General features: G+C 44.0%; 1 protein-coding gene across 1 annotated transcript; it reads right to left on the bottom strand.

Annotated features, from left to right (window-relative positions):
- Nucleotides 1–32,576: 32,576 nt before the first annotated feature.
- Nucleotides 32,577–35,249, bottom strand: LOC129330431 (uncharacterized). Its single transcript, XM_054980460.1, has 2 exons — nucleotides 34,668–35,249; nucleotides 32,577–33,372 (listed from the first exon to the last, which is right to left on the bottom strand). The coding sequence occupies exons 1-2, from the start codon at nucleotides 35,247–35,249 to the stop codon at nucleotides 32,659–32,661; spliced, it is 1,296 nt and encodes a 431-aa protein (XP_054836435.1). The 3' UTR covers nucleotides 32,577–32,658.
- Nucleotides 35,250–72,089: the final 36,840 nt, after the last annotated feature.

The following is a 72,089-nucleotide window of genomic DNA, read 5'->3' on the forward strand; positions in this document are numbered from 1 at the left end:
ACCAGATTTACCACCATGAGTAGTCACTCCAGCCACTATGCAGCTTTCCTCCAGCTTTCCTGGGAGCACTTATACCCTGACTTTTTTTTTTTTAAAAAAAAACCACTTTGTGGTAGGCTGTTTCTTTGTGCATAGTCTTTATTCCGTTTTTGGTGTTCCACCCTCTTTTCCCTGGCCTGCCCCCTGCCAGCTCACTGCATTGTGATTGGCTACTCTCATCTATCCAGCCACTTCCCCTCCCCTCCTTTCCATTCCTTCCCACTCCCCTCTTTCCTCTTTCTTAAAAAAAATATATTAAAGTCCTATGCACACAGGAGGAAGTTCCCTTTTTATTCTTTTTGCTTTGGCACAGGTGGGGATATTGTATGGGGGGCTAAATATCTGGGTATCGAAAATAAAGATTTTAATATTGAGTTTTAGAGAGGTGCGAATGGCCACATACAAGCCGATTCCGGGCCTTTTGGCTTATCTTCAGGGCAAGTGAGGAGTTATATCCCCAGTGCAGAAGGGGCTTTTACAGCTAGATGAATAAGAAAGTTCCTTGTAAACATCCATTCCAAGGAACTCCAATGTAAACCTCATTCTGTCTCCCTGCTTAAGGTGGTTGCTTCTGTACAGTGACTCCCGGCTTGCAGACTGGGCTCCCTGAGGAAGTGATGGGCCCACCATTTTTAGAGATGTTTAGGGGAGACACTATACTTATTTAAGCTGCTGGAATTTTCTTTGGGAGGAGGGTTAATGGGGCTTTATTGAATTTTGTATGTTTGCAATCTTGGAACTGTAAGCAGCCTTGAGCCACAAGAGAAAGGCAGAATATAAATATTTCAGTAAATAAATAAAAAATAAATAGAGGTAGGAACAAAGATCCCAGGCAAGGCAAACAGGAACCAGATCAGATCTACACTGGGAACAGAATGACGAATGCTGGATGGATATGGATGCTGGAAAAGAGCTAGGAATAAAGAGGCAGCTTTGAAGTAGAACTGGGACTGGATAGGATATCAGGGTCAGAGCTCCGAGCAGAAAGAAGCAAAGCAAGAAAAGAACAAGGGCCAAGGAAAGGGAAGATAAATAGTAAAAAAGTTAAGCAAGGAAGTTTAGGGAAGAGTCAAGCCCTTTCCCAGACATTCTTCGATTATAGAATAGGTATATCTGCATGTGGGAGGGGGAGAGAGCTCATGGTGGCAAGTTCCACCATCAACATCCTGCTCTTGTGTCCATATAAAAGCTCAAAGGAAAACATTCTACTGGACAGAAGTAGGGTGCAAAGCTAGCCACTGCAAACCTTTTGCACCTGTATGCTCATTTTATACTCATAGAACATCTGAAAATGGCTGTTTAGATTGTCTGTTTCTCCTAGGAGCGCCAGTGATCAATTCCACCTGAGAAGAAAGTGCACAAAACAAGAGGAACAAAATTCACAAGCCGCCTTGAGGAAAGAAGAAAATTTGGCAACGTGTAATGTGTAGAACTTAGCGGTGCATCGTTTATGCATATTCTTTAGAGAAAATGACTTCCATTTAGCTATTTGCTTATCCCGAGTCCTTTTGTCCAACACAGTCTTTCCAGGCACGAACATGTTTCATAAGTGGATGGATGCAAGATGTAAATTCCACTTTAGGTGTTACTGCTGAGCCCCGAAGCCCTCATCAGCAAGTTGAGAGTTAAGCCCATTTTGGCTGGCTTTTAAGAAGAGAGCAATTAGGTATGGGATTGATGTAGTTTCTTTCCTCTGCCAATTTTAATACAACAGAAGCGGTGTGTTTTATCTTCGTTCTTTAAGAGGACATCTTGCTGGTTGAGACAGTGAGACGTTTTGCTTTATATCTTGGCTGTTATCCCTCGAGTGCCGAGTTAAGCCTTTGAAGGGGGCCGTTTCCTCTTTCAGGCATCAGGCAGCCCTTTTCGAAAGTGATATTCCATCGATTGATCTAAACAGCCTGCCGCACACGAGGACCGCCGCACCGCTTGAGATGCTGCACTCTTAAAAGCAGAGGTGTTTGCAGGAAGAAAGAAGATCCAATTAAAGGTGTCATGAAGTTAATGAAAATAACAGAGCGATGTTGATTGCGGTACTTTCTGAGACTTTCAAACCGGCCATTAGTGAAGCCCATAAAGCACTCATCAGCGCCTTGGTGCCGAAATTCACCTACACATCCTTCCAATTTACTTGGGCTAATTTCATGATTTAATGAAAATGTCTATAATCATGCGCTTTATAATAAGGAAGACTAGTAGTTTATTAACTCTGGGCTAAGTCAGACCCTTGATGGACATAATCAGACTGGTCCTCGAGGCAATTCCGTTCCCTGTTCCTTTTATTTTGATTTGTATCCGTTCTGAGCACTTTGGTGCTGGTAACAATGTTATAGCAAAAACCACGAAGGCCCAAGGGGATTTAATCACCCCTTTTCCATTTGAGGAAGGGTTTGTCTAAACTAGCCTCACCACAAAAATTGGCAGTTACCCACACCAGAGAAAATTACAGTTTTGATGTTTGCATAAGGATTTTCATGTGAGGTTCACTTTGGGTATACAAAGGAAGGTGAAAATGAGGTGGCATATGAAAAATGTACCACTTGCAAATAAATGTGAATTACAGGATCTCTGTCAAATCATATAGAACAGAAACCCACCTTTGTAGCCTGCAGGGCCCCCCTTATCCAAATAAGAATATGCAGTGGTGTCTTATGTTTCAGCGCAAGGGTGATTGTGGGGTTTGGATCCTGGCCAGAATATGTCCTTCACAGCCAGAGTATGTTTTCTGAGTCAAAGATCTGGGACATTCAGGACCTTAAAAAAGGTCGGAGTGGAGAGCTAGTGTGATGTAGCAGTTAAGAGCAGCAGGTCTCTAATCTGGAGAATCATGTTTGATTCCCCACTCCTCCACTTGAAGCCAGCTGGGTGACCTTGATTCAGGGCCAAGCTACAAGTGACGAATGACACATGTTGGACACTTGTCAGTTTCCCTCAAGTTTTGATGGGAAATGTAGGCATCCTGGTCTTGCAGCTTGGCTCTTCAACTGCTGTCCAGTGGACTTTTCAACTGCCACTTGTCTAACATTCCACCAAGCTGCCCTCCCTAGGGAGGAAGCTCCAAAGTTTCAGCAAGAAGGTCCTTTCTTTGGTTGCCAGGTAGGGATGCCAAGCTCCAGGTGGGGCCTGGCGATCTCCCAGAATTCCCACTGATCATCAGAATACAGAGATCAGTTCCCCTGGAGAAAATGGCTCTTGGATGGCGGACTCTATGGCATTAATAATAAATAATAATAACTATACTTATATACTGCTCTTCTAGACAGATGGGTGCCCCACTTAGTATGGTGAACAAAGTCTGTGTTATTATTATCCCCACCATCCAGCCGGGGTGAAGAGAAGTGGTGTACCCAAAGCCACCTGCTGAGCTCATGGCAGTAGTGGAAGTCGAACCAGCAGAATGCTGATTCGCAACCCAACCACTATTCCCTCTTAGTAGGTAGTCAAACACGTGTGAAGGGATATTCATACAGATAAGAACAGGCTGATATACCATGAATACCTGTTGATAGCCCAAAACATAAGAACCAAACCTATTTCCAACAGGCAGATGAATGATGGGATCAATATCTGTTGTTGCATACCTGGATGTACTCTTAAACACAAAGGGATTTGCCTCTTAAAAACATGGAAATCCCCCCACAGAATAGTACTGAAATGCACTGGGAACCCTGCTTGTCCATGCCTTTTGCATGCTATTTGGTCCTTGCCTCTCCGATGATAAGGCACAAGGTAAGAGGATAAGAAAGTGTGGATTTCAAACCACTTTTTTTTTTGCAGCGTTCGGTTATCTGAACATTTGTCCTGAATTCAGAAGATGCATAAAACCAGATTTCAGTACACAACATTTATTGTAAATGTGTGTCGTTTTCTTAAAAGCGTAAACCACTTTAAATTATATTTAGGTGCCTTATGCTAATGGCTTTCTGGAACAGCATCTTTCTAATTTCCCGCTCTGATAAGTCCTTGTCATGGCCATCTCCTGGCCATGAAATGAGTCATGTTGTATGCCGGTATCAATGGGCATGATGTATCATAGCAACCGCTGCCAGTGTGGAAAATTTAAAGTGCGTAGGGGTGTGTGTGTGAGAGAGAAGACACTTGACAAGCATTGTAACAATTTTCTAGAAGAACTCTCAGGGAGCACTTGGAAGAGTTTTTTTTTTAAATGGTAGTTAAGTACTTGCTGTTTTTTGATCTAAATTTTACCTTGAAAACAAGCTGACTCCCTCTTTGCATTCTGAAGCAAGCAGGGATAGATTTGGCTCCTGCGGTATGTGAGGTTTCAAACTAAATGCCCAATAAAGCTGCACTCTCAAAAAGTTGCTCTTAGGACCTTTGGTTAGGGAGGACCTTCGAACCCTGGGATATTTTCCCCGGTCAGATACACAGACTGTATGTGCATTCACTTTAACTTGTGACCAGGGCTTATGTCTCTAGTTATCAAATCATCCACTACCGCGATCCTGTCTCTCTCCTTGTGGCATGCCCTCAGTAGCTTTGATTGCAGGGAGTGAAGCCTGGGCATGGACCAAGGCATTTCTAGCAGGGAAGGAAGATGGGGAACATCTTGACAGCAGCTGAATTAGCAATGGTCTGAGGTTCATCAGGCAAGAGAAAAAGGAGACTTAGACCCTGGCTGGGGCCAGAGCAGCAGATCTAGGACTAGCCCACGATGTGGTGTGCTGTTTGGCTTTTTTTTTTTGTCTTTACGTATTTAAATTGTGTAGTCTAAAATTCATTTTCACATTTATTAGGGTGTTTTAGGGGCCTAATGCGGAGAAACGTGGGACAAAACTGGAATCTTACTATATAAAAGGCTAAGCATGTTTCAGACAACTCACGTCCTACCCTGGTGCACCACCAGAGGGCACTGCTAGAGAGGGAAGACTAGGCAAGGCAGCCCATCCTTCCAGAGGGCGGGCCATGGTGGGAAGCCCAGGCTGAGATCAGGAGTGGAGCAGGTGGCAATGCCCACCCCCCTTCACCCAGCTGCAATCAGGAGAGGATCAGGTGGTAATGCCCCCCCTTCACCCAGCTGTAATCAGGAGCGGAGCAAATGGCAATGCCCTCCCCCCTTCACCAAGCCAGAATCAGATGCAGAGCAGAAGGCAATGCCCGCCTCCACCTGGCTGGGATCAGGAGGGGAGCTGGTGGCAATGACCGCCCTCTTCATTCACCCAGCTGGGATCAGGCATGGAGCAGATGGCAATGCCCATCCCCTTCACCCAACTAGGATCAGGTGCGAAGCAGGAGGTGATGCCCACTCCCTGCTTCACCCAGTCTGGACCAGGAGTGGAGCAGGCGGCAAGGCCTGCCGGAATCAGGCACAAAGGAGGCAGCAGTGCCCTCCCCCCTCCCGGGATCAGGTGCAGAGCAAGTGGCAATGCTCGCTCCCCCTTTACGCATCTGGGATCAGTCATGGAGCAGGATGCAATGTCCAACCCCTCTTCACCCGGCTGGGATCAGGTGCAGAGCAGGAGGCAATGCCCGCCTCCCCTTCACTGGCTGGGATTAGCAGTGGAGCATGAGGTAATGCCCAGCCAGGATCAGTCTTGGAGAAGGAGACAATACCTACTTGCCTGTCCTCCCCTTTCTAGAGCCCACTGTATTTTTTCCCACAACGGGCTTTGTTAGTAGTAGATAAATAAAAACCAACTAAGGAAAGCAAGGCAGAAGAGAAGTTGAGATAGAGATTGGGGAGGGAGGTCCAGCCAGTATGGTGTCAGTGGACTAGTATCAGGGCAACCCATGGAAGCTTGCTGAATGACCTTGGGCCAGTAGCACACTTGCAGCCTAAACTACCTCGCAAGGTTGTTATGAGGATAAAATGGAGGAAAGGAGAATGATACAAGCCACTTTGGGTATAAAGGAGGGTGTGCTATACATGAAGTCAAAGAAAACAAGCAAAACTAGGAAGGGAGTGGGAACAGCACCTTCCCCGCAATAGCAGAAATGTCAGCAGAAGAGAGGGGTCTCTCAGATGCTGATGGTTGCTGTGTTGAGAACAGAAGGCTACAGCAGGCTTCAGTGTATCCCAAGGCTCGCCTGATTTCCCCCCCAGCCCTCCATTTAGAAAGAAGGATAACAGCGAGTGGCTAGGTAAGAAGGACAGGTGAGCGGGAACAGACCTGGGACCTGGGTGGGACAGGAACCACTGGATGGAGTTAGGGATGAGGAGGGAAAGAAATTGGAATTGGAAGGAGGAAGGGGGGGGGGGGAGAAGCCGAAGTTGGTTTGGGAGAGGAGCACAGGCTGTACACATAGGAGACGGCAGGGGAAGCGAAGACAGCGTGGCTAGTGGGGGAAGAAGCAGAGGGAAGGGGAAGCATTCTTGTGCCTGTTGCGGTGGGTTTATACGTCTAGAACTGGGAACTTACCCCGGTATAGGCATGAATAGTCAGGGCACTGTAGGGGAGACTAGGCTCCTATCTAAGTTTGCAAATGCTGGGAAGTTCCTGGAGATTTGAGAGGGGAGCCAGGGCAGGCTAGAGTTTGGGGAGGGGAGACACTTCAGCAGGATGTAATGCCATACAGTCCAGCCTCCAAAGGTGCAATTTTCTTTGGCCCCCAGCTGGGGATTGGAAGCCCCGCTCCTATCTCCTTCCTACTATCCAACCAGTAAGTCAAAGCCAGCCAGGACTGTGCTTTGTTTGTTGTGCGACAGATTATTTCCGTCATCATCATCGTCATCATCACCACCACCTTGTGCTTATATATCGCTCTTCTGGGCAGATTAGTGCCATACTCAGAGTGGTTTACAAAGTCAGAGTCATTATTATCCCCACAAACAAACACCCTGTAAGGTGGGCAGGGCTGAGAGAGCTCTGGGTCACCCAGCCAGCTTCAAGCGGAGGAGTGGGGAATCAAACCTGGCTCTCCAGATTAGAGTCCTGCTGCTCTAACTGGCTGTCTCATGATTTTCACTGCTTAAAGTCAGGCAGATCCATAAGATCTAGATACAGGTCACTGTAGTAATAGAGGCTAGGTCAGTAGATACAAACATTTTATTTTCTGCTGAATTCTATTGTGGGTTATCCCTTGCTTAAGTAGGAGTAGAACTATTGGTCAAGCCAAATGTATGCTTTTCTTTTTTTACTGTAGCGCAACAGTTTGCCCATGGCTCATGCAAATACACAGTGGCAAGATTAGATTTGCTGTGTTTATACAATTAGCAATGCTCCGAAACAGTGTGCTGTGAATGCAGATGGAAGCCAAAGGTCTATCGGCTCGCCGCTCAGAGTACATTAAGCCCTTCAGATTGTGCAGTGGTGTAGACACTCTGCTTAATTTAATTAGGGGAAGGCAATACCAGCTCTAAAAGAGTGATTAAAACTTGCTGGAAAAGACACTGATGGGGAAAAGAAGGAGAACGTTGCATTATTTGCTGGGCACTGGTGCGCCAGTGGTGGCTACAGCCCAACGTAAACACAGAGCTGGTGGGGGTGAGATTTGAACTGGCTACTTCCGGCTCCCCCTGATTTGAAGGCCTTTGTCAGAATGCCATGGAGCTGCCCTCTCATGTAAATGTTCGTTGTATGCATGGCGACATACACGCATGCTGTGATAGCGAGCCAATGGGGTATCCACCCAGGCCAGAGGCTGCTGAGATGCTCACACTACTTGCCTACATATGGGCCAAGAAACACAATAAGGACATTCAATCAGGATGGTGGCCAGAAGGACCATTTTGCCTAGGGCTAATATCATGGCCGTTTCTACACGGCTTACCGCTACTCGTAACAACCCGGAAGATCGCGCAAAAAATGTGGAAGATCGCATTTTCTCGCACGAGATTTGCACGATGTCACGTGACATCGCACATCTTCCGGGTCGTTACGAGCAGCGGTAAGCCGTGTGGAAACAGCCCACGTTTCAGGCTAAAATGTATGTACCAGGAGCTTGGAAAGCTGTTGTTCAATTTGAAGTCGCAAGGTAGCCTTAGATGAGCTATTATTCCTCAGCTTAAGACCCCCTCCCACCCACAGTCTCGCATATGGGGAAAATAATGATGGGGACAAAGTTTGCAGTGTAGGAACCAATGTGCTATTGTACACAAAGTCATCTCTAGGGCTCACTTACACAAGGATTTGTTTATTATTTCATTTATGCTCTTCTTTTCTCCCCAAAGGGGAACCCAAACCAGCTTACATTGTTCTCTTCTCCATTATATCCTCACAACAACCTCATGAGTTAGGTTAGGCTGAGACTGTGTGACTGGGCCAAGGTCACCCAGCAAGCTTTCATGGCGTGTAGGGTTGCCAGGTCCCTATACCCTCCCTCCGGGAGCAGGAAGGACCGGGCACTTATCTCGTGCTGGCAGCAGACATGTGCTCCGGCGCTTGCACGATGATGTCATTCCCAAAAGTGGCATTACTGCGTTGGCTACGGGAGCACTCCCGTGCTCCGTGCAGGGCCAATTCTTTCCGTTTGGGGCCCAAATTGGCCCCAAACCAAGTGCAAGAGCACTTCCACGGCCAGCACAATGGCGTCAGTTCTGGGAGTGATGTTGTCGTGCCTGTTGGGAGCGTGTGTATGGCACATGTTCCTGGCATGCCTGCCGGTGGTGAACAACCTCCAGGAGCTTGCTACCTCCTGCCAATTGCTGGGTGATCGGCGGGCATGGGGGCAAACCCCCAGGCACCTGTGAACCCTATTGGCATGGTGGAGATTTGAGCTTCTGCTTCCAAATCCTAGTCAGACACTGTAACCACTACCCCACACTGTTAGGCCAGGAAAGGAGGATGCATAGAAACTTTTACTGACTTGTTGACTTGTAAGATGAGACAAAGTACTTTATCCTGGTAGCCTCACCTTTCATCCAATGTGCTTGAGGGAGCAATTTTGCCTTGGCTCTGGCTCATTGGTGGAGCACCTGCTTGCACGTAGAAGGTCCAGGGTTCAATCTGCATCAACTCCAGTTAAAAGGATCAGGTAGTAGATAATGTGAAAGACCTCTGCCTAAGACCCTAGAGAGCCACTTCTAGGCCGTTTCCAGATGGCTTACCTGAAGCCGCTCCATGCCGCAATGTTGTGGATCGTGCCGGGGAAAACGCGAAATATCACATTTTCTCGTGTGAGTTTTGCACGATGTCGCGCAAAACTCGCGCGAGAAAACATGATATTTTGCGTTTTCCCTGGCACGATCCACAACATTGCGGCATGGAGTGGCTTCAGGTAAGCCATCTGGAAACGGCCCTAGTTGGAGCAGACAAGACTGACCTTGATAGACTGATTCATTCTAATGCAGCACCACAAGTTTCAAGTAGAGATGTGTCATATCTAAGAACATAAGAGCCCCAATAGATCCATCTGGCCCTCTCTCCTGTTTCCAGCAATGGCCAGCCAGGTGCTCCCAAGAAGTCCTTAGATCAGGGATGAAGATTTCTTGATGTTTGTTTTCCACCAGTTGGTATGCAGAAGTTCACACTTCCTCTAAACCCGAAGGTTCCAGCTAGCTGTTACAGCTAACAGCCATTGATAGACCAATCCTCCATGAAATTGTCTAATCCCGTTGTAAAGCCATCTAAACCAGTGACCATTGCCTCATCTTGTGGCAACGAATCCTGTAAGTGAATTACACACTACATAAAAATGTACTTTGTCCTGAAAAAATGTACTTTGTCCGCCAGTCATTTTCATTAGGTGACCCTGAGCTCTAGTGTTGTGAGACAGTGGAGGAGGGAATATTTCTCTCTCCTCTTTTTCACACTGTGTATAATTTTATGTTTCTCATATAATATTCCCGAGTTACATTTTTTTAAAACTAAAAGCCCCAAACTCTGACATTCCCTTGGGGGAAGTATTCTACTTCCTTGCTCATTTTGATGACCTTTACATACACTTTTTCCAGCTCTTCAATTTCCTTTTTGAGATTGGGCATCTGCACAGTATAAAATATTCCAAAAAGGCCCGCAACCCTAGATTTATATAATAGATCGGGGTTATCAGCTGGTGCCTTACAACCAGTGGGACTCTGGGGGAAGGGACATGGGGGTTGCTATCAGGTAATGGGGGATGCTATCAGGTTTCATCATTTCCAAGAAAAAACTGGAAGTGACGTCACATGTCTCTAGGAATCACTGGAAACTCTATGGTAGTTTCTGGTTATACCTTGAGTGGTGTTACATCACGTCACACGTCTCTAGGAATCACTGGAAACTCTAAGGTGAAACAATAGTTTCTGGGTATACCTTGAGTGGTGTTACATCATTTCCAGGTTTTTCCTGGAAGTGACATAACATTGTTGCTCAATAGTGATTTTTTTTCTCCCTTTGGCCATTGGACTGCCAGTGGGCAATGGGAGATATTTCACCCCCAGCATGCATATGTGGCAACCTTAATTATGAACTAGATATTTCTATTTTCAAACCTTTCCCCACTACTCCGTAACAGAAAAGTAGCTGCTACCATGCTCTGCCTGTTTCTTTTTCATTGAGTTATCCACCTTGATATCAAATCCTCTTTCCTCCTATTTAGTCAAACTGGCAGTTTAGTCCCCTCTGTATATTTGTAGAGTTAGGGCTTTTTTTGCCCCCAAATCCCTGCTTTACATCTTAATGGGCTCTGGCTGGCCCTGAGCAATACTACTCCTCTCTATTGCATTGCTTGCTACAAAGGTAAAGAACATGGCATGTTTTAAGGTTATTATTTCCCAGAATCGCCGAGATTTTAAAGAAAAAAGAATCACTTCGCCTTGGAAGAATTCACACTGTTTTCTTAATGCTGGTTATTCTAACCTAACAATTCTGAATGTTTGAATAAGACAGTTCTTATTCCCTTTCATTTAAAAAAAATAAGGACCTCAGCTTCCTGATAATGGCAAGTGAGCAGAAAGCAACCTGAACTTGTAATGGAGCATCTCCAGATCTCATTGCGGGGATAGGACAAGTCATTGTGAGATCCCATTCCTTGCTTTGGTCCATCAGAAAAAAGTGTCCATTCATTCCTACTTCTCACCATTTCTCTGGATGGAGCCCTACTTTTGAAGGCTTCTATTGTCACACAGCCGACAATGTATCTTACTCATGCCTCAGGGTCACAAAAACGTCCTCCTAGGAAAAGATTCTGTTGGCCTCCCCATTGTATACATTTGGGCTTACTTTAAAGGACACACACAAGGTGTTTGATCACAACAGCATGCTACAGCCAACCCCCTGCAACACTTAGTACCAATCCCCCGGGGCCCCCCAGGACTACCTGAATTCTCCCAATTTTATGCCCATAGTCCTCCCACTTTTGCTCTGGTTACAGATGCTGGCCATTTGCTATGGCTCCAGTTTCTTCTTATATCCAGCTCATAGTGACTGTTGAAGCCAAACTCTTATTTGGACTTGGGTCCACCCAGCTCCATTTGTAGCTTCAATCTTCTGCTTAGAATCATAGAATCATAGCGTTGGAAGGGACCTCCAGGGTCATCTAGTCCAACCCCCTACACAATGCAGGGAATTCACAACTACCTCCCCATCCCACATCCCCAGTGACCCCTGATCCATGCCCAGAAGATGGCAAAATACCATCAGGATCCCTAGTTGAACTGGTCTGGGGAAAATGGCTTCCTGACCCCAAAGCGGCAATCGGCATTACCCTGGGCATGTAAGTGTTAGAATAGGTGACTCAGCATGCCTTGGACACTGGGGGGCGCTGCATGTCTCTCTGTATGTGTGTGTAACTCTAGCCAAGTAAGCTGCTTCTCTTTTGTCTAAGGTGGGAACACCTCCATCCTGTCTCCTCCTCTGTCTCTGTGCCTCTTGGGAGATTGCTCTCTTTTCTTGCCTCATGGCCTTCCAAGGAGAAGGATGTGATTCTCTCAGCTCCTGCCATGAAGGCCTTGTCCATAGAACCACATCTCAGCCTCGCTGCCAAACTCAGGCCATGGTTTAGTGATAGCGAAAGTGACTCTTTAGAATAGGACTCTTTCCCTCTTCTCCAAAGTATTGCTATGGATGGAATCTACTTCAATAAAACTGTAAGTTCTATTTTTCTATAATTTGTCTGAAGATTAATTAATGCATGTTGGGTAGGATTGCCAGCCTCCAGTTGGTGGCTGGAGATCTCCTGGAATTACAACGGATCTCCCAGCGACAGAGATCAGTTTCCCTGGAGAGAATGGCTGCTTTGGAGGGTGGACTGTATGGCATTATACCATTCTGAGGCTCCTCCTCAAACCTCACCCTCTCCAGGGTCCTCCCCCCAAATCTCCAGGAAATTCCCAACCCGGACCTGGCAACACTAACGGGGTAAACGCTTCTAAGTAACTCTGCTGCTACCACAAACCAAATACAACTAATCCCTAATAGTAATAAGGGGCTGTGAGAACTAAGCACTGATGTAACCCTTCCTCTCATGATCTGCCTAGGTTCGCCAAATCAGCATTGCTGTCAGATGGCCGTCTAGCCTCTGCTTAAAGACCTCCAAAGAAGGAGAGCCCGCAGCCAAGTATTGTCTGATAAGAATATCACTTCTGGATTCCAGCAGCCACAACTGAATCAGGTGGACAAACTATTAGGTCAAAGGTGGACTATGAATAGAGATGGGCACAAACAGCAATACGAACAAAAAAAAGCCATGAATAGCCCAATCTGCTGTTCGAGAACAAGCTGTTTGTGAGGCCTTATTCTAAACGAACAGGTGGTCATTGCAAGCCTCGTTCGTTGCTGTTCGTCAAGCCAGACAGTCTAGCACCTGCAATCAATTCTCTTGGCAATTTAATCAGGGATTGTCTGAACTCTGTCTGAACTCCTGCTGTTGCCTGGAAATCCCAGTCTGATCCCAATTTATCTTGATACGCAGGTCTTCCTTTCAAGTGTGGAGATCCAAATTTGTTACAAGAGAGCAAAGAGCAGGGGGGAGGGGGGCTCCCAGCTCTGGCTTAGTTTGCAGACAGTGGAGAGGGAGAGAGTTGCTGTTGGCATTTTGATAGAGTGCATTGGAGCTTGAATTTTCTTTGTGTGTGGTGGGATAGGGATCTACCCCTTCAAGTTCCAGGGCTGCTGCCAGGCTCTGGGCCAAGCTATTATTTATTACTGGTACCTTTCCTGCTGCCTGCTCAGGTCAGGTTTCTGGGAGTGGTGCAGTAGGGATCTTGACTTGGATGATGGCTGGAGGAGAGCCTGCTGGCCCCCATGAACAGCCAACCACGAACATGTCCGTGAACAGGTCATGCTTGTAAGTGTTCGTGAGTCCCTGTTCGTGGATGACAATGAACAACGAACATCTTTTTTTTTCTTCTGTTCATACCTATCTCTAACTATGAACAACTAGCAGCCCCCTTTCTGGGCATAATTAACACTTTAAACATATCTGTGTAAAATCTCATCATCATAATTAATGGGGCTGATTTTTTAAAAAACTTCATTGAGTGTATTTAAATCTGTAAATGTAGTCCCCCACCCTGAATCAATATCTTTCCTTCAAATAGAAATCATACTGTGGCTTTTTTGAACTTTCTGGCAGGTCAGCCTACACTCTTGCAAGCTGTATGAGTTCAAGCAAAAAAATTAATTGCATTTGCAACATATAAGGTTGGATCCTGCATAATATCTCTCTTTGTCTTCTAGCAGCAAAAAAAAAAAATATCTCTCAAACCTCACCTTTCTCTTTCATTACATTAATTTATTTACTGTGGGGAAGAATATTTTGGGATATTATTTATTTATTTCCTGAAAGGGAAATATAACAGTGCACACCACAGAAATATGAGACCATCTAAGAAAGCTGAATAAGCAAGATTATTCTAGGCCATTCCCAAACTGATTCTTCTATGGGAGCTTGCTTGAAAATTAATTTATTTGATTAATTTATTTAGAGTCTGCTTGTCAAGGAAACTGTTAAGATAGACAATCCCTTTATGGCTGTGTGGAATAATTGAGCGTATCCCAATTTGAGATGCTCATAAGAGGCTTAAGGAATCAATTTTCCCATAGTGTTATTGTTACTCCAGGGGGACACTTTAATTAACACTACTTGAAGTAATTTGAGACAAAAGGTGAAAAAGATCAATTCTCAAAGATGCAGGGATGGCACAAACTTTCAGGAGCTCTGGGTTTCTTCCAAATCAAGTCCAAAGCATGCTCTTTTAATAAAAGTCTTTGCTTGCTTCAGAACAGAGATATGGTTTAGCTGAGCGATAGGAGGCAATTGTTTGGTTCAAACATATGTGAAACCACTATTCATTTTGACTGGTTAGTCTTGGAGTCTCTCTGTATGAGGCATCTTACATGAGGATGCTGAAGTGTAGGGAGATGCAATGTTAGCTGGGAAGCATAGTTTAAAAAGACAGAGCCAAAGGCTCTGTCAATTTCACCTCTCTAAACAAAGTAGCCCCAGATCGCTCTTCAGAGGGTTTGTTAATTTCATCTTTGCTTCACTGAAAGCTCTGTGAATTTTACTTCCCCTTTGGGGAACCCTCTGAGGAGCCATCTTTGCAGTTCTGTGTAGAGAAGTGAAATTGACAGAGCCTTCGGCACTGTCTTTTTAAACTACACTTCCCAGCTAACTTTGTGTCTCCCTACAATTGAGCATCCTCATGTAAGATGTCTCATGTAGACAGACTCTGGGAAACCAAGATTTAGCTAACAAACAATCATTTGCCTCAACAAATGCTAGGTTCATTCATTTTGTCTTTGTTGACTGGAATATCATCACCAGAGAACAAACCAGGGTTATGCTAGGATGTCTGCATTCAGACATCATGAGAAACCATAGCTACGACTATGGGGGACTTATCCCGAGTAAATATTAGCAGATATTAAAACAAAGCACAGGCAAATAGCACATTTCCTAACAACACCCAGAAAATATCAAACAGAGGGTATTCCCGTTGGGAGCAGTAGTTACCTCTAAGCTTAAGGTGTAAATGTGGGGAAAAATAGGGAACAGATGAGAAGTGAGCTTCTGGTTTTTCTACCTAGCAGAAAGAAACAGAGTATCAACTTTTTGTGTGGTGCAGTGTGAACTGGAAAATAAAGAGAGATGGATAAGATGGAGAATAAAGATGCACCTTTCCTATTCTGCATAGAAATCAGGAGGAAGAAGATCTAATGCAGTGGATCGGAATCCCAGAGGAGACTATTGGTATCCTCATCGGGTCTGCTTAGGATCCTATTCAGGTCTATTCAGTGAGGCTTACTTCCAAGAAAGTGTTCTTAAGATTGCACTGTAAAAAAGTGACCTTATTGTGGGGTTGGGGTAGAAGGTAAGATGCAGAAACCAGCTACAAAAGTTTGGAGGTTGAGAGGTTAGTTATATGCTCCTCTAGTTGCATTGAGAGAAGGTAAGTGTCTCTGCTGCAGTGGGATTGGGTCCAGGCTAGAAACTTTGAAACTGATTGGGAGATTTGAATTTTAGGGGAACGGAAGGTAGAGAGAACTCCAGATATGGGCATGATTTGAAAGGATGTAGAAAGGAAAAGTTGACCTGGGATGATTAGTTTACCTGACAGGTAGCCAGCGCAGGCCAAAGGCTGAGTAGTGGCTTGATTGATTTACCCGAGTGGCAAGCCTGATTAACAAAGGTCAGGAGATGGTTGATGCCCTAGCCTTCCCCGTGATTCATTTTTCAGGGACTCTGCATTGTGAGGCAGATTCATCGATGGTCCTAGAAGGTCAATTATTGCCCAGCAAACTGTAATCTTTAAACATGGACTGAATTTTTATGACTCTCAGGAAGCCAAAGAATGGAACAATCCTCAAGGGTGTGTCCAGGCCCCCAGGGGAGCCTGGCTATTTTCCTGTCAGTGAGTCAGCTTTTCTTTTCCTGCAGCCCGATTTTAATGTCTCAGTTTCATATCAAACATGGCCTAATGATGCCAGACATCATTAGGGATCCTATTCCCTCGGCAAGGGCAGGGGATCCCCTGTTTTCACCCTCCGCCTACACTTACCTGGCCAGTGGGGGAGGACATCTTAGGAACTGACATCATCGTGCCACCCTGAGAGCATTCCTGCGCTTGACCGTAGGCCAATTTGGGCCTCAAATGGGCCAAATTGGGCCCGTTTAGGCCCAAATCGGCCTGCTCAAAGTGCGTGTGCTCTCCTTTGTCCACATGATGATGTCACAGGAAGTGACATCATGCACAAGAGAGTAAGATCCAAGCTAAAAGTGACACCTGACACAGGTTGGACACTTGTCAGCTTCCCTCAAGTTTGGATGGGAAATGTAGGCATCCTGGTCTTGCAGCTGTAAAGGAGAGCCAAGCTGTAAAACCAGGACGCCTACATTTCCCATCAAAACTTGAGGAAACTTGACAAGTGTCCAACCTGTGTAAGGTGTCACTTGTAGCTTGGCTCTATGATATGAAGAGGAGAAGCAGGAGGTAAGAGCCAGGTCTCCCACACTCCTGCTGGGAGGGTAAGGGGACCTGGCAACCCTAGACAGCATGTGGCCTGAGAAAGCCATAGAGGTGACCAGAAAACATGACTCCCACCTCAGGGTTGATTTCAGGATTACAACTGAACACTCATACACTTGTTGGGGTCAGGACTCAGGAGTTCTTCCATTCAAGCTAACCAGGCTCAGTTCTGTGGCCTCTGAGTCAGTTAGCTAAAAGAGATAATTTCTGAGTACAATTTCAGTTAACTTGGTTTGCAGGGAAATAATCAGAGGGATGGGGTGCTTACAGGGGTGAAGGAGAGGCGGTCTTTACTCTTGTTAACAAAAGTAGGCAGAGATGGGGCTTGCTTTCATTAGTCCTACTTTGCACCTTACCCTTCCCATTTTCTCCTGCAAACAGGCTTTTTCTTCCACAGTTCTCACTGCTGCAAAATTGTTACTATTGCTAGCAGTATCATTGCTGCAAGATCCATCTTGAGACATAAAAGAGGGTGTTTGCTCCCCTTGTTCTGTGCCTGCCTCTCAAAGACTGAAACTTGCTCATGGAGATCCACATGCAGAATGTGCAATCAGGTTGGCAATGGGGGCGTGCAGGTAAATGGGGGAGGGGGGAGCTGGCAACAATATCACTTCTGGGGAAAACTGGAAGTGATATCACATAACTCTAGGAATAGCGAGAAACTCTATGGTAAAACAATATACACACAATGTTGGCAATTAATTTTTTTTCTCCTGTTACCCAGCGGAATGAGGGCAGGAAGAGCCCCTGAGGGCCTGGACACTCCCCTGGGGATAATTCTATTCTTTAGCTTCCTAAGGAGGCACACCACCTCCCCCACATGGCCTTCTTGCAACCTCCATGGCAGCTGCGGGGCCTTGGGAGGGCTGCACCGGCACGGCCCTCCCAAGGCCCTGCTGCTAGAGTCCCTTGTATTTATTTTCACAACGGATTCTGTTGCTAGTTATCAATAATTTTGTCAATCAGGTGACAGCCTGAGTTATTCCAAGTTGTTTTTCTCCTTAAGGGGAATCATTTTCAATCAGTATCAGTATCAGTATCATTTTCATTCATTTTTGGGGGGTCGTTAACATACAGATGAGCACTCAGTGGTAAGTCCATTTGTAAAGCATATCAGAATTTTCTCCATGTATATTTTTTTGGGTCAAAGTTTATATGGGGATGCTATGTATGTTAGACTAGTAACAAAGCCCGTTGTGGGAAAAAATACAACTGACTATAGAAAGGGGAGGATGGGCAAGCGGGCATTGCCTCCTCCTCTGTGATTGATCCCGGCTGGGTGAAAGGATGTGGGTGGGCATAACCTCATGCTCCACTCCTAAACCTGGCTGGTGAAGCGGGTGGGCCAGCGTTGCCTCTTGCTCCATGCCTGATCCCAGCAGGGTGAATGCGAGGGGTGGGCACTACTACCTGCTCTGCTTCTGATGCTGGCTGGGTGAAGAGGGGTTGGACAGTGCCTCATGCTCTGCACCTGATTCCATCTGGGTGAGGGGAGGCTGGCATTGCTGCTTGCTCCATGTCTCATCCCGGCTGGGTGAAGGGGGTGGGTGGGCATTACTGTCTGCTCCGTGCCTGATTCCGGTGGGTTGAAGGAGGAGCAGGCATGGCCACCTGCTCCATTCCTGATCCAGGCTGGGTGAAGTGGGGAGTAGGCATTGCCTCCTGCTTTGCACCTGATCCAGGCCAGGTGAAGGTGGAGTAGGTGAGTGGGTGAGCATTGCCACCTGCTCTGCTCCTGATCCCTGCTGGGGGCAGGGGAGGCAGGCATTGCCAACTGCTCTGCACCTGATCCCAGTTGGGTAAGAGGGGCGGGCATTGCTGCCTGCTCCACTCCTGGTCCCAATTGGGTGAAGGGATGGGCAGAAATTGTCACCTGCTCTGCTCCTGATTCCAGCTAGGTGAAGGGGGGCAGGTATTACCACCTGCTTCAAGCCTGATCCCCGCCTGGGCTTCTTTTATATAGAAGGATATCTAATTCCCATGAATGGTCCCACCATATGGATTTTTTAAAAAAAAAATCAAAGGGGAGGGGGATGCAGGGCTAGAATATTTCATTCCACAAACATGGGGGTAACCCTCAGACTTGAACAAAAGTATAAAAAGTTGGGGGGAAACATTGGTAGTTATCCCTTGCAAACAACTGCAGTCAACTGTCTCCCAGCAACCCACAATGTCATGCAAAAAAGTTTTAAAAGGTACAGATTGCTGGAGAGGAGGAAGAGAGAATTGGCCAGTTGGGTGAATTGGGAGGTCAGAAAGCAGCAACTGGGCAATGTGGAGAGGAAGAAGGAAAATGAGTGATTGGATGGGACAGGAGGGAGGAAAACAGACTTGAGAAAGGGGATGAAACCCAGGGCTTTTTTTCAGCTGGAACATGGTGGAATGGAGTTCCAGAACCTCTTGAAAATGGTCACATGGCTGGTGGCCCCGCCCCCTGATCTCCAGACAGAGGGGAATTTAGATTGCCCTCCGTGCCCCTTGGTGGCCCAGAGGGCAATCTAAACTCCCCTCTGTCTGGAGATCAGGGGGCGGGGCCACCAGCCATGTGACCATTTTCTGCAAGGGCAACCCACTGAGGTCCACCACCTCTTTTCCCTTAAAAAAAGCCCTGATGAAAGCGATGCATAACAAGAGGGGAGGAAGTATTTGCCTGAGGGATTGGATAGGATTGTCTTTCCCCTACAAATTTGTGTTTGTGTTTGTGTGCGTGTATAATATGCAAGATGTTCTGAATTCTAATGAAAACTCCTCTTGTACATATCTTCTGCTTTCAATTGTCCCCAGCAGGTGTGTAAGTTTGTCCCCCTCTCCGATCTGAATTTAATTTCTTAAACTAACCCCGCCCGAGCAAATGTTTAATTTCTATTGTTAAATCTTAATTCTTGGGAAAGTCGTGGTAAATTGAAAGTGAACACTATTTGTCAGTTAACATCTAATGGCTTGAAATAATTTATCATACAAGCATTTCCTGGAAAACAAAAAAGCCAACCGAGTACAAGCAACGTAGAAATGTTCCTTGTTTATCTAATAAACTACCCAGGGGCTGACAAGAACATTAGCATTGCGCAAACTTTCTGACTTATTCATCAACACTATTTATTATTAAAACCTTATCTGTTTCAACGTAGTGAATAGCTGCCTTGGGACCCAGTGCTCCTAGCTACAACAACAATATAAAAGTTTATGAGATTTGCATAATATCCAACAAAGGGTATTAGTTGGGAACAATATGAATCCCCGGATCAACCATGTGGCCCCTTTGGTGTTTAATGTTGGTAAATATTTAAATAACAGCAAGCTTATATAATTATAAAGATCTCTCTTCTTTAAACTACACAAGGATATAAGCGTGATGTAAATCAAATACAGAACATGGAATTATTTCTTTTATTTTTTTTAAAAAATGCCATAGGAATAGGGAGCTCATTTTAAGACACCTATCCATTCGCCAAGTAGTTTATGACTTGTCTATAGGGCAATTAGATATTTAAAGTCAGGGACAAACAATCAGTCGCCAGTGAGCTGCATCAGTTCTCTCTGCTATTGTCCCTGGTTCCCAGCGGAGCGATCACATTTTATAAAATGCGGTTATATTAAAGTGTTTGTAACATTGTTCAAAATCAATTAAATAATTAAATCAGTGCTTTTTCCATTGTGCCCTTAAGAGAGCTTACGAAATGTTAAAAATCACCAACATAAAACACATCCCATTAGCTTGGTGCCACCACTGAAAATGCCCTGTTACTATCTACCTTCCAACAGCTCTGCCACATAAAGCAGCCCCATCTTCAGTGTGTTGTGTAACTGTCTGGTTTTGAGATTACCAGAGCATGTGTAATGGGGATAAGATTAGGGTACAAAATTTGTTTTGCTGGCCTATCTTTAGCGATATACCTACGACATCCCCCTCCCCCCAAACTGGCAAAAAGCACTTGCGGTGAGGGGGGGGGGTGGGATGTCAGGTTTGAGAGAATACCGCAAATAATACCTCAGTGTAGACCCTCTGCTGGAATCAACTCCATGTGGAAGCAACTCTAAAGTCAGGAGTCACCAATAAAGTTGACTGGCAGTAGCTTCAATGCGGTCAAAAGGAAATATGCTACGCTAAGAATTCGGAAGACTAGTCTCAGACTTAGATGGCGTTAACAAAAAGACTACTCAAAAACACAAAGAAAAGGCACTATAGGGCCTATTACAGTTCCATCAGGCCTGTAAGACGGAGATGTTCTGCCAGGCCTACAGCAGTGGTTGAGGTCTGGGCGGGCTACCTGGTCTGCCTCTCTGCTGTGGCCTTGGTCTGTTGCTATCTGAAACATTTATGACCTGCCTGCCCTACCCCCTTTTGGTTGTCAAAGAGTTGTATAGTCTTAACATCTTTGCTGCTGTTGGATATGTTTTTATGGTTCTTAAACTGAGTCTTATACTTGTATGTATACTGTATTTGTTGTTGTTATTTAATAATGTTGTTACCTGCCATTTGCGGGGAGGGTGGGTTAGAAATTTAATAAATTAAATTGATAGGCCTGTTTGCCATGAAGGTAACATGGGTCTTCAGTGTTCAGAGGTAATCTACAGGCCAAGCTACACATGACGAATGACACTTGAACGGCAAGTGGATTGAGTGGAGGGCAAGTGAACAGGGAGAAATACACTTGCCGTTCAAGTGTCATTCGTCATGTGTAGCTTGGCCCTCCCTCTGAGTATGACACGTAGGGAACGAACAGCAGAGGAAGGTTCCAATGTACCATACCTGTGACCTTTCAAGGGCATCTTTTGGCTGAATGCTGGATTATATGAACCTTTTCCTATCCTGTCAAATCATGTTTTTATTCAGAGGGCTGTGATTGGTTACTTCCAAAGAAAAGAATGTCTTGCCCAAGTTTAAAGGCATTGTGTTCTTTATTATTATTGTTCATGCCCCAGGACTTAGCTCGTCTGTTCTCATGATGGCTAACTGAAATAATTTGTTACCCTTCATATTGCCACGAGCTCTGATACTGTCTGTATAATTTTTTCACCTTGTTGGAGGTTCAGGCCTCTTATAATATAAAAATGATGCAGAGCTTTGGTGAAACAGATACCTAATCACATGTTTGAGCAGTTTAGAGTGTTCGTGACTAGATGATAAAAGCCATGACTGTGTGTGCAGGGTGATAAATTATGCCAAAGCACTGAGTTAAAACGTCACCACTCAGAGCAAGCAATTTGCCACAGGGAAGTTGACACCCTGACAGCAACCCTGTCTCTTACTATCAAGGGTTTAGGGGTACCCAGTATATAGTAAGACCTCTTCCAAGGATGACCAAGATATGGAACGGAGGGACTGTGGAGGAATCCAATGCTCTGGAAGCATGGCTTTGGGCCCCCCCCCCTCCCATGCAAAGAAAAGCACCCAGGCTTGGGAACAAATGGCTTCCTCTGGTCTCCCTCTCTCCATTTTATGGGCATAGGAATTATTCCAGCTGTTTGTTGAGCTTAGCTGAATCACTTTTAAGCCACATCAATAAGATGGGTTCTCATGAAAAACCTCAAATAGACTGGCAGATCTCCAAGTCTGATAAAGATTGCTGTTCCCTGCAAATTACACTGATGTTATATGGCAATGCTCTGATCGTTTTGTATATCAAAGCTACGAAAATAGTACTTCCTTCCCTTAGAATCTGCTCAGAACCTCATATCAAAAACTGGGCTTTTGCAGAACCTTATTATTACTATCGAAATTTTATATTAAAGGGCTCTGCCAACTCTAACCCCCAGATACCCAGATTCCTGACTTCTTTCAACCCTTATATGCAATAACTCGTCTCTTGTTTTCTTACTACATACTCAAGTACCCCAACTCCCAGTCCTAGACTAAATTAATCTATATTGTCCCATCTGAATGTAAACACATACCATGTATTCATATTAATTAGTTTCATTTATATCTTGCATAGGCAACCTGTAGTATAAAAGTAGCATTTCAACAGGTGTTGGTTGGTTCGCTCACATTCCATGACTGATGTGACAGGAGGCCTTTATGGATTGTGACAGACACTTTTCCAATCCAGAGCTCTCCTCTGCTTGTACCTGGCCAAGTCTTGAATAAAAATCTAAGAGCAAGAACAGACATGATCCTGAGAGTTTTGTGACTGAGTTTCCAAGAGTTTTCTTTTCTTTTAAAAAGCAGTGATGCAGGGCTACGATTGGGATCAGGACTAACAACAACAACAACAACAAACAACAACAGATTTATATACTGTCCTTCAGGACAACTTAATGCCACACTCAGAGTGGTTTACAAAATGTTTTATTATTATCGTCATGACAATCGCCCTGTGAGGTGAGTGGGGCTGAGAGAACTCCGAGAAGCTGTGACTGAACCAACTCATCAAGCTGGCTTCAAGCGGAGAAGTAGGGACTCAAACCTGGCTCTCCAGATTAGAGTCCTGCTGCTCCTAACTAGAAATGGGCACGAACAGCAATGCGAACAAAAAAAAAGCCAGGAACAGCCCAATCTGCTGTTTGAGAACAAGCTGTTCGTGAGGCCCCATTCTAAATGAACAGGTGGTCATTGGAAGCCTCGTTGCTGTTGCTGTTCATCAAGCCAGACAGTCTGACACCTGCAATCAATTCCTTTGGCAACTTAGGCAGGGATTGTCTGAACTCTGTCTGAACTCCTGCTGATGCCCTGGAAACACCTATCTAAGCCCAATTTAGCTTGATAGGCAAGACTTCCTTTCAAGTGTGGAGCTCCAAATTTGTTACAACAAGGGAGCAAAGACCGGGGAGTAGGGGGGCTCCCAGCTCTGACTTTGCAGACAGTGGAGAGACAGTTGCTGTTGGCATTTTGATAGAGAGAGTGCATTGGAGCTTGAATTTTCTTTATGTGTGGTGGGATAGGGGTCTACCCTTTCAAGTTTCAGGGCTGCTGCCAGGCTCTGAGCCAAGCCATTATTTATTATTGGTACCTTTCCTGTTGCCTGCTCAGGTAAGGTTTCTGGAAGTAGTGCAGTAGGGATCTACCCCTTCAAGTTCCAGGGCTGCTGCCAGGCTCTGGGGCCAAGCTATTATTTATTATTGGTACCTTTCCTGCTGCCTGCTCAGGTCAGGTTTCTGGGAGTGGTGCAGTAGGTATCTTGACTTGGATGATGGCTGGAGGAGAGCCTGCTGGCCCCTATGAACACCCAACCACAAACATGTTCATGAACAGGGCCATGTTCATGGTTGTTCGTGAGTCCCTGTTCGTGGATGGCAACGAACTACGAACATCATGTTCAGTTTTTTTTTCTGTTCGTGCCCATCTCTACTCTTAACCACTACACCAAACTGGCTTTCAGTTGAGGAAGGGGAGTGGGGGAGTCCCCTTGTGCCCTTTTCCTTGAAATGACTCTTTTGGCCCTACTGAGGAAAAATATAGGTTCCACGCAGTTCTCAGTCAATAGGACAAAGAGGATGTTTGCAGGGTTATTTAAGATTGGGAAAATCACACTACCTGCTTAGTGGTCCAGACCTCTGAGAAGTACCAGAGATAACTCTTAAAGAAGATAATACTCTGGCAATATAAGATAGCTAGCTAAATAAGCATAACAGGTCAGATGGGACCTTGTGAGCAGATTTGGTAGATAATACAGCCTATCCTACCTCACAGGGTTGTTGGGATGCTAAAATGGGAGGGGGTGAACAGCATGTATACAGGCTTCAGAAATGAATGCCTTAGAGGAAGGGTGAGATAAAAATGTGTTGGAAAGATATTGGTAGATTATTACTGCTGCAGATTTGGTGTCACCTATTTTACTGGATTTTGCTATGCAGCTACATCAGGGAAGTAAAACTAACTATGCCTGAATTTTAAAGTTTAAAATTGCAAGATAGAATTGGCATGATGTTAGCATGGTTCTTGGTGAACCTGCTCCACATACTTAGTCACTCCTATTATTCAGGGAAATGTACTTTTGTGTGGGAGTGGGGAAATGCATAGTTTCCTGACTGAGTTCTCAGCAGTCTCATCAAACTACAATTCCCAGGATTCTTTGGTGCAAACAAAGACAGTTGGTTAAAGCCAATGTAAGTTTGTAGGTACACTCCTTGAATGTTAATTATGTTAGAGTACTTTCTCTAGTCACCTTTTTCCAGAAAAATGAGCAAAACTCTCTGGAGCAGTATTATCTTATTGAAATGCTTTTAAGTTCCCTCAGAATTTCTCCTGACGATTCACTTGAACAGGACCCTCTAAATTCACCTCAAATTTTGCTTCTGGTGAAATCTGGCTCTAAAATGGTTATTGAGGTTTAAACACCTTTTTAAAGTAGCCTGGGATAAATCCCCCTGGAGTAAATAGAATATCTCACCCTTGAAGAGTGATTATGCTTTTTTCACTCTTGAGAGGGGCCTTTATAATTCATCCATACCTGAGGCACTTATGAGTTATGGGGTCCTTCATACTCCTGAAAGAAACTTAATGCTTGCCCTTCATGGATGAGATCTCCTATATATATTTAAATTGTAAAATTAAAGTTTGCAGGTTTGGAAAGAAGCATTCCTCCCCCCGCCTCATGTATGAAATGTAAATGAGTCCAGAGGAATTTCTCACTCTTTCTTTTGAATGGTGTGTCAATAGATGTTAGGGGGAATACATGACAATGGCTGAATCCACACTACCCCTTTTCTTCCGTTTTTTCCCCGGATTTCCCCCGCAATTCCGAGCCGCGGTCACATAAGCTGTTGGCCCAAACGCATCTCATCCGCATATTCCACGTTTTTTTAGGAACGGGTTTTTCGCGGGACGTTAACGGTGGCCGTGAACGGGCAATCCGCAATTTTCGCGGGTTTTGTTTTTGAACCTTTCCCTCCTCCATTTTTCTTGCCGTTCCAAGAGTTCCGATTGGCTGCTCAAAACATCCATTACTTCGTGGTTTGTGAACTGCTGTCTTTGACCTTGCAGTTTTACAAACATTAGGCTATGCAGAATCTAGTCAAAAATTTTTTTTTACGGTCAATGGAATGCTGGGGATTGACTGTCCTTTCGATGGCCCTTTCATAATGTGTAGTTTTTTTTTCATTTTTCTTTTTATGATATCGAAATAACGTTAAATGGAGCATTCGCGGTAAAGGATAAAGGGAACGGCATCCTATCGTTCAAGGAAAGTCAGTTTTGAAAGTCACCATACACAGACGTTTCTCCTCCTCGTTTGCTCTTTTGATGTGATGGGGGCCCAATATGAGCGTGGTCACTGGTTTTTCCCCGAAACGATGATTTGTGGAGCACCTTCCTTTGGACGTTTTGTAATATCGTTATACCAAACTTTATGCGGAAAAAAAATAAAAAAAGGAAAAACAAACTTGAGAGTCGCATGCTCAGTCTTGAAGGAATAGCTGCATGATTTGAAGAAAATATTTTTTCCTAAAAAAACATTACCAGGGTGACCAAATCAGGACTTACTTTAAATTTTTCAACCTTTCTTTAAAATGCAAGCATACAGAAACCCCAATTCCAGTATGCAAGTAAAGGCTGTGCAGAGGCATATGTTGAATAAAAATTGGCCCAATTAGAATGGCTCCTGGTCCTTCTTCCACTTGGCCCAACACCTCCTTGCCCTCCCCATGGGGCAATGGAAAGGTATTGTCAAAGTTTGACCCCAATAACATGCACAACACTCAGATGCAGGATCGCTTGTTATATAGACTGCTGCCCTGGCAGTTTTTCCAGAGACTTTTAAAAAAAAAGACCAAGAAACAGTACCAAAAGTGTTTATATGTCAAAATTGAAATATTCCAACAATAATTTTGGGGGGGGGGGGGGTTAACAGGAAATATTTACAAAAGGCACGCATTGATTTTCCTTTAATTTAACATTTACTGCATGAATTGGTTAGAACCATTATTAACTATTTACACATATTCCAAGCAATACAAGAATATTTACAGAAGTAAGTACAGTTCAAGTGCTTGCTGCTCTGTCCGTTCGCCGGTCACGCCGTTCGAGGGTGGACACCCTTCGCGCCACTCTTCTCAGACGCCCCTCCACCATGGTCATCCTCTCCTGCAAGTTGGTGACTGTGGAGAGGTGGAGAAGTGGATAGATATTATCATCTTCCAGGTGAAGGGTTTATCTCACCTGTCAAAACAACACTTACTGGAGGCACCCAGTCTTCCTTCCATGGCCTCCATTGCGGTGAGAATGTCCTCCACACTTCTCCTCCTGGGTTGGGTTTTGGTTATTCTTGGAGCACTAGTTGAGGGAGCATCCTCTGCCGACGTTCCCGGGGCGCTTTCTTCAACTGTGAAAGAAAAAAACAGGGCACTTTAAAAATTTGAAGAAATAGCGTTATTGATTTTCACATTGTCAATGCAGCTTAGGAGCATGTGTTGGGAACTGTAAATTTTTGATTTCAGCAGAGCAAATACTTAAGGATAAAGCATGTTCAAGCAGCACAATGTCCCGCACGTGCACAACCTGTACCATTAAACACCAAGCTTGAAAATAAAGGAATGCCAAAGGACAACACTTCATCTGTTCTGATGTGCCGAATTAGAGCACCGTGCTATTGAATTGTTGACCCGTGCGACTTGTGACCAGCACTTAGTGGAAATTTCAGTACTAGGCTCACCAGAGTGCTGCTGTGTCCCTGGAACCTCTGTGTCCTCTGGGGCGGTTTGTTCAGGTGACTGTGGAGGAATTTCCTGAGCTTCCTCCTCTTCTTCCTCACCCGCACGATGAGCCGCAACTCTTCCACGAAGTATGGCTGAGAAGGAAACAAGCCAAGCATCAGAGAATCAACTCAGACTCAAACATAACAGTCATCCTTTCTATTAATGAAAACAAAATGAACCAATGTTATTGATATTGGGGGGAAAGACTGTGTTGCATGCACATTTCTAGGAAAGCTAAGAATTTTTTACTTTCTCAACTTCTCTCAAACACCAATCAATGGTGGAATCCATTCTAATTCACGCTAGCACGCCTCAAGACTCTATCTATCTTACATTATTTCGCAAAACTAAAGGGACAGATAACAGGACATTCCCAGAAGCAAGGGAATCCGCTGTGTCCTGAGAAAGCCAAAGGGAGAGCTTTCAAGTCACACTTACAGAACGCAAATTATAAAAAAAAAACTTACCAGCATGTCTTCGGGTCTGCCAGCTTGGTCTTCCGGAGAGATCCCAGAGGTGCATGAGACTGGTGAAGTAGGGGGGCTTTCCGCTTTGGCGAGGAATCCCCTGCCAAGCTTCCAGCGCCCCATAAAAATCACCTTTTACCCTTTTGAATTTGGACCTACACTGCTCGGGGGTCCGCTGGTAACCACGAGCACTCATTTGCCTTGCAAGCCTGTGAAATATTAGCTTGGTTGGCAAATGAGTGCTCTTCATCACACGCTCAGCTTTCCCTGAGCGTGCAATGAGGTCCAGAAGTGTCTCCACCTCTTCATCTGTCCAGAAGACTCCCTTAGCCCGTCCGGCCATCGTATTGTGAGATCGATATTACAAAAAAAACATTGAACGAGAACTAACACGAGCAAAAAACGGCTACTAAGAGGCGCGAAAATACAGACAGTTCATTGGTCTCTCGCTTGAATTTTGTCCAATGAGACATGTTCTTCTGCAAAAAGGAGGAAAATCAACTCTGGAGACTGCCTTGCTTTCCCGCGCAAATGTATCAATTTTTAATTAATTTTTTTAAAAAAGAAAACCAGTGACCAGGAGGACATACTGGGAAACGCTGTTAAAATACACACTAGAATTAATCTCTGAGGATCCGCATCTTGGTCGCAAAACACGGCTTTTGCAGGATTGAGGCAACTGCACATTTGAAAGTTTGGTCGCAGAACTGACAGTTTAAAAAATAGAAATACAACCACCCCAACACAAAGAACAGACAACGCTTCGGTGTTTGCCACGTTTCTTTCGTTCCTCCATTTTAACAAAACTTCGATATAACGGAATATTGAAATATAAAAATAGATAAAAGGGCAGGAGAGAGGAACGGTAGCCGTTGGGCTGTTTTGCGCATGGTCAGGGAATAGATTGAACAAACCGCGGGAGAACACAGTTCAGGTCAACCTCTGAGCGACTGGGGATCACAGCATTCTGTTTGCGCCTCCGTCAAAAGGTGGAAGGGAAGTATAATCTTCATTTGTCATCTGATATTTGGGAGATTGGGGCATTGAGAGCAATTGCTTAAATATGACAGACCTCGCACCAGCTTCATTTAGATCTGTAACATGGAGGGAACGCGAGGTGCTGGACTTGCTTTCTTTTTGGGGAGAGGAGAAAATTCAAGAAGCCCTCAGGAGCTCCCACAGAAACATTGATTGCTTTCAAAAAATCGCACTGATGATGTCCTCCCGTGGCCATCAACGCACAGCGTTGGAATGCCGGAATAAAACCAAAGCTATGCGTTTGGAGTACAAACGCGTGATTGCTCACAATTCCACCTCAGGCAATGGACCAATCACCTGCCCATACTTTAGGGAGCTGGACAGTATATTGAGAGGTGATGCGAGTGTGAAGCCAAGAAGAATTGCACGCAGCTTGAATTTGGGTATTGGTCGCCAGGAGCTGAACAGGCCTGATGTAATAATGGAGGGATCTGAAGAGTTATTTACTCACGATTTGGTGACCGTGGATTCTGCCCTCTTGAGGACCTCGTCACCAACGACCATGTATGAACGTGAGTGCACACCAGACAACATAAAAGTGAGACAAACCAATTTCTGTCTGTGCGCACGCTCACCTTTGTAAAAAGCTAATAATGTGATATTTTTTTCCTTGACTCCAGAAAATAACTCAACATCGTCCACGGATGTAGCCGATGATGACCTTGACCGCACCATAGATGGACTGGAAGACAAGGGTGGGTATTGAGTGTGCCTGTTGGGGGCCAAATTTGTATTTCTTGTTTAATGGTTATTTTTCAGATTTCATTCTATTGTGAAAACCCCACCTGAAAAGCGTGATAATGATTTGGGGATGTCATGTGCTGGCATATTTCAATTTCTTTTTTTAAAAGAGATGACCCATCCAGACAAGACAAGGTTTATGTTGTTTAAGCACATAACTGCCCATGAAGATGTCACCCTTCCTTTTCTACAGTGAGGAGTGCAGGTCACCATCACGTGTGATTTCAAAGCTGAGTACATTCCCCCGTGAAAATGTTAAACTATATGGTTCCTTTTTTTAAAAAAAATGTTTTGTCAAATTCATAGTGCCCTTCTGAGAATCACACTTATTTGAATGTTGCTGTGAAAGGTGGATGGTTTGGTGTTTTTAGAACTGTTAAGACACAGACAAGATCGCTGTCCTTGCAAGAACAGCGGTACCCGTGTCCTGCAGACATTCAGGTTATTACAACATCAGGAGTCCATTTATGCATGCAGTTAATCTCATTCCATGTGTCACAGTGCCCACATTGAACCTTTACGTATTTTACTGAAAACTGAATTGGAGACTTTGGAAATGGAAACAATTTGTCCCTCTGCTGTCATCCCAGAGAGATAGCATCTGCATTTCCAAACTTCTGCATACCATGATCCGGTGACAACCCCATCTGGCCACAAACCTGGAGAACGGAGGACATCCAGGATTTTTCTGCGTTACTTAACCAAGGAACAGCCTTTTTAATCACTCATAATGTCACACGCTTCGATTTGCAGAGAACAATCCCACCAGTGCCAGTGCTGAGGATGACGCGGACAGTGAATCTGACCTGCCAATGGCCCATCGCTTGCGCGACAACAATGGTGAGTGGATTATTCATCATCGGTTAGAAAAGTAAGGATCTGTGTACTTGCTAATTCGAAACAGTGGTATGTCTCTCATCTCGGAACACACACCTGTAATGTTTAAAATGGTTGTTACGCATCACCTCATAAATTTGTGGATCGCACACTGGAATCGATCCTCTCCGACATACTTATTTGACAATCCCCAACAGCAAATGGTAATCAATCCACAGGTGTGCATGGCAATCTATGCATGGACTGATGTTTTCTGAACTGCAACTTGTGTTTTCGGTTACCATTGTGTCACATGGAAGACCAGTGCTCCTGTCATGCCAATTCCCTTCTTTGCTTGGGGCCAGTGTGGGGCACATCCCACCATCACAATACTTTCTGTAATGCTTCGTGATTATACATGGCTGTAGTGGAATTAATGTGTATGGATCAATGACAAAAGTTATCTTTCACACAATTAGGAAGATTGAACGCATGTTTGGCAGAACTTTCTCCGGGGACAAGGTTAAACCAGATCAGAAACAGGAAGAGGCGTAACGCGGCACTATATGGCGTGGCTGACCAAATGATGAACCGATCTCGGCAGGAACATGATGCTCATCTCGCAGAGTGGAGGAATGACAGAGAGGTCATGTGTGAATGGAGGTCGGATGAGAGGAGGCTACAGAGAGAGTTTTTGGAGCAAGCAAGGTCGGAAAGTGACAACTTTGCCAGAGCATGGCAAAGTAACATTGCAGTGATGACTGATGCTGTCCAAACATTGAAAGCACTTGGAGAGATGCTAGCCAGTCAACACCGGCAAACATTTGTCACGCAAGAAACAGAACAGTTGTCTCAGGACGTTTTAACTGTCTCTAACAGGCACCCCAACACCAGACGGTCATGCGTTGGCAAACCTAGAGATAGGCTGACCCTCTGAACATTGTGCAGTGTCGTCCTAGGATGAGTCTTTGGTTATGTTGTTGCCACAGTTTTAATAATTGTAGTTGTGTTAATTAAAATTTTTGCTTGGTGTTCCTAACAATGTATAGCCACAATTTCAAATTTCCACTTCATGAAAAAAATAATGTTTGCACCTTCTTATAACGTTCATGCATTTTTGTTTTTCTGCAAACTGCATTTTCAGCACTTGCAGAGGACACATCAATCCAGGCCAACGTGGTGTATGGTCCATACTCACGCCCAGCTCCAGCAGGAGCACACCAGTAGTGTGTCGACATGGATGGGCTTTTCCATGAGAATTCTGATCCAGGCTGATAATGGTGGTTTCTTTCTGGCATGGCCTCAACCACACTTATGGGCAGTGTTTGCGCTATTGTTGGGTTTCTATGATCTCAACCGTTGCCCACACACTCAGTCCCGTGCTTTCAACACCGCAGTCCCCCCCTTTTTTGGTTAGATCAGTCATGGCATGTGCAATCTGAATTTTGTCCACCCCCTCCTGTCTTCCCTTAGTTATATCCAATTCCATGACTTGTTGGGCCTCTGACTGAGACAAAGGACAGTTCCCAAATAAACCGCACCGGCATACACAACGGTGAAAATTGTCCCCATTCTCACTCAAGATGTGTCTTGTGTCAACCCAATATCTAATAACACAGTTAGCCAGGTCTTGGAGATACCCAACCCCCCCCCAAAAGGGGAGCCCCAATCATGTTACGTTTGTGTCTCCAAACTAGTCACCCTTTCCTGATCAAATGAAAGAAACACAATTACTGGAAAAGATGTATTCTCTCATGTGAGGTGAGAAGATGTTATCTAAATCTAAATCATGTCCTGTGACAATCAATGATTTGATTGCCTCCGAGATGTTTGTACACTGATGCATCTAGCCAATGGATCGCGGAGTCTGCTATTTTAAGCTAAGCTTGCAAAAAATATTTATGGGACGGGAAGCACCTTTCTGACTAACAATGATTTGTGCATTTTTGATTTTCAAGAACCAGTGTTCTCAGGGTGAGTTGGAACATGACAAAGATAATTCAGTAACCCATGAGTTATTTCAAGTAGATCTCGGTTTGTTCTAAAAAGCACATCCTGCAAAGTGGCTGCTGTGGCTTTCCTTGATGTGTCTGGCCATTCCTAAGCCGATTTCTCCCCCTTTTTCCCAGACTGCGTGCTTGGATGTATCCTAGAACGTTGTTTTCAAATGCTTCAAAGACAAACATATTAAGCAATGGTTGGCTGTGAAAATGTCATTGTTGGAGACTTTGGAAATTTCCAAAATGATGGTTCATTTGGAAATATCAATTTTTAATCTGTTGTCACACCGCCTTGTGCTTAACCATGTAAACAAACAGGAATTATCGCATTCTGTAAGGCAAATCAACAACACCACACATTTCAATTTTCCTTCCAAAGCTTAAACTTAAATATTCTAAATCAAGTAAGAAAAATATTAGGAGAGATTCTCTAACTTTATGTAGAGTAATTTTTATTAACATACAAGAGGAAAGAAGAATGTTTGCAACCCCAATCACAGTGTTTCTTTCTGTCTTGAGCCCGGTTAACATGAGTGTTGTTCCGGTATTCACGTTTGGCCAACACACACAAGCAATCTCAGAGTGAGTCCATCCTTCCCAAGATATGTCTGGCAAGGGCATCGCGGACCATCTTGCCCTCCGCAAGGTGCCCGGTGTTGCCATTGTAATCTTGCTCCTCCTGTTGGGACAGCAGCACCGGTGAGGGGCATTCACCGCCACCCACTATCGGGTGACCTTTGCTCTCGCACAAATTGTGGAGCACCACACATGCAGTCACAACTGAGATGACATTTTGCTCTCTAATCTGCAGCCTGTGTGAGAGACACCTCCACCTGGATTTCAATCTACCGAAGCTCCTTTCCACCACGTTCCTACAGCGAGCAAGTTGCCGATCAAAATTCCGCTGTGCGGTCGTTGTTGCGGTTCGGCCGTATGGCTTCATGAGCCATCTGCGCATGGGATATGCACCGTCAGCCAAAATCACAGGTGGAATTCTAATCCCATCCAAAACCATGTCGTGGTTATCGGGGATCAGTGCGCCAGAGTCCATCGCAGAACACAGGGCGGAGTGGGCAAAAACAAACGCATCATGGTTTTTGCCACTCCACCCCACCTCGGCGTCCACAAACCTTCCTCTGTGGTCCACAGTCCCCTGGAGCAGTATCGAGGAGAAGTTTTTCCTGTTGCCATACTGCTCTGGACGGCCACCAGGGGCACAAATGGCGATATGTGTCCCGTCGACTGCTCCCACGCAGTGAGGAAACCCCATCCTCCTGAAGCCATCCATTATCTGTTTGAAAAGATAGGGTGGGGAACAAAGACTATTGTTTAACCAAACTGAGGGAAAAATTTGGAAGCACGGTAAAGTGTTGTTTCAATACTGATAGAAGGAAAAGATTCCACAGTAGTCCAATTAACAAAATGCCCAGGGTTGATATAGCTTGATGCTTGAAGGAACTATTACAAATGGGTTCGTAGCAGATTGTTAAATGTGTTCTGAAGTGTTCAAAGCCCTTACGTAACTCAATCCACATCTATTTCACTGCTGACTATTCCTATCTCTCATGTCCAATGATTCAAATACAGTTGCCATGAAAGTTACAGTGATTGGCACATGAAAGCAATGTGAACATTTACTGTGTAACAATGTTTCTTGCTTTGTTCCAGGGACATCCACTACAAATGTCATTGAGATGTTTCCAAGGAATAGAGAGGGGATTTTTCACGTGGTGGCATAATTCGAATAACTTATTTTTGGGGGGGATAAGACCATAGAAGTTGCATTCTGTTCATTCAAAACCAGAAAGAGAACGATATGGTCTCTCTCTGCTCCATCATGCAGCTTCGATTAAACTGTAACCGAAGAACCAAAAAAAAACCGTCAGACACTGTCAAATTGATGCCTTAGTCATGTCAACAGCAATCGAAGATGTAGTCTCCATACAGAGGTCTACTTTTGACCCAGGGATAGCAAGCATTAACAATGCGCAACTGGAGACACCATTGCAGTCCCATGGGGCCAATAACAAAGCTGAACAAATTTTTTTTTTTAACACAAAGAACACGGGAAAGAATTGTCCGCCCAGTTGCACTATTCTGTGGCATGACACGCTGTGCAGACAATGACCCCAGTGGTCCAAAATCACAATTATGCCATCATAACCTGAATGTGGTGGGTGACTGGCACTAAGAGAGGATGTGTTCGGATTTCACTTAATGAGAATTGGAACAAAGTAAAATTTTTGTTGCCTAAATTCTGCTGGCATTAACATTGCAGCAGTGGACGTGCCATAGCAGAGACACATGTCCACTATTGTGATGCCGCTCAGCACAATTTAAAAGGTCATCCGCAAATGTGTTTGTGTAGGAATTGCTAATCCAGTTTTACAGTGATGTGGCATGAGACACAGTGCAAACCATGACTCCAGTGTACCTATGGTTTCTTTCAGGGGGTGGAAGCGTAGGGGAGGGTGGCAGCACTGTGAATAAAAGGGTTTTTATAAGGTTTTTAAGAGGCAGCACAGAATTTTTTTTTTTAAGGATGACCGGCATAACGAAATTCAGCTAGTTCACTATACAACTTACCTGGGTAATAGAGTCTCCAAAGAGAACCGTTCGGGAAAGCAGGTGGAGCTCGACGGCAAGGCAGAATTCTACAACTGCCGAGGCAACAGTTGACTTGCCAAGTCCGAACAAGTCACTGGTGACCTGGTAACTCGTGCCGCTTGCAAGCCACCAGATCGCAACAGCTACTCTGCGCTCAACAGAAATCGGGGAGCGGAAGGTTGTTGTCTTTCGCTGAAGCGTTGGACGGAGAGCGGCGACCAACTCCAAAAATGTGCCCTTGGACATTCTGAAACGGCGAATCCACCGATGCTCATCCCAATGTCGCAGCACGATGTTCTCCCACCAATCCGTGCTGCGTGGGTATACCCAATGCTGCCTCGGTTCCTGCATCTCTGCCAGGAAAAACCACTGGTGTCGGGGCTGGCGCCGTCGTCTTCGTGCACGCGTCATTGCAAAGGTGGTAAACGAGTTGCTGGACAAAAATCTAGCAACAGCCCTGCGCCTTTGGGCACGGTACCGCCAGTAGGCCAGCAGCATCTGAGACTGGCATGCCATCATAATCAGAAGCACATGCCCGATGATAGCCAGAATAGGATCCATTTCAAAAAACACAGATTGCAAAAACACCAACTCCAAAAACACCAAACAACCACTCAAACCCACAAAGAGTTTTTCCCCATACACTTCCCCTTTTATAACGTTTTTAAAAACCCCGCCAAGAAACGCGGACCAATGGTGTTGCTGTGCTCATTTGATGTTTCGAATAGGTTATGTTTCTTTATTACGCATGTCCGTTATAACGGAAAATGGTTTTTTTTTAAAAAAAAAAGGCGGGGAAAAAAGGTCCCGCCCAAAAAAACGGTTTTCGGGCAGGCGTGTGACCGCGAGGACGCGCGGAAAAGGCGGATTGGAGGTGGAGATGTGAACGGAAAAGACAAAATCGCGGATTGGAGGCAAACGGAAGATATCCGGAAAAACTGCGGGGAAAAAGGTAATGTGGATTCAGCCAATGTAAAATATCGCAGCGATGCCTGACACAAGATCCATTGTATTCTATGTGAGACAAAAAGCCTGAGAAAGAGAAATTGCTTTTTCCAATGATCATTCTTCCATTGAGCGTCCCGTTGTCACTCTCTTTGGAATGCCTCCATATTTTCTCATTTTTATGAGCTGATGTGACTTTAATAGGAACTGAGGGATTACGTGCAAAAATGTCAGCATCATGCTGATGGTTATGGAAAAGATTGGGCCAGGCTTTACAATGGGGTTGGCTCTGATAAATGGCTTGTAAGAGGCAGGGGAAGAAAGAATAGATGTTTCAGTAAATTCTGGGGAATGTAAACAAACACAGAGAGAAATTTTTCTTATCTTTTAAGAACACTTTTGGCTCCCCTCAGAATTCCCCTAAAGGTCTATCTGATGAGGGACCCGTCCTAACTGTACTTTAACATTGCTTTAGATCAGGGGTCAGCAATGTGTTATAATTACGAACCAAACTACATCAATATTCATATCAACAAAGAGCTAGTATAAGGAAATACATTTGTGTAAGTGAAAATAAAACAACTTAACATAACGATGATTGGCATGTTATACAACAGCCAAAACACGAATCATTGAAAATCCTTTTGACTCACAAGTTATAAATATACACAGAGGCATCTTCCACAGTTTTCTTAGCACACTGGCAGTGTGGAGAAGTGGTTACAGTGCCCAGACTAGGATCTAGGAGATCCAGGTTCAAATCCCTGCTCTGACAGGAAGGCTTGTTGTTGGTCTTGGGCCAGTCACACACTCTCTTAGCCTAACCTACTTCACAGGGTGCTTGTGAGGATAAAATAGAGGATGCTGCTTTGGGTCTCTATTGAGGAGAAAGGTGGGATATAAATCAAATAAATAATAATACATCTGCACATAGTTTACACTCAGATTCCTGTCAATTGTTCACTCTTATCATTTCCCTTTCTGTAGAGGATCTCTAAGGAGTCTTTTAGTTTCATAAAAATCTTTTAATTGGCATTCCTTTCACGTACTAGTTATTCTAGCATCCCGCTGACCCCTCCAATGCACTTTGACTTTTATTTTCATTGTTTTATTGGTGTGTGATGATAAAATGGGGTGTGTGGTCAGGGGAACTTTGTCATTCCGTAGAGTACGGAGGTGGCTCTATTCATTACTAAAAAGTTGTAAGGCTATGAACTCTTTTGCTATGGTTTACACATTTTCAGGTGATTGACGATTTAGATGAACAATCTAAAGACTCCGCCCTCCCGTAGCATTTTCAACACTGAAAAATGAACCAACTTTCATCATATCTCTACTAAGAGGACTAAAAGCTGGGAGACACAGGTTTGAATCCCTGCTCTGCCATGGAATCTTGCTGGGTGATCTTGTCACACCCTCTTAGCCTAATCTTCTACACAGGAGAGGGGGAATGGAGGAGGGGTATAAATGAAGTAAAACAAAACAAGCAAAACCAAGAAGGGAATGGGAACAGAGTATTCTCCACGATAGCAGAAGTGTCACCATAGGAGCAGGATCTCTTGAATGCTGATGGCTGCTGCGTTAAGCACTGAGTGCCCTTGGATGTTTCACACATGTTCAGTTTAGCCTACCTCACACGGTTGTTGTGAGGATCAAATGGAGGAGAGGAGAATGGTATAAGCAGTTTTGGGTTCCCATTGGGGAGGAAGTTAGGGTATAAATGAAGTAAGAAAATAAATAACCGCCCGTGCCAATGGAGTGAGTTTCTAGTTTTTCTGATAATTTCCTTTTGGTGGGAATAGGAAACACTATGACTGTGGGAACAAGCCTGTGGCAGACAAACCTGCTTTTGAGAAACGAGAGCAAGAGAAAAATGGTCAGAAAATGGGCTTCATATCAATTAGGGATGCCCGATGGGAGTGAGGGAACCTGGCGCTTACCTGTTTGATGTTCCTCACATGTGCACATAGCATGCACGCATTCCCATGCCTATGCAACGATGCAGGTGTGAGATCACATGCATGCTTATCAGTGGGCCCGATTCAGCACATTTGAGGTCCAAATTGGCCCACTGAGAAGCGCAGGAGCACTCTCAGGTGTGGTACGATGATGTCACCCCCAGAGATGACATCATCATGCTGCCCTGGGAGCGTGCCTAGACAGCATTCCCCCACCTTTCCTCCCCTGCTAGCCAGGTGAGTAGAGTCAGGAGGTGGTAGATGGGAGTGGGGCATCCTTCGCCCCCAGTGGGGAAATGGAATCCCTAATATCAATGCTCTAGAAATTTCCCCATGTTAGCAGTCAGACCCCTCCCCCCCACAGAAATGGCAGTTTATAGATATGAAATATCATCAACCCCTTGCCATAACTTCTAGACACTGCCTGGCTGCAGACAGAGAGGATGCCGACTGACCTGGCAAATGGAAAGTTACCAAGATGTGAGTCAGAGAGGAGATGACTGATTGACAGCTGCCATGCCCCAGAGAGAAGCCGAGATAATGAGGCTTCCTGAAAAAGCTCCCTACCTAATCTCATCAACACCTTCTTCTGCCTCCCCTCTCCCACTTACCTAATCAAAACTATTCAGCACATTTGATAGCCTTCCCATCTGGTACTTAACAGGTTATCAAGCAATATTTTTACTTATAGTCCATCTCAGATAGTCATATCAAACCTTTTCCAAGTTATTGCCCTACCTCCAGACAACCAATTAAGGTATTGTTTTGGGGAACAAGATGTCAGTTTTGCCCCGGATATGTTTTGCCCTATAATTGGGCTTCCCTGCCATGTGCTCAATGCGTGTGTTCTGGATCCATGCACCCACTTGAGTTCACTTGAGCCTTCTCCTTCCTGTGAAATGCTGGTCATTTTACTTCTGCTCCCATGGACCCCTCTTTCTTCAGGACTGGTAACTATCATCCTCCCCAGCTACTTTCTCCCACTTTCCTCCCTGTTTTTCCTAGTTAGCCTTGTATGCATGCTGTGTGAGATTTTCTGTATGCTTGCTTTTTATTTTTCTTTAATTAAAAAAAAAACTTTCCTGTTGAACATCTGCCTGATTTACTTGAGAGTTCTCTAAGGGAATAATCCCTGTATACATTGGTGGAGATTCCTAGCTAAACCCTCTTCCTGTGTCTCCTTCAATGCTAATTCCCCAACCAATTAAGATCTCCTATTTGGGTAACACCCATGTCTCTCTGTTCCTTAGCAAAAATATGAAGGGAAATTCCTAGAGCATCACTGAGAAGGGATGTCACATCCTTTTCAAACTTCATCCTCCCCAGGCACCACCCTCAAAATCTCTTGGCTTTGCTGAGGTAGCAGTGGCAACTCTTGAACAAGGTGAGAATGTTGGAAAGACATTTTAGAAGTCTGTGGAAGTGCAGAAAATGAGAGACAGTGTTTTGATGATAAATGTGATCTAGATCCAAAATTCCAGCTTAGGAAGAGATTTGCTAAGGGACCGTGGAACCTGACCCTTCGCCACTCTGTATTTGGAGGCTAGTAGCCCTGATTACTGAAGGGATCTCCCATATACAAAGACAGCAAACCTTTGAAAATTAGTTCTAGGGGTCAGCAGTAGGCAAGGGCCTCAGCCTATATGCCCTGTTTGTTTGGCACTCCAGGGCAACTGGTTGGGCACTATGTATACAGTGGACTGGATTAGGTGGACCACAGATCTGCCGGTTTGGTGTAGTGGTTAAGAGTAGCAGGACTCTAATCTGGAGCCTGATTCCCCGCTCCTTCACTTGAAGCCAGCTGGGTGACCTTGGGTCAGTCACAGCTCTCAGAGCTCTCTCAGCCCCACCTATCTTGAAGGATGATTGTTGTTGTGGGGATAATAATAACATTTTGTAAAGGGCTCTGGGTGGGCATTAAGTTGTTCTGAAGGGCGGTATATAAATAGATTGTTGTTGTTGTTTGTTGCTGTTGTTGTTATTATTATTATGTTCTTAACATTGGGCCAGTCATACAACTGCAGCCTAACCTACCTCACAGAGTTGTTGTAAGGATAAATGGAGGAGAGAAGAATGATACGAGCCATTTATGTCTTCACTGCTGAGAAAGGCGGGGTATAAATGAAATAAACAAAGAATTACCTAGCCTGTACTGCTTCTCAGGAACAGAGAAATCATAAAGCCCCCCTCTTGCTATGAAGGATGAGTTACATTTTTTAAAATGTTCCTTTCCATGTTAATAATTGGTATGCATGACTTAAAAAACGTTGATGGTTCTGTAATGGGAAGAGAAAGCTTTACAGGAAAATTAGCATAGTGGGAAATGAATTGTATATAGTAAGCGTTCCACATTTATAACTGTACAGGATTGCTCAGAGTTGCTTACACTTATCATATGGAAAAGCTCTGGCAGCTTTGCCCCCGCCTTGATTTAATCATTGTTTTATGTGCATTTGTAGATTATTTATTTTCATCTGCTGCCTATTAGTTTTTAAATAAAAGATTTATTCTTTATCTGCTGCCAAAGTTTTCATATCAGTTATCTGATCTACTTCTTTTTCTGAAAGGTTTCTACATTTTTTCCCTGGCAAATAAATAGATAAAATATTGCATCTTAGGCTTCTTATCCTAGTGTTGTTTGTTTCTTTGTTTTAGTGGCTGTTTCAAAGTAGTCCACTTTGGGAGCTTCTGTTGAGAGGTAGCATTAAAAAAAGATTCAAAACAAATAAATAATAGTGTGGCCATTACAACAGCTATCCTTTCAGTCCCCCCACCTCCCACCAGGTCGTTCCTCTTTCCATCCCTAGACTTGTACTGTTGCCGCTGGCTTCTTGTGGCAGTCCATAAGGTATCAACTTTCATTGTTTTTGTTTGGCCCTGCAAGAGACACCCCCCCCCCCGGCCGCCGCCATGGGCTTCCTCTTAATGGGCATATAGTCTAAGCTGGAGATGAATGGAATTTATTTCCTGAATCAACATCTTTGTTGTTCATTCTCTTTTTGGAATTTACAGTTCTATCATATGGTGGGTTTGTGCTGTGTTTTAAGGTTGTTGCTTGGACCTGGGGTCATGTTGGTAAATTGCCTTGGGCTTATTACAGAAGGCATTTTTTTTTTACATTATTTTGTAGTCAAGGCATTTTTTTTGTACAGGAAGGGTGAGAGTATGCTGTTCTGTTTTTTGTCTTATACCAGGTGACAGCTGTTTGTCGTTGTGTTTCTGTCTTGTCCAGAACCTGGTGGGAACTGTCCCTGGACTTGTTTGTCCTGTCCAGAATCCAGGGGAAAGTTGACATCTGGACCCTAATGTTTAAATGCGGTTGTGCATTCTTGTAACAACAACAACAACAACAACAACAGTGTGCTGATAGACCTCTCTTCCTGACATATTAGTGCTCACTCAGAGCAGTGAACAAAGTCAGTGTCATTATTATCCCCACAATTCAGCTGGGGAGCTGGAGCTGGGACAAATGGTTTACCCAAGGCCCCCTGCTGAGCTCATGGCAGGAGTGGGAGTCAAACCAGCAGAGTGTTGATTCACATCCCAACCACTTAACCACTATGCTACAGCAGCTGTAATAATAAGAACAGTGCACTTATATACTGCTCTTCTAGACAGATTAGTGTCTAACTCAGAGAGCTGAACAAAGTCAGTGTTATTATCATCCCTACAATACAGCCGGGGGGCGGGGCAGCAGCTGAGACGAGTGTTTTTAAAGTTTTCTTACTTGCTGCCTTGTGGATCCTATTGGGTGGGAAGGTGGCATAGAAATATTTTGCAGAAATAAATAAGTAATTGGGAAAGGCAGGGCATAATATAGTAAACAGATAAATATAGATTTTGAAGGCTTCTTCCATAAGGGCACAGAAAACACTGAATCCTCATTCAGTTCATGCTACCAGGGAAGATAGGCCCAGTAATGTATTTCTGAATTCTTTGGTTGTTAAGTTTAATTTTATGAATTAGATGTGTAGGGAAAATTTACCATAAGCAAGTGCTTGAAGTCCCTCCAGGTTCCTTTGGACTGATTTGCCCATGTGTATTGTTGATTACTTTATGACTGTAGTGTGAAGTGGTGGCTTGCAAATGTGACTGAGATCTCACAGCTCCATCATCACTGACTGAGCTTCACATCACCTCCATAGATCCAGAGGAGTTAGCCATGTTAGTCTGTAGTTGCAAAATAGTAAAAAGTCCAGTAGCATCTTTAAGACTAACCAACTTTATTGAGGCATAATCTTTCGAGAACTACAGCTCTCTTTGTCAGTAAAGTTGGTTAGTCTTAAAGGTGCTACTGGACTTTTAACTATTTTACATCACCCACAGTATTTTAAAGACAAAATAATTACCTGATGTATATCCTTGCAAGAGGGAAAGAGATCTCAGTCTCTGAAATTCTAAGGTGGCAAAGTGTGGATAGAATGATATATTGCCCAGCTGTTAGATAACTTCATTAGCAAGGACACACACAATTTTTTGAAACGGCCAGACCAGAGAACTAGGACCAATGGATCTGTATTTTAAGATGATCAGGAAAAAAGCAGATAGAAATAATGAATGAAAATATGAAGATGAAACATTTGGCTGGAATCGTGAGGAAAATTTGTTTAGGGTGCAGTCAACAGTCAATTGGATGTGCTTAGGTTGATGTCGTAAGCTTGCATTTTCTGAATTGCAGCCTTACACTGTAGCCTGTGTGGTGTGGAAAGCTGAAATTGAGGCAATGACAATACTCCAGACAGGAAAAACAATACTAGCTAGAAATACCAAGCAGTAGATTAAAATGAGTTGCCTCCCTCCTCTTTAGTTCTCTAAGCATTTGAGGGTATCTCTTCATCAGTAAGACAACAGAACAGTTAAGCATAGGACAGGGGCAGAGAGTTTAGATCCACGATGCAACAGAACAACGTATTAATATAATCATTTGCCATTTAAAGTACAAAGGGATAGAAAATACTGGGGAAAAGAAAGTCTCTGTCCCATTGGTTACACACTATAGTAGTCAATGCATGTGAAACCCAACATCAGGGCACATAGGACCCTTCCACAGTCATTTAGGCTGGAGGCTGAGGAGAAAAATGTAGGAGAGAAGGCCAAAGCCTGTCATCTCCCTCTGTAGAAGATTTGCCTACCAGAGCATTTGGGAACATTAGCACCTTGAACATGGGTGTTGGGTAGGTTGGCCAAGTTCTGTTCCCTCCCAGTGGTGGTGGTGGTGGGGTACCTGGCACTCACTGTACTTCTCCTCTTTGTGCACATGTTCCTGGGCCTGCGTGATGATGTCACTTCCAGGAAGTGACATCATTGCACAGGCCCAGGAGTGCATGTGCAGTTTGTAGTGGGCCGATTTGGGACCCAAACATTGGAGCGCCCTTGGGGCGGCATGATGATATAATTCCCATGAACGACAAGAATGCACCTGGGAGGTATGTTCTCACCTCTCTACCCTCCTCCGCCAGGGAAATGGCAACTCTAGTTTAGTCAGGACTAGAAATGGGCATGAACAGCAATGCAAACTAAAAAAAAGCCACGAACAGCCCAATCTGCTGTTCGCTAACAAGCTGTTCCTGAGGCCCCATTTTAAATGAACAGGTGGTCGTTGCAAGCCTCGTTCATTGCTGTTTATTGCTGTTCGTCAAGCCAGACAATCTGGCACCTGCCATCAATTCCTTTGGCAACCGGAGGCAGAGACTGCCTGAACTCTGTCTGAACTCCTGCTGTTGCCCTGGAAACACCAATCTAAGCCCAATTTAGCTTGACAGGCAGGTCTTCCTTTCAAGTGTGGAGCTCCAAATTTAAGCAAAGAGCAGGGGGGAGGGGGGCTCCCAGCTCTGGTTTTGCAGACAGTGAGGGAGATACAGTTGCTGTGGGCATTTTGAGAGAGAGACAAGGAGAGTGCATTGGAGCTTGAATTTTCTTTGTGTGTGGTGGGATAGGGAACTACCCCTTCAAGTTCCAGGGCTGCTGCCAGGTTCTGGGCCAAGCTATTATTTATTACTGGTACCTTTCCTGGTGCCTGCTCAGGTCAGGTTTCTGGGAGTGGTGTGGTAGGGATCTTGATGGCTGGAGGAGGGCCTGCTGGCCCCCACAAACAACCAACAGCAAACATGTTCGTGAACAGGTCATGTTTGTCCATGTTCGTTGTTCGTTGTTCGTGCCCATGTCTTAGAGCAGAACCACAAGTGACAAAAGGCACAGATTGGACACTTGTCTGCTTCCCTCAAGTTTTGATGGGAAATGTAGGCATCCTGGTCTCGCAGCTTCGCTCTCTGACTGCTGTCCAATGGACTTTTCAACTGTCACTTGTCCAACATTCCACCAAGCTGCCTACATTTCCCATCAAAACTTGAGGGAAGCTGACAAGTGTCCAATCTGTGCCTTTTGTCACTTGTGGTTCTGCTCTTAATCAGGACCCCCTGATGCATGTCACATGTATTATCCAGTTGCCCCCAAAGTAGCACGAACAAGCAAATTCATTTTATGGTAGCAGGGTAAGGAAAGAAGGAGCTCAGACTCTGAAATTTCAATCTCCCAGGTATTAAATTTCCTCTTCCCTTTAATAGGGGAAATCTGATAGATTGGCCAAGAGATAGCTCAGTGCACACCTTAGGTTGTGAAGCATCCCCTATTATTAGAGATAGATAAAAGGCAGGTCCTCAGAAAAGCCAATCAGGAAGGCTTATGGCTGTGTTTTGTATCATTTTATGATGTCTTAATTGTATTGCTTGACCTGCTGGTCATGACTATGAGCTGACTTGGGCTAATAGGAAAGGCAGGGCATAAATATTTTAAAGAAACAACTAAAAACATGAACAAGTTTTCATTCCTCGTGCTAATGAAAACTTCATAGGGTAATTACCATCTGCCTAGTGTTGTTCAGCAACAACCTTATCCCTAATGTTTAGTAACAAGCTTATCACTAATGAGAAAATATGAATGCAGGCAAAGAGGCAACACACGGCCATTTCTTGGAGAGGTCTGCTGATGGACAATGCAAAAGGCCATCATGAGCCACACACTGATTCCCTCAAACGTCATTTTGGTTTTCTTAACAGGGAAGCTGAAATGCCAGGTTGACCATACATTGGCCATCCTGGTTCACAGAGTTCTGTTTCATCAATAGTAAAGCCCTATCACATCATTGTGATTAGGTGATACATAAAGGGGGACTGCATTATGCGGGATCTTCTCACTGGGCATGGTTCAGGTGGTACATAAAGGGGGATTATATTATATGGATCCTCTCACTAGGCACAGTCAGGGTGATACATGAGGGGGGACTGCATTATGCAGGATTCTCTCGTTAGTCAGTCAGGGTGACACGTAAGAGGGGATTGCATTATACGGGATCCTCTTGCTAGAAATGGTCTGGGTGATACATAAGGGAGGATTGCATTATGCGGGATCCTCTCGCTAGACACAATTAGGGTGATACATAAGGGGGGATTGCATAATGCAGGATCCTCTTGCTAGGCACGGTTGTGGTGATACATAAGGAGGGATTGCATAAGGGGGGAGAGCCAGTTTGGTGTGGTGGTTAAGAGCGTGGGACTCTAATCTGGAGAGCGGGGTTTGATTCCCTACTCCTCCACTTAAAGCCAGCTGGGTGACCTTGGGCTAGTCATGGCTCTCTGGAGCTCTCTCAGCCCCACCCACCTCACAGGGTGTTTTGTTGTGGGGATAATAATGACATACTTTGTAAACCGCTCTGAGTGGGTATTAAGTTGTCCTGAAGGCTGGTATATAAATTGAATGTTGTTGTTGTTATGTAGGATCCTCTCACTAGACACTGTTAGGGTGATACATGAGGGGGGCTTGCTTTATGCGGGATCTTCTTGCTAGGCATGGTTAGGGTGATACATGAGGGGGGCTTGCTTTATGCGGGATCCTCTCACTAGGCACTGTTAGGGTGATACATGAGGGGGATTGCTTTATGCGGGATCTTCTTGCTAGGAATGGTTAGGGTGATACATGAGGGGGGCTTGCTTTATGCGGGATCCTCTCACTAGGCACTGTTAGGGTGATACATGAGGGGGGATTGCATTAAGCGGGATCCTCTTGCTAGGCATGGTCACTGTTTTCTATTTTTCAATATGGGTGATCAGATTCCCAGATTTTTGAGGACAGAAAATATGAACATTCTCATGTTGACACAAAATGGCGATGGGTATATTAGGAGGTACATGTTCCCATTTCATGGAGTTAGAGCACCCACATTATAATGACTGAACAGGGCTTTAATGGAGTTTCTACGGCAGTAACAGCAGTGTCATGATTTCAGTAAACTGGCAGTTCAATCAGTAGCCACATTTCCTTGGACGTAAGTGAGCTCTGATGCGCATCGCTTCAGGCAACTTTCTTGGGCTAATTGCACTGAAACATTCTCAGTGATGGTTGGGGGAAAGTAGTAATGCTGAGTCTGAGGAGGACAACAGTATTATCATTTCTTAGCACAGAGATAATTTGTGTGAATTATCCCATGAATACAAAGCCACACATTTAACCTATATGGTGACTTTTCAGATTGAAGGAATAGTGTCTTCTTTTCCTAATCTGCAGAGATTCCACAGGCTGAGCTGCCTCAGGAAAACAAAATAGCTCCTTCATGTATTTCCCCCGGTTTTCTCCCATAACTGCATTGGAGTGTTCACCTTAGATCGGGAGAAGAGATTGGTGATATGTTTTACCAGTAAGGGTGTCACATCACTATTGTGTTATTTGTTCTTTATTTATATCCCACTTTTCTGTCTGGACTCCAGAGCAGCACTCAGCCCAATTTGGTGTAGTGGTTAAGAGTGGCAGGACTCTAATCTGGAGAACCGGGTTTGATTCCCTACTCCTCCACTTGAAGCCAGCTGGGTGACCTTGGGTCAATCATAGCTCTCTCAGAACTCTCTCAGCTCCACCCACCTCACAGGGTGATAGTTGTGAGGATAATAATAACACACTTTGTAAACCACTCTGAGTGTGGCATTAAGTTGTCCTAAAGGGCGAAATATAAATCAAATGTTATTATTATTATTTATTATCAATTGCCTGGCATTCTGGGAATGTTACCCAGTGCCCATTTCGGCCATTAGCTGCCTTGGATTCTGAATAGGGTTACCAGTATTCAGGTGGTGGCTAGAAATCTCCTGGAATTACACCTGAACTAGAGCTGACAAAGTTCAGTTATCCTGCAGAAAATGGCTGCTTTGGAGGGTGGAGTCTGTGGCACTCTATCCAGTGGAGGCCCCTCCTCTCCCCAAACCCCACCTCCTCTAGACTGTACCCCCAAATCTCCAGGAATTTCCCAACTCAGAACTGGCAACTCTAATCCCCAGTTTTTATTCTTTTTTAAAAATATTCCTTCTATTGTCCAATCAAAGGTTCTACAGACTAAAATTTCCATCAATAGAACAAAACTTTTTTGCCTCACTTGGGACGGAGGACTCTGAGGATGGTCTACAGGGGGAATAAGTGGAAATCACCAGTTTAGGCTTTACATGACCCAAGAAGGAGGCAAAATGTGCAGGCAGTTTTCTGCCCAATCATGGAGCGAGATGTTGCCTGAGAAGAAAACATGAGCAAAACCTGGTATAAGCAAGGCCACAAAGATGTGTTTTCCGATCCTCTTCCTCCTCCCACTTTTTATGTCAGCTACTGGGAGCAGAAAGAAAACTGGCTTATAGGTGATGAAGCAGTTAAATTGTGCTTGATTTACATGATTAGCAACCATATGCAAACTAGGCCACTCTGCTTTGGGAGCTGATTTGGCAGGTATTTGTAACTCATATTGAGTTGCCTGGCCATTGATAGTGGGCTAGGACTCTAAAGTAATTCAGTGCCCATTGTATCCCAAGTAGAGCTGCAAAGCAATTGCCAGCCATAGAAATGTGGGTTCCTTTGGCTTTCAAGGATAGTGGGTCATATGAATATATGAAGTTGCCCTGCATTGAACCACGCTGGTTCATCTCACCCAATACAGTCTATTTCAATTGGCAGGTTTTTCCAATGCTACTACTGAACATCATTTAAAATGATATGTTGCACATGACTTTTGAGTCTTTGGCGGAAATGCCACTTCCGGATAGGTTTTCTCCCCTCTCCCAGAGGATAATTTTATCACACTATCATTTTATGACATATATCATATCATATATTTCATCTCATTGTGTCATATTGTATCTTATCCTTGTCTAGGAGCAGTCAGAGATATGGATTGTGATATCATCATCACTCTCATACACTCATAATTGGTTGTTGATGCCAGTAGAGTCAGGAAAACTCTCAAGTAAGGGAGGGCCATACATTACAGGGGAGAAACTTGACACATGAATGCTGCAATGTTATGGCTATGTACAGTTGCACCTTCAAGATTTTATGTAATTGAACATGTGAGGATTTGAACCTAGGACCTTATAAATGCAGCATACGTGCTGTACTGTGCTGAGCTATGGCCGTTTAAAAAGGCTGAACACCCTTCCTTAATTAAATGAGCTGCATGATGTGCAGTTGAATCCGGCAAAAGAACAGTGTCAGACAAAACATTAGGATAACGAGTCTTGAAGCTGAGATATGGGTTGAGAGTAACTTTGTAAGTGATGTGAGAAAAGTTCTGAACCATCTAATGGAATCTTCAAACATTCTTTTGATTTCTTAAAGGTGCCGCGTTTGTTAACCCACATCATACATTCTTCTCTCCGTGGCACATAATCGTTGCTTTCTGGAGCGAGGCTCTCTGACCTGTGGGTAGGCTCCGAGGATTTGAAGAGTGATATTAAGAACTTCACACTAATGTCAATTAGCTGGTATGGGGATTTTATGTAAATCTTTATGATTTTTTTTTGCCTAATTGAAAACAAGCTTTACTTTCATTCAGCTCCTGATGAGTTTCAAATGAATCTCAGTTCAATTTCCTTACCATTATGTTATGAGATGGAGATTTTTATGGTTTATTTTTTTTTAGCCTACAAAACTAATGAGATAGTACCTTCAAATTTCACATGGGAAAATAGTGTATATGTATTAACATCAGATGGTAGTGTCCCACTCTCCCCACTCCACAAGAAAACAGACAGGTATCTTGTTTATGTCCTTTAGCACACATTCATTATGCCTGGGCAGAAAAGAAACACATGAAGATCTCTGGACAGACTCAGGGAGAACAAGTCCCACATCGAAGCGGATGTCATCCAGTTGTCCTATAGATGTCTCCACTTTGGATATGTTCATCAACAGACCTCTCTCCAAACCATCACCTTCAATGAAATTCAAGGTGAACTGGCCAAGACGAAACATCTGTAAAGATGAAAGAAGATGAGGGACATTTGATATGGCAGTGGTGATGGTGACTGGAAAAGGCTGTCTACTACACTGGAAAAGTCCTAGGAGACTCACACTCTTTGGGGGTACTGGCATTCTTTCTGCTATGGAATGGGGAGAGAAGCCGTTCCAATCACTAGATCTCCATCTTGGAGTCCATATTTCTACCCTTGCTATAGCTGCCATCAAGCAAGATAAACACAGGTTGGAAAGGGAGACGTTGTAATGGCTGGGGGAATGATGATACTCAGATTGGAATGGTGGTGGTGAGTTCCCTCAAGTCATAACTAACTTATGGAGACCCCTGGTGGGGGTTTTCCTGGCAAGAGACTAAGAATGGTGGTTTGCCCTTGCCTGCCTCTGCAACCCTGTTCTTTGTTGGAGGTCTCCCATCCAATTACTAACCAAGACCAACCCTGCTTAGCTTCTGAGATCTGACGAGATCAGGCTCACCTGGACTATCCTGATCATTGTCAGATTGGAATACAGCGAAATAATCCCATCTAAGCAAGATCCTGTTCCAAACTGGCCCCCTTCTCACAAATTGGCAGCATCACTAATTGGGAAGTAGAGTTGTCAACTATGGGTTGGGAAGTTCATGGATATTTGTGGATGGAGCCTGGAGAGAGTGAAGATTGAGAAGGGGAGGGACCTCAGCAGGTAGTATGCCACAGAGTCCACCCTCCAGAGCAGCCATTTTCTCCAGCGGAACTGATCTCTGTCATCTGGAAAGTCAGCTGTAATTCTGGGAGACCTCCAGGCTGCACCCAATCTAAGGAAACCCTTCAGACTACTTCCACACTCTGCATAATGCATGGAGCAGCTCTTTGCTTCCCTGCGGCCCTCTTCCTTATCCCTTGGAGAAAAATAAATGCGTCCTTTCAGCGCACTTCTAAGATGTTAATACTTTCGAGTTTCCTTTGCCAGCAGTGAGAAAAGGTTAACTAGAGTCACAGCAAATTAGTTTGGCCATCTAAAACTCTTCCAGTTGCCTTAACCTTAGAGTGCAGCTTCCCATAAATTTTAATGTTAACTGGAATGATTCTGAGGCCAAGGAAGGAGGCAACAGGAGGGGAAGAAGCAAAAGGGTAAAGATGAAATGATTTAATATGAGGAGGTAGAAGAAAAGAAGATCTACTCGACCTGTGACGGCAACCTGGAATAAAACAGCTGAAAGCTTCGTAAATTACCAGCAGGCAAAGCCGTGGGGCTAGTTGATGAGATCTATTCTTCTTGCTTTGGGATAATGTTTAAGCATTGATTCATCAATAATTATCTAAAAATGATGGACGAGGTCTTTTTGAAGAAGGGAAGGGGGACCCCAAGGAGCAGCAAATTTTCTGTGGTCCTCTTAAGATGGTGCTATCATACCTGTACAGTCATCATACCTATACAATGCCTTTCTTTCTTCCCACAAACACTGGTGTGGAGTCTGAGGGATAATGTTTATACTGAAAGGACCCCTACTTTCCTTTCCAAAGCACTTCTTTACTGTCAATGGGAGGGAGATTTACTGTTCTAGTCTGCGGGACTCCAATAGGGGATGTTATTTCTCTACCAAATCACAAGGGAGTGGAAGATAAAGCCTCAGAATCCTACTGAGAGCTTTTTGTTGTAATATTTAAAGAAGCTTCACAGAGATGTACTTGAGACAAACCTTCTTTTGTGCCTTAATATGAATCCTGCAACAGAATTGGATTCTAGTCAGAATTAGATCTGAGTCTAAATGGTTTGCTGTTTTTTAGTACAATTGTTCCGAGTGCCCCAAAAGTACCTCTGCATCTAGTGATTTTTTTTCCTGATTCTCCTTGTGTGAAAACGGTTGCATGCTCAGTGATTTTGCCTTCACTTTCCCCCCTTCAATTGTCCTCCCTTGCCATTAGTCAAATCTGATTGGCTCCACAATACTGTGCACTGTGTGATCCCAGCTTAAGCAGGGCCAGCAATGAAACACCAGCAGCCATGGGGGCAGGGGTGAAAAGTAGCTGCGGAGACAATAGTGCTAAAGAAGATTTAAAAAAAATAAATGTTTCACTCTAAGAGGGTTTGTGGGTAAAATTTTAATCTCACTACAATTGCTATTTTCTACCTGAAAATTAAAAACAGAAAATATTGATCATTGGTCTACTCATGATGCAACCATGTATTTCTTTATTTTCCCCGCTTTTCTCCTGCAAAGCAGTATTCAAAGAAGTTTACACCACTAAGAACAAACAACTGTCTAAAATTACAGTGCAAGAATAAGAAAAAGGGGCCTCTATAGCATTGCAGTAGAAAAGAGCAAGAGTCCAGACCAGTAGCACCTATAAGACTAACAAAATTTGTGGTAGGGTCACAGCTCACTTCTTCAAATACCACATGACTCACGAAAGCTCATACCCTGCCAAAATTTTTGTTAGTCTTCTAGGTGCTACTGGACTCTTGCTCTTTTCTACTGCTACAGATGGACTAACACAGCTACCCATCTTGATCTGTCTTCTTTATACCCATCTTGATCTACCCATCTTGATTTATCTTGCAGAACCTCATCCAGCCAAATATTTCAGGTCAGGGATGAACCAGTGTGGTACAATAGCCAACATATCAGACTGTGACCTGGGAGATCCAGATTCAAATCCCCCACACATCCATAAAACTCATTGGCGTGACCTTGGGTTAGTCGGCTTCTCCCAGATCAACCTACCTCACTGGACTCCTGTGAGAACAGCAGTGATGTCCTCCTGAGCTCCTTTAAGGAAGGGCAGGAGGGAATGGATAAGCAGGTAAAGTCATTTTTTCAGGAGACTTGCTCTTTTATTGGCTTCATTTATGCCCCGGCTTTATCCCCAGTGGAGACCCAAAGCAGCTTACATTATTCTTCTCTCGTCCTGAAAAACTCTGAGACATTCTGGGCCAAGGAGCCCAAAGCCAGAACTGGAATTGAAATGTGATTGGAATTCTCAGCCTTTCCTCTTATTCTGAGCTTTGTCTGCTCCCTATTCATCGGAAAGACATGTGAGATTTTGCACCCAGCGAGGTTGATTGACTGGTAGAAACAAAAGCACCTGGGGAAAATGCACAGAGCTGCCCTAGAATCTTTCAGCCTTCACCTAAACAATGCACCTTGTGTTTAAATGAGCATTATTTATTGTAATTTATGGAAATCTGGCAGAGATGTTCCTGGTGCAATTGAAAAGCTTGAAACTGTATTCATAGGAGAGTACTTAATTGTGTGGCATTAAAGCTCTGTGTTTCTGAACCGTTTTCCTGTAAGTTTAAAATTAACACCTGTTGAGGTTTTAGTCTTCTGATGGAAGGAACCAGAGTGATGTGATGCTCCAGGAAGGCATTTTGTGACACTGGAAAAGCACCTAGCATCTGCAAAGAGCGTGTCTGTCTATCAGGATCACACATTTTCCATAAAATAAATGATGTTATTGCGATGTAAGAATGTATGCATAGCACTATGTTTACATCTGCTGTGTTCTTGTATCCTTGCAAAAGATGATACGTATAATTCTTGCTTTTTTTAAAAAAGCCTCCATATTGAAACCAAAGGCAAGCTTGAAAACCAGTATAAAAAAGATAGAACACTGTAGAGCTCAGCGACGAACAGGATTCCAGTGATGGCTAAGCTGAATTTCTGTCCTTTATACTGAAAGGTGAATGTAAGAACATAAGAAGAGCACCGCCAGATCAGACAAGTTGGGCTATCTAGTCCAAAATTCTGTTTCTTGGTGGTGGGAAGTGCCATTAAATTTCAGCTGACTTATGGTAACTGAATAGGGTTTTCAAAGCAAAAGACAAAGAGAGATTATTTGCCATTGTGTGCTTTTGTGTAGCAACTAGAGATGGGCACGAACCAGAAAAAACCAAGCCATGCGGTTCGTGGTTCGTCACATTTCACGAACCACGAACTTTCACGAACCTGCCCTGGTTCACGAACCAGTTCGTTTGGTTTGTGAAAACGTCATATCCAGATCAGCAAATCGTCACTTCTGGGTCAGCAGAAGGTCGCTTCTGGGCCAGTAGAAGGCCACTTTGGGGCCAGCAGAAGGTCTGCAGGACGTCCGTCCCCTGTTGCCTAGGAAACTGATTGATCGGCTCCAGGATGTCTGCAGTGACAAAGCAAAAAAATGAACCAAGCAAACCACTGAGGCACCTAACAATTAAAAGCATAACATTGTAAAGCAATACAAAACCCAAAGTTAATATATAAACACAGACCCAGCAATTAAAACATAGGGTATGAAGGAGAGCTCATCAGCGGGATGCTGGAAGAAACGAAAAGTCTTCATCCACTTGGCAGAAGTCAGTGATAGAAGGGTATAGACAAATATCCCCAGGGAAGGAATTCCACAGGTTTGGTACCATGACAGAGTTCCCTTGCTGCTCAGTGGTGGTGGGGAGTGCCTTCAAGTCAGAGTTGACTTATGTCAACCTCTGGTGGGGTTTTCATGGCAAGAAACTAACAAGAGGTCGTTTGCCATTGCCTGCCTTTGCAAGCCTGGCCTTTGTTGGAGGTCTCTCATTCAATTACTAATCAAGGCTGACCCTGTTTAGCTTCTGAGATCTGATGGGATCAGGCTCACCTGGGCTACCCAGGTCAGGGCCCCCTGGCTGCTTACTAGTACTTATTATTCCTTCTTTAGCTTTGTGATTTGTGGCCCCTCTTTCTTTTGTTCTCTCTTCTCTGTTGAAAATTAGTCTTGATCATCCCTTTGGTTGTAAAGTACCCTGCATTTCTGATAGCTTTATATGATGGCAGATCCACAGGAAAGCTCAGGAAAGGGTTAGGCAAATTCAGCAAAATGACATGGATTGCCTCAGCCCACTGGATTAAAGCCAGTGGGATGAATAAGAGGAAGGAAAATGGCAGTGCCTTCTCTCCTCAGCATTTGCAATGAGTGTTTAATCTTGCAGGAAATGGGAGGTGCTTTTCTTCAGTCATACCAATGCACAAGGTGCAAGTCAAGTAGTTTTATCACAACAGTAAACTCACTATGTGTAATGTTATCTGCCTTAGCACTAGCTCAAAGCAAACTATTACACAGATAAAACCATATCAAAAGGTCCATGGCCCCGGGTGTCAAATGCCGTATTTATTTAGACACTGTAAGGATCTGCCAAGCAACTCTCAAAAGGCTTCACTGTTGTCAGTAAAAGAACTTTATTGAAAAGCTGCTAGTTCATAAGCTTACTCCATCTTTGCCAGGAATGACGTTCACATGCAAACATCAAACATATATAGGTTTCTAGAGCATGGGCAAATTCTACGATCTTCCCCCCTACGCAGTCTAATGGTCAGCTCAGAGGGAAAACATCTATGCAGGAAAACAGCTGAACTGATGCATGGGATTTTCAAGGTTATGGCATCTGGGCAGGCACCTCTTCCCAGGCTAAGGAGAGAGGCCCTGGTGCAATTCAGAGGTTTATAGAGATAACAGCAGGAACAAATGCCTCCCTTGCATACTTTCACATCACTGGTTCGAAAGACAAGACGAGCAATATTTGCAGGCCAGTAAAAGAATAGCATAACCATAACATGAAGCATTAGACCCCAATTAAGACAGCAGGGTGCTGCTGAGTATGACAGGTGATGCTGAGCGCCTGACAGACACTCACTTCCCACTACCAGTCATTACTGGATATCTGTGCTGGGTATCTAAATACATATTTAGGGGAAACAAAAAATGTGAACATCTCCACAGAAGAGGCAGAGGCATAGATCTGACAGTCCGACAGCAGTTCTGATGGTTTAACGGTCTCTGCACATGAAAAATAGTCCCAGACTTCCTTTTCTCCTTCATCCATGGCTGCATCCTGCAATGTTCTGAAAGATTTGGTCGGAACGCTGTTCTCACTGATTGAAAACATCTAAGGGCCAGGAAAACTAGCAAGGAATAAGAGGCTGAGAACTTGTGGTCTCAGAAATAGGCCAACCATTATCCTGAAATGAAAAACAATTGCGTGCTGTTGGTGTTTTTACAGCAATCAAATTGCTTTACGTGATGATGAAGACGGATGTAAAAAATTTACAGCAGTTTGGAAGTGCTGTCCTTTTGTCCTTTTCCAACATACCTTTCGTATCTAGGGTCAAGCCCTATTAAAACAACAACTCCATGAGTTTGCAGCAGGAACAGCTATGGGCAGCAAAAATGGGCTAGTGCCCCAATTGACAGATGTCCGTCAACGTAATAATAACATAATAAGAATAATAACATTCAATTTATATAACAACTTTCAGAACAATGTAATGCCCACTCAGAGCAGTTTACCAAGTGTTTTATTGTTATCCTCATGACAATCATCCTGTTAGGTAGATGGGGCTGAGAGTGTTTGTCAGTCCCTGACAGTTAGGTGTCTCAAGACCTCCACAGTTAACATGCAGGTGTTCCAGTTGAAGCAGCTTTATTGAGATCCGTTCAGTACAGGTGTTCACCCGAAGGTGCAGAAATTGGCAGAAGTGACAACTCAAACAAAGCTCTGGCTATTATAGGAAAACTTCCTGCCCTCCTGGGTCCGTTGGCATTCTGGTGCAAAACCCCAAAGAGATTGCATAGGAACAAAGTAGTTTAGACTACATGAAATACAAAGAAAATCTGTCTCTGGGAAAGTTACAATGTTTGCCGCTAGCAGCTTCTTCAAGGACACTGGCTGTGAAAAGTGAAAGCACATATTTGCAACAGATAATGGAGGGGGCCACTGGCTCTCCTGCACTTAATATCCGAGGTTAAGACACTCTCAGATGAGCACACAGAATACAGTATATAACTTTGGCAGACAGCATTGATCAATACAAAATGCAGAATACAATCTTGACAGGTAGGCTGGCATACATGACAGTGATCTGAGAGACCTGTGACTGACCCGAGCACACCCAGCTGGCTTCAAGCAGAGGAGTGGGGAATCAAACCCGAACCTCCAGATTCAAGTCCTGCCGCTCTTGACCACCCAAACCTCCAGATTGAAGTCCTGCCACTCTTGACCACCCGAACCTCCAGATTGAAGTCCTGCCACTCTTGACCACCTGAACCTCCAGATTGAACTCCTGCCACTCTTGAAGTGATATATTCTGTATGTAGAGGAAGTCAGGCTCATACTGTGACCAAGGCCTTCATGAGGACTACTCTCTTCTTGTATCTGTCTTTGCTTTTCCAAAGAAGCCTGGGGAAGAACACAGAGTTCGTGTTTTCAGAAATGTCTTATTGAAGAGATGAAGACAATTGCTGGAAGGATGACAAGTTCAATGCAGCTCTTTCTTAATATGGGATATTTTTGATTCTTGGGTGATGAGGTCACATGGAAAGAGCAGGGAAAAGTGACTGATGTCAGAGACAGAGATGATAAGGACTGTAGATGTCCGAAGTAGAAGAAAAATGTGGTAAGTTAGAGGAAGAAGCTGCTCTTTGATTGCTGGGGGAAAGATCGTTCTGGAAGGAGATGTTCTAGTTTCAGGTGCCTGTAGTGCTTTTTGGAACTATGGGCCAGCACAGGGACAGGGAGGCTTCTGTATTAAAGACTCCTCATTAGGTAACTAATGAACAAGTGGGTTCTTGTAACATTGTCTGGTTTGGATCCTTTAATTTAGAAGCTTTTCCTGGTTGCGTGTGCAGATCACTACTTGCCTGGTACCATCTACGCAGAGGCTGTGGTGGTCTCTCCTTGCCAAGACATATGCTAAACATGGGTCAAATCCACATTCACCCATTACCCGTATGTTTATCGGATATCTTCCGTTTGCCTCCAATCCGTGATTTTTTCCTCTTTGTTCACATTCCTGCTTCCAATCCGTCTTTCTCGCACATCCGTCCGGTCACACGGCCGCTCGAAAACCGTTTTTTGGGGCGGGACCTTTTTTCCCCGCCCAATTTTTTTTATTTTTTTGAGCGTACTTTTCCGTTATTTCGATCTTGCCTTATAAAGAAACATCATTGAAGATAATGATGCCTCTCTTTCCCCCACTGACAGCACTGATGGCTCTCTCTCGTTTCTTTTTTGGAAATTTGGAAGCATGTGGGAAGCTTTCGTGGGCATTTCCTATGCAGGACAGTTCAGTGCCTGAATTTTACTGAAGTTTCACTTCCTTGGAGTGTCATTATTTTGATATTTCGTAATTTTGATATTACAGTAATATAAAATAAAAAAAAATAAAAAACAGTTAAAAAGGAAGTTTCGAGAGTCTGTTCTGAGGATGGATTCACCCCAAAATGATTTTTCAAACTACCAGATTTGATTCAGAAACAGCATAATCAATAAATCCAATGCTATGAAGTCAAAACCAGTCTTTTGCAGACTACGGAGCACTTGCAAGTTGAATCAGCCAATAGGAACTCTCGGAACGGCCGGAGAGACAGGAAGGGGAGTGGTTTTTAAAAAAAACCACGTAAATTGTGCATTGGCCCATTCACGGCCACCGTGAAACTCCTGTTGAAAACCTGTGACCACATATTCGGGAGAAATGTGAATGAAATGCGTCTGTTTAATGAGGTAATGTGACCGGCACTCGGGATTGCGTGGGGAATGCGGGGAACATGCGACTTAGAATGAGTAATGTGGATTTGACCATGGTTTAGGAGATGTTTGAGATGATGCAATATACCTTAGTGGATCTACTACCAATTGCTCAAATATCTCTGGGGAGATCCTCCTAATGGTTTGAAAATCATGGAGCCAAGGATGTTAGACCTGATAAAATTTGAGACATCTTGCCTTTATTATGTCACCAATCACCACTTTGACAGGAAACTGTTTATTCAGATTTTCTTATGAGATAACATTGGTGGCTATCATAGTTCTTTAGGATGTGGTGTATTCTCAGTGGAATTCCTTCTTGAATCTGTTCACTTGGTACCTACTCTTCTGAGTTTTCAGCACTGCATTTCTATTTACCTAGGCTTTGGTGACATATGAGAAAGTCAGTTTGGTGTAGTGGTTAAGAGTGGCAGGACTGTAATCTGGAGAATGAGGTTTGATTCCCCACTCCTCCGCTAGAAGCTAGCAGGGTGACCTTGGCTCAGTCACAGCTTCTCGGAGCTCTCTCAACCCCACCTACCTCACAGGGTGATTGTTGTGAGGATAATAATAACACACTTTGTAAACCACTCAGAGTGGGCGTTAAGTTGTCCCAAAGGCCAGTATATAAATTGAATGTTGTTGTTATCATTATTATGGGTTTTTTTAATCCAATCTAAGTTTCTCTGTTTTTTTAGCCCTAGCCTAATGCTGCTATTGATGCTATAGAGCTGTTGTTTAGTTTTACCTCTTTTTATTATTTTCTAAAAAAAAAAGTGAGCTCTCTCAAGAACCTGACTGAGAATCTGCATGGAATTTTCAGCCACCAGAAGGTTGGCAACTAGAGATAGGCACAATCCACATTACGATCGGGAAAAAAATCCACGATAATGGCGATCGCGTGATCGTGACCCGGCGGATCATGATTGTCCATGGCCAATGATCCAGTGGTTGGGAGAGGCCTGGATCGGGGGATCGGGCTCGGATTGGGGATCCAGACACTCAGGCGCCAGCAATCTATTCCCCTGGCAACGGAGCCAGGGGAATGCCTGAACTCTGTTTGCCCTCCTTCTGTCACCCTGGAAACCCGAATGGAAGCCCAGCTTTCCTTGATCAGCAGGGCTTCCTTCCAACCACGGAGCAGCAAAGCAGTCACAAGTTGGGAGAAGACACCCAGTGGAGGGAGGGGGAAGGGGGTGTTCTGTAGCCATGGACACTCCAATCTCATCCCTGCAAACCCTGATAGGTAGCTCTGACGGCCAAACACAGACCTCCTGTGTTGCTGAATGGGACCCATGCCATAGGCTCCCAGGCTGGGTTTCACTTTCTGCGAGCAGTGGCGTGGGACAGAGCTCTTGCTTGCTACTTGCTAGCCTTTGGAGAGAGAGAGAGAGACTGAGAGAGTCAGCCACTGCCACAACCCACCTTTCCACATAGCTGGGAATACCAGCGTGCCCCACTGTGGCATCCACGATCCATGGTTCGGGAACGGGAGATGATCGGTGTGGATCGTTAATTTGCGATCGTCGCCGGCTCCAATCCACGATCAGCTGGATCATTAATTTTTTTGGATCATGCCCATCTCTATTGGAAACCCCACCTAGAACTACTGTGATTGGTGAGGAAAAAACAACCACAGAAAGAGAAAGATGTGAGAGTAATCCCTGTTATTCTGTCACAGGGCCTCTTTTTCCTTCTGTTCTTTGCCTCCTGTGCTTTCTTCCACAAAAAAGTTTAGCCCAGAGATTGGTGACTTCCTGCTTCCATCAGCTCAACAGGAAGTCCATAATGATGGATTGTGACCTCATGAATGTGAAATGGTACAGTAGGGCTAAGATCAACAGCCTGGGGCATGGCCTTCATAGCTCAACTGTGGTTAGAAAGCAAAAAATCTCTGCTTTCAGCTTTTATCTCCTCAAATCCGTCTTTCCGCAATATGGATTTGAGTCCAGTGGCATTTTAGAGATCAAAATATATTTTCAGAATATGAGCTTTCAAGAAATGAAGCTCCGTTCTTCGATACCATGACTCTCAACAACTTATGCCCTGAAAATCTTCTTGGTCTCTAAAGCGCCACTGGACTCAAATCCTGCAGTTCTACTGGAAATTTACAGAGCTACCTACATGGAATGCCCTCTCAAATGTATCAAAGAGCCCATATTTCTGGTTTTTGCAAAACAAATTTAGGCAACTGGCCTGAGGGCCATAACACTAAGCAGGGATTTTTCAACTTATTTGATTCACAACCCTAATCTTTGGTCTATCCCACAAGACAGTTCTTATTCCATTCCTTGCAATGTTCTGCCCAGTGAAAGTAGTTTGTTATAGCCTATAGATGGCAATGTTGCATTTCTTTGCTCTCTGGCTGGTTGACAATGCAGGAGTTTTTAATTGAAAAAGATTAAACTATGTAGCACAAATAGCATTCAAGCATTTTTTTTTCCTGATGCTAGTGTAACTCTCCGGATCAAATCTCCCACCCCTTTCTTCCTGCTGAACCTAGATAACTTTGTTGATCTTCTTTAATTCAGAAGTGGAGGGGGGAGAGATTATATTTGACTGTGTAATGAAAATCTTGGGGATTTTGCCCTTTGAATGGAAATCGTTCGGTACCTTAGAGTAATTGGGCTCAAGTAAGTTTAATTTCTCTGACTGTGACTAATTCAGTTTGAAAGAAGAGTTTTAACACTTAGGTTATCATCAAGACCCTCTGGCTGATCTCAAGGATCTGGAAAACCTCAAGTACCTTCATTTCATAAGACTTCTTCCCAGTCTGGTATCCACAGCTAAAGAAAGCATAAAGTAGTTAGATTTCATTTCAGGCTGGATAATATTCTGCTCCGGGATTCTCTATTAAAATAAAATACCATACATTTCTGATGGAGGCATGTTATCGGGCAGGTTGAACCCTTTCATTCCTTGAATGGTAGAATATCAGACAATCATACATAAGTTGGTCTCAACTCCTTGAAAGAAGAGCAGAGTGTAAGTAATGACAATAATGCAACTTGAAAATCTGTTCCTGCATCTGGAATCAATTTCATACCTTTCAGAGTTTCGCAGATGAAAATGGGGGCATGCTTATAATACCCCATCAAGGAGCATTGTCCATGGCCTTCTCCCCTCTCTCCGGAATTACCAGCAGCTGAAGTTGCCATTCCATTTGCTTTAAGCTGCATTCATTTACTCTCCAACAGCCTTTCCTCTACTGAAGTAAAAGCCAAGAAAGCGTTGGCTTTTTCTCAGTTACGCTAGAACAATCTAATGGTTCGGCGATAGGTTCTTAACAATTTAAAATATATCCGAGCTGCCACAAGTTGTGAAAACACACTATGCACTGCATGCTAACTAAGAGTTTGAGCCAGTAGAGACAGGGGCTTGAATTCTGTTTCCCACTGATGGAATGCAATTCTGCCCGTGGAAGAGGAGGAAGAGCAATTTTGGCCAGTTTCCCCTTCCCTCTCCACTTTACCTTCTTGTTGAGTTCAGGGACTTAAACTTAGACCTACCAAGAGATTTGGTCCAATGAGTTACATATTTTTAAAACTAGGGGTGGAGGTGGATGGGCTACCAAACTAAGGGAAAAATGAATTTGTGTACTTGCAGGTAACACAGGCTTTATCTTGCATCCTGCTCTGAAAAACTGTATACCGGCATAATAATAATAATAACAACAACAACATTTGGTTTATATACTGCTCTTCAGGACAACTTAACACCCATTCAGAGTGGTTTACAAACTGTGTTATTATTATCCTCATGACAATCACCCTGAGAGGTGTGTGGGGCTGAGAGAGCTCCAAGAAGCTGTGACTGACCCAAGGTCACCCAGCTGGCTTCAAGCAGAAGAGTGGGGAATCAAACCCGACTCTCCAGATTAGAGTCCTGCCGCTCTTAACCACTATGCCAAACTGGCTTAGTAAATTTCCTGGATTTAAAGCACAATCCTGTAATTTCAGTAGGTTTACATTCTGATAATTCTGCATAGGATTGCACTGAAAATCTGCTAAAAAATAGGTCATTCTCTGTTAGAATGTGTAATGTTACGTCCATATTAATATTAGTCAGTTGGAACAAATGGAACCGTGTGGACTGGGTGCTTGGCAGCTATCAGAAATGAGAACAGGACTGCTAGTAGGGGTACAGGAAAGGCAGTGGGCCAGTGGCGGAGCATCTATTTTGCTCATAGAATGTCCCAGGTTCAACCCCTGGCATCTCTAGTTAAAAAGACCGAGCAGAAGGTGATATGAAAGACTACTACTGGAGAGCCACTGCAAGAGTAGACAATACTGACTGACAGAGCAATGATCTAGTTGAGGAGCATTGTTTCTCCTATGGGGGAGACTTTTAAATGAGACACATAGAACAGACACATGGAAACAAGTCTCCTTGCCTATTGTAAAGCAAAGCTCTAACTGCTAAACCACAAAACTGTATTAAAAGGGATGTTCTCTTCAGCTTCTTCTTACAGCTGTCCAAGGTCAAGGAGGCCCCTGCCCCTATCCTTGGCCATTTCCACACGGCTCCCCGTTGCTCGTGACAACCCAGAATATCGCGAAAAAACCGTGGAAGGTCGCATTTTCTCCCACAAGATTTGCACGACATCACGTGACGTCGCGCAAATCTCTTGCAAGAAAACGTGATCTTCCGTGTTTTTTTCGCGATATTCCAGGTTGTTACAAGCAGCGGGGGGCTGTGTGGAAATGGTCCTTATCTCTCCTCCTGGGAATAGACTCCACCGAAGTTCCAGAAGTTCTCCCAGCAGCTGCCCCAGCTGCCATAGTTCCGAGGGACGAGTCACCCCAAGAGAAGAGCCAGTCAGGAGGCAGGCAGCAGAGGCAGATGAATTCATGCCATGGCAGGACTGGGCTGCTGCAGTGATGCAAGAGGAGCCACCCAATGCCGAGAGCCAGGCTGGAGGTTGGTGGCCAGCAGCAGCAACAGGCAGCTCCATGCTGCTGCATATGGCAGCATGGGTGGCTGCGGCCCCAAAGGTCTCCCAAGACTCTCACAAAGGAAGGAAGGCAAGCCAGGCCATGAGGTCACCAGGGAGGACAGTAGCAGTTCTGGCTGGGAGGATGGAGTAGGGCACATTCCTGAGGCCAGTGCACAAGCTAAGCTGCAGGACCAGCCAGCCCCACCAAAGGGTGGGCTTTTGTTAGAAAAAGGGACTGGCAATGTCTCTGGTTCAGACCTTCAAGGCAAGAACCATAGAGTTAGACTGATTGATGGGCTAGTATCAGTCTTCTTCCTGCCTACTATACTATCACTCACTTTCTTTGACTGGTAGAATATAGTCCAAGGGAACTTCCTTCCTTCTTTCCTCTCCTTCCTTCCTCTCCTTCCTTCCTCTCTTCCCTGCATGCATCAGGAGAAGCAGCATGGTATCTCCTCCTGAGACAAATGAAGCAGATGGCCAGTTATCAATCTGAAGCCATCCTAGTTAGCTAGATTAGTTCGTCACCTTTTCTCTCCACTAAAGTTAATATAGATGGTTGTTGTGGGTTTTCCGGGCTGTATTGCCGTGGTCTTGGCATTGTAGTTCCTGACGTTTCGCCAGCAGCTGTGGCTGGCATCTTCAGAGGTGTAGCATCTTCAGAGGTGTAGCAGAGGTGTAGATTTGGTCTTTTGGTGCTACACCTCTGAAGATGCCAGCCACAGCTGCTGGCAAAACATCAGGAACTACAATGCCAAGACCACGGCAATACAGCCCGGAAAACCCACAACAACCATCGTTCTCCAGCCGTGAAAGCCTTCGACAATACAAAGTTAATATACTTCTCCAAATAAATACATTATTGGTTCTTTAACTCAAGGGACAGGCAATTTGTGTGCAATCTGTAAGATAGTGTGGTAAATATGAGTGTAGGCCACACTGCTGCACTGAAGCTCAGGAGGAGCACTCTGTTAATAAGGAAAAGAAGGGCTGTCTGACTGGTCCAGCCATCCTTTAACATGCCAGGAAGGAGAGGGGCAGTAGAGAAACCTCCAGAGCTTGGGGCAGGTCCTCTCTAGGATCTGTCATCCTGCGGGGGGCCTCCTCTCGGGATTGGTAGGCCCTGAGGGAGGCCAGGGCAACTTCTAGGGAGGATTTTTTAAAAGAGGTGGCCAGGGAGGAGATAGCCAGCCCTGGGTTTCCTGCTGCAGGGAGACAGACTTGCCCAAGAGAGAGAGGGCTGAGGGTGCTGTAAACTCCCCTCCTCCCTACTTCTGAGGCCACCAGGATGCAGCCGTGGAGGAAAGGAGGAACACTGGAGGCAAGCCTACCCCAGGCTCCCCCCGCCCCCCCCCCATGGCACAGCCTGACAACAGCAACAATCTGGTATAAAGCAACTTCATGTGTTCATGTGTAGAATATGTGGATGTAGATGCTTCTGAATTCCTCTCTAATTGAAATTCTCTTGGGAATGAGCAGTTCCACACTGGATTGGAACTTGTACCTGCATTTGTTTTCACTCACTTTCCATTTGAATGCCCCGGGTGTTTTGGAGGAGGAGAGAAGTAAAAATTCAGTACACATCTGAATAAATAACATCTACTATGAGCATTGGGAGCCTTGCTCCTTGAGGACCATTCGGCGGCCAAGGATGATTCTCCTTCAGTGAACCAGTCCACCGGCTGCCACTTGCTGGCTAGCCTAGAAAAAGGTTGGTGTTGGGAGCAGGCTCCAAGGAAAATGGAAGGAGCAGGGATTTGTTATGTTATGGAGATCAAGTGGAACACAGCTGGGTAACCTCTGGATCTGATGGCTATTGAATACTTGGCATCCGAACATTAGCAGTTGCAATGCAGTCATAGTCAGAAGTTGACTCTCGCTGACCTCTAGCAATCTGACCTATAGCAATCTGACAATTTTGGGGTTTATAAATATTTTAAATACCGATGGATAGCTGGCATGGTAGTAGCTAGCAGTGGACAATATCTTACCTGTAGCTGCACGTGTTTGATCATTTTTGACAGCTCACAGGGATAACCTCACATATGCTGCCATGAGCTTTTTATAGGAAGGAGAGAATACATATGCCACCAATGGATATATCTATTTGAAGGCACTGTATCAAGTCCGTTTTCTGTATACATCTTAGCTCTGTGTAAAATTAAGGAGTAGTGAAACCCTTTTTAATATCAGGATGATGATAAAACAAACAACATTGTCAAAAATTCTGATTTTCCAAAAGAATCAAAAGGTTCACTGACCTTCGGGGATAATCTGAGCTCAAAACCAAGCCAGCAATAGCCATTTGGGTTCCTACCAAGACGAGGCTGTAAAAGAGCAATAGAAATGAAAAATAATATTAAGGTACATATTTTTATTTTCCCTTTCTCTGCACAGACCGTCCCCCATCTCTAAGAACGTGATTTAATGGGGCATTTCAGGGAGCAACTGCATCAGTTCTCGCTGTATTTATGGCATTTATGTGCAATCAGCAAGAATAGGAAAGCGGCACTATTAGATTGTCAAGCCAGTTTCATCTTCTCTACAGCACAGCAAGTCAACACGATCAATGGCAGCAGCTTCCCTTTTGACATTTTCAGTGGGAAATGGTTTCTCGGGGTCTGGTGTACTAGAGAGATAATGATATGTTTGCACCATCTTTGGCAACTATGACAGTGGTCATCTAAGGCTTGTTGTTTGATGTACAAAACTAACCACGACCTTATTAGACTAGTCGAACCTTACAGCGTATTCCCTCTCCAGCAGACAACAAAAATACAGTCTATCAGCATAATATTTACTGAAGTTCATTTCAAAGCATCCATAGGCTATGTCCTTATAATTCAGGCGGACTTATCAAATGACTCTTTAAATATTGACATTTAACTTGAAGAGCTTAGAGATGAATATCCAAGCCTGTTTGGGAAGAGAAAGATTCAAAGTCTGGCCATAGATTTTGAACCACACTTATTTTGAATAATCAAAATTTTAGGGCCATAAGCTGTGGACATGACGCGATCTCAGATTTTCTATCTAAAATGGAGCCATATTGGGAGAAGGGATATTTTGCAAAAGAGTTTTGTACCCTATGAATTATGCCTCCTTTTTTGGTGATTAGTCAGGACTCAGGACTGGAGGACTATTAAAGGGGACAAAAATATCAATTCCTCTCCGGTTGTCACACACGTCCCACATCTGTTCCTTTTTTGCAAGAAAAAAAGTTTCGCCTCTATCAGAAGGGGGAAAAAAGAACTTCCAGAGAATCCCTTACTTTGCATTATCCTCATTTGCATCCATGATCATGCAGCCAAATCTTATTGGCTATGTGACAGTGTCACATTTTCTAAGGGCAGAAGAGAGAGACCATTTTGAGAGAGAAAAATGGTACTGGTGCAGCAGTTAATCAGAAATTCAAATAGAGGTGACCAGGAATTAAAGGAATAAATATCAGGGTGGTGTGGAGACCATTTTGGCTCCCTCAAAAATGGCTTTTATGCTAAAAACAAATATATTAGGCTCGGCCCTACTTATACACTTTGGAATACACAATTAACTATGCCAGACTTCTGCTATTCAAGTCAGTTGTTTGACACATTAAAAAAACTGATGCTGACAAATACAATATAAAGAAGTGTATAATGTTTCACTTAAACGTGAAGACACAATTAACTATAATCTTTCAATATAAAGAGGCAACATCAAGGCCGCTTCATTGTTGCTTATAGGCCTGTAGAATATGAATTATGAGGAAAAATATCTCTGCTACCAATTTTTCAAATGTCGCATTCTGACCTGCCATTCACATATTTGATCCAACGAACTTGATCGCATGCACAGTGTTCTTTGGATGCAAGTCCTATCAAATCTCATGAAATATACCCCCTCTTATGAATATATGGAATATAGAAAAGTGAACAAAATGCTTTTAAAATGTTGCTAATTTGCATAAGAAAAGCCTTTAAATCTTCTGGAAATTCCAGCATGTGTTTTGCCTGCAAAAGATCCTTCGAACATGCCTTAATGAAAGAGAAGGGATGTTTTAGGAATCTCATTAAAGGACTCGACCGTTTTTTCATAATTTTCAAATTCTGGGATCTTTTTTACATGGAAGTATCCATAAGTTTTAAATGCAAGACAGAGAGAAACCCCATTAAAAAGATTCAGACCCCTTCTGAGACATTTTTCAATCTTTTCGAAAATCTTGTCTAAATTCACAGTGCCTAGTGCAACATAAGGCTCTTCATTAATAACAATAATAAGAAACTGTGGGAGTTGTTCCAAATACCCCAGGGTAAAACCAGTATGCTGTCATTCCTACTAAATGCAATGCAAAAAAAATATATTATTCCCCAGACTTGCTCTATAACTAGAATTTTCCTAAACAGTCATTCACACTTTACAGAAAGAAGCTTGGGACGCTGGAACCCAACAATAAAATAACGAGAAGAAAAATGGGTAATGCTAATGAGTAAAATTATTTTAGCAACCATAATTCTTATGACTTAGCAAAACCCTAAAAAAACCCCTCATATATATGACAGTCAGGGCTTAGATCTCAGAAGCTAAGCAGGGTTGGCTTTGGATAATAAATTGGATGGGAGACCTCCAACACAGACCAGGGTTGCAGAGGCAGACAATGGCACACCACTTCGGTTAGTCTCTTGCCATGAAAACCGCACCAGGGGTCACCATACGTGAACTATGACCTGAGAGCAGGATTTCATTTCATATGTGACATTCAGGGCTTAGACGGGTTATCGCCTCTCCCTTGTTAAGGAGATCTAAGATTTTGCTGAACCAGTTGAAGTTTTAATCTTGCAAAAATTGTGCAAAAAGTGGGTCTTCCAATTGTGCAGTACAGTTCGAAATCATGTCAGTGCAGTTCAGATGATACATTGAATGTGTTTAGGTTGGGCATGGGGCTTTCTCCCATGATTCTATTGTTCTCTTCACATGCCTTTGTTGCACACATATTGAACTTGTGCAAAGAGACTTTATTTAAAGGTCTTGTGGGCACAAACAGCAATACGAACAAAAAAAAAGCCACGAACAGCCCAATCTGCTGTTCGAGAACAAACTTTTCATGAGGCCCCATTCTAAATGAACAGGTGGTTGTTGCAAACCTTGTTTGTTGCTGTTTGTCAAGCCAGACAGTCTGGCACCTGTAATCAATTCCCTTGGCAACTTAGACAGGGATTGTCTGAACTCTGTCTGAACTCCTGCTGTTGCCCTGGAAACTCCAATCTAAGCCCAATTTAGCTTGATAGGCAGGTCTTCCTTTCAAGTGTGGAGCTCCAAATTTGTTACAATAAGGGAGCAAAGAGCAGGGGGGAGGGGGGCTCCCAGCTCTGGCTTTGCAGACAGTGGAGAGGGAGAGACAGCTGCTGTTGGCATTTTGATAGAGTGCATTGGAGCTTGAATTTTCTTTGTGTGTGGTGGGATAGGGATCCAGGGCTACTACCAGGCTCTGGAGCCAAGAGATTATTTAATATTGGTACCTTTCCTGGTGCCTGCTCAGGTCAGGTTTCTGGGAGTGGTGCAGTAGGTATTTTGACCAAACTTGGATGATGGCTGGAAGAGAGCTTGCTGGCCCCCATGAACAGCCAACCATGAACATGGCAATGAACAACGAACATCATGTTTGGTTTTTTTTTCTGTTCGTGCCCATCTCTACTTGTGAATTTGATCTAGATGAATATTTCACCACCTGAAAGCACTATTTTCCTACTTTCCCATTGGGGCTACTGCAGGGAAATCATACTCAGTGAACAGAAGTCCTTGAACCCACAGAAATGATGGTGAATTTGGTGTCTTTATTCTACTATTACTTCTTATTGGTTTGTTTAAAACATTTCTTCCCTCTTTAAGAGAGAAGTTACAAGAGGAGTTACAATTCTTTATCATATAATGTTTCACCACAAAACAGTTGCCTTACTCAAGAACAAATATCTGTCTGTCTGTTTGTCTGCCTGCCTGCCTGTCTACTGTCCATCTGTCTGTCTGTAGGATTGCCAGCCCCTCGCTGGAGGTGTGGGATCCTTTGTTTCCAGCCAGCCCTTCTTGCCACCACTTAGCTGATTGACCGGGGGTGGGGGAGGGCATGAAACTGAGGGGACTTACCAGCGGGTTGACATGCTGATGTCATTTTCCATACACGCAGAAGCGATGAAATCATGTTGCTGGGTGAAGCCCTGGCATTAGGGGAAAATCGTAGCGTTTTGCCCCAATACTATAGTGGTTCCAGCGTGTGGCCAATGACATCATGATGTTGCCAGCAAGGGCCTCCAAGAGCTGGTAAGCTGCCCCCTACTGGTTGCCAGGGGACCTGGCAACTGTGATCTTTCTCTCTGTCTTTCTCTATGTCTGTTTTGGTGAAAAGGCAGTATGAAGTGTCCAGAAATTCTACTATTTGTGCTTACAGCATCATTCCAATGAACTGGAGAAGTTTGGCCCACCATTCCATAAATAGTTTTCCCTCAGTAACTTTCTGAATTCTGTCTCTTATCTTAAGAGGATTAATGCTGTCTTCTGCAACTCTGAATATTGTCACTACTGTTATTTCTTGCTTGGTTTAGTAAGGATCAGTACTGGGTCTCATAATGTTCTGTTCTAGCCAGACATGTTGCTCTGTCAAAACACCATGTCAAATATCCATTTTAGGAATGACCAAAGGTTCTGTGTTTTGTTTCTTTTGATATTTGCTTATATTTTAGCCAATTGTGTCATGCATGCATGCTGCACAGCTTATATATACAATTTTGAGATGCAAATCATGGGCGTTTTCACATGCCCAAAGCCTCTGGAAGATTGTGTGAAACTCATGGCATGAAGTGGCACAATCCCGTTTAATGCTGCGATTTCTGACATCATCGCGCCATAAAGTGGATCGTACCGGGAAAACACGCTAGGAAGATGATTCATGCTGTGAGTTTCACGCAATCTTCCAGATGCTTACTGGTGCATGTGAAAACGGCCTAAGCTCAAAATGCATTTTTCTGGGCATAATTTGGTGTGAGGCCATTGAAAGTTGTACAAATATTTAAGGGAGTGAAATCAAAGTGGGCTTTTTTCCAGGATGAAGAACTAGAGATGAAATATTCAAAATCATCCTGAATATACTGAAATCCCAGAAACCTGGATAACCAACCACAAGAACCATGAGTACACTTAGAGACTTGCTACAAGTGACATTTTACACGTGAAGGATAAAGGATCATTTTCGCAAGTCTTTCTGGGAACTGAAGTTCCTCTCCCCCACCCCTTTCCCTTTTGTTCCTTCCCCTCTCTGTTAGAATCGCTGCCTGAACAGACAGAGAAAGCCTGCAGCAACAGCAACTTTTGCAAATCGTTCCTCCAGTCACAAGCCTGCTCTCAATGATCTTTGGGGCAGGCAGCTGCAACTTTCTCAGCTTTCTCCGGAGCATCCCCCACCCACAGCAAGATGATTTGCAAAAGCTGGTGTTGCCGTAGGCTCTCTCTGTCTCTTCAGGCAGCGAGGGGAAGGAACAGAAGGAAAAGGGGAGGGGGAGAGGAACTTCAGTTCCCAGAAAGACTTGCGAAAATGATCCTTTATCCTTCACGTGTAAAATGTCACTTGTAGCAAGGCTCTTAGATTGTGTAACTCACAGAAAGCCAGAGAAATGTATAAATTCCTCTAAGTGGTATGGTTCTAATGGCCTCAGGAATACAGTTGTATCACTGAAGCAGTATTTGATGGCAGATCCTTTGATATAGCTAGTGCTTCTCAGCAGAAATCTATATGAAAACCTTTAGGATGAAACAGTGAGCCAGGCTGTACTGATATCACTTGGGTATGTCCCTGGAGGCTCCTTCATAATGGCAGATGTCTTAACAAGATGCATAAGTAGCCACCTATCTGTCTCACATCCTGTTTTGAATTAGAGGTAGGCACGAACCAAAATATGAACTGAAGTTCATCATAAACTGGGCTGGTTCATGGTTCATGAACCAGTGGTTCTTGGGAGCTCATTTCTCACGAACCGTGATGAATTTTAGCCCAGTTTGTTTGGTTTGTATTTCAATTCATCACTGCAGACAGCCTGATGCCAATCAATCAGTTTTCTAGGCAACGGGGGGGGGGGGCTCTCTGCAGACCTACTGCTGACCCAGAAGTGACGTTTTCACAAACCGAACGTACTGGTTCACAAACTGGGGCAAGTTCATGAACGTTTGTGCTTTGTGAAACACTATGAACCACGAACTGCACGGAACCACGAACTGCAGGAATTTTCCTGATTTGTGCTCATCTCTATTGTGAAGCAATTGCTCTGTAGGCAGTTTGAGTTGTTCGCAAGTGGTTGAACCTCTTTGCCATGTTACTTACAGCACACACAGAGTCATGCTCAGTATATATTAAGTCTTTTGTCCATTGTCTCTATCTTGTTGTGCTTTGGCATCAATTGTTTAAATAAAACAAATAAAATGATAAAATAAGAGTTCCATGGTGCCTTAAAGACTAACATTTATTTCAATACGAGCTTTCGTGAGTTGTAGTTCACGTCCTCAAATGTTTTACTGAAGTAAGTGTTGTTGGTCTTTAAGATGCCATTGGACTTTGTTTTGGCTACAGCAAACTAACATGCCTAGTCCTTTAAATTAAGAAAAACATTCATCTATCAATAAACACCATTAAAAAAACGTTACCTTTTGACATTCAATTGAATATGTCTGAAACTCATTCATGGCTGCTGATCCTTCTGGATCTGCAATAGTTTGTGTATGTATGTTATCACAAAGTTCCATGGGAGATGTTGTTTTCTACTCCACAACCATGACCCTGGGGAACATCCATAGCCAGTTGGATAGGTGGCAAAGTAGACATGAAAATGAAATCCTGCCCTCAAACCATAGTGGACTTTTGGCAACCCCTGATGGGTTTTCATGGCAAGAGCCTAACAGAGATGGTTTGCCATTGCCTGTGTCTGCAACCCTGATCTTCGTTGGTGGTCTCCTATGCAGTTACTAACCAAAGCTGATCCTGCTTAGATTCTGAGATCTAAGCACTGGCTATCATATATATGAAGTAGTTTTTTAGGGTTTTGCTAAGTCATAAGAATTTTTTATGATTTTTATGATTTATGATACTAAGGTCTTCATCCTAACAGTTGAACAATCCCAGCAAATTCTTGATTACGTAATGAAAGGAATAGTGATGTCACGACAGTGTGTAACCAATCAGAGTTTGCTACATGCTGACATTACTATAGCCAGAGCAGCCTTCAAGAAGCATTACCCTGTCTAAATGAGAACCCTCTTCTGATCACAGAACTTGCAGATTCATAACAGAGATGGAGATCATCCAGAAATGCTTCTCAAAGCACCTCTCCCCTTTTGGCTTAACCCTATCAAATCCTATCTAACACCATTGCATGTCAAATGCTGCCCAACATTTAACTAAAATATTAGATGTGAACTATAGATATGAGATAATTTGGAGGTATTTGAGAAATATTCCATCATTCACAGAGCATCTCAAGAACATTCAACCTGCAAATTTGCAGGGGAGAATTTTAGGGAGCAAATTCATTTCACTGAGTACAACCACAGGTTTCACTATAGTAACTACACTAATAATTTCCTCTTTTCTTGTCAGCCAATTTCATCTCATTGCCTCTTATCCAATGAAAGGATGCCACAGTAGCGACATTGGGCCAAAGCTCTTGAGTCGGCATGTCATCATGGTGCTTTGGTCTCTTTTTTAGGGCAGGAGCAGCAGTGCTGAGTTGTTAAGGTGCAGAAATCAAG

This window comes from Eublepharis macularius, chromosome 5, assembly GCF_028583425.1.
Source record: "Eublepharis macularius isolate TG4126 chromosome 5, MPM_Emac_v1.0, whole genome shotgun sequence".
In the NCBI taxonomy this organism is placed as follows: Eukaryota; Metazoa; Chordata; class Lepidosauria; order Squamata; family Eublepharidae; genus Eublepharis; species Eublepharis macularius.

What these genes read in the sequence shown, in the direction of transcription:
- LOC129330431 (XM_054980460.1), bottom strand. Translation starts at nt 35,249, where the DNA reads ATGGATCCTATTCTGGCTATCATCGGGCATGTGCTTCTGATTATGATG. An exon ending in TTGGAGACTCTATTACCCAG is followed by an intron (nt 33,373 to 34,667) that starts GTAAGTTGTATA and finishes CTTTTCAAACAG; the next exon opens with ATAATGGATGGCTTCAGGAG.